The sequence below is a fragment of the Saccostrea echinata genome, unplaced genomic scaffold, assembly GCF_033153115.1.
Source record: "Saccostrea echinata isolate AGI-Se365-2 ecotype Australia unplaced genomic scaffold, CSIRO_AGI_Sech_v1 ptg000007l, whole genome shotgun sequence".
Classification (NCBI taxonomy): domain Eukaryota; kingdom Metazoa; phylum Mollusca; class Bivalvia; order Ostreida; family Ostreidae; genus Saccostrea; species Saccostrea echinata.
The window spans coordinates 3,952,786-4,024,874 of record NW_026889756.1 but is presented as its reverse complement, the minus strand read 5'-3'; the positions used below and the strand labels follow the sequence as shown (position 1 = coordinate 4,024,874).

Below are 72,089 nucleotides of genomic sequence, written 5' to 3'. Positions count from 1 at the left end.
CTAACAAGTAAAACTGACCATGCCCCCCCCCCCCCCCCTTAGAAAACACGGACCCTTCCTCGAAAACGCGGATCTGTGTTAAAATGGTATGAAAAGTCTTAGGTATGAAGCTTTAAAAGTCAAGGACCCCCCCCCCCCCTCTCCCATACACACACACAAACACACACACGAAATAGGTTTTTCACGTTTGGGAAAAGAGTTTCTTTTTTTTGGCTCGTCAAGAAATTTCTGGGTTGAAATATTTTTTTTTATTGGGATCCCCTCCCCTCCCCCCCCCCCCCTCCGTGGAAAAAAATTCCTTGATCTGCGCCTGGACCCCATCTAATTTTTTCTACATGTATCCGTTAAAAGAGGATGTGACTCTTCATATGGACAAAACTTTACCAAAAATATTCTGTGTTAATTTTCGTTGTTATGGTCCAGTGGTTCTTGATAAGATAAAAATGAGAAAAATTTACGAGTAGCTTTAGAACAACAACGACGTTAATGCTTATATACACCAATATAGCAAACAAAGATGAAGAATTATGAACAGCAAAAGCTTACTTGGGTCTTTGGCTTGGGAGATGAGATACTTATTAAAAATTGAAATTATTTTGTCTTTTTTTTTTTTTTTTACAATCGACGGGCCTGCATTTCAAAGAGAGAGAGAGAGAGAGAATTTCTAGCTAGGTCTTTGAATAACAGTGAGATCGGTTCAGAAAACCAGGTCCCTAAGAATGTACATGTATATAAAATAGGCAGTGCCTTTCTCTCGGAATTCATCACCTGCTTCTATAAAGCTCCATCCTCACTTGTACTGACATGTACCTGGTAAAACCAACCGACTGCGAAGGAAAACATTCTATTTATTTCGAGGATGGGGGTTTACGTATAGTGATGAGAGGAAATTTATTCACCTATACGTTCATTAAATATGAAAGATTGCTTCTGAGTATTTGTATACGATCGCACGACTTTCGTGTTAATTTATAAAAAGTTAGATTATGAAAGCAAAGAACTAAACTAACATTTGTTGTAGATGAATTAAATAATTATTTAGCCGTTTATAAGGTTTTTTTAACATCTGTAAGAACCACTTTATTTTAAAAAACAAAAAAATATTTCAACCCAGAAATTTCTTGACGAGCCAAAAAAAAAAAAAAAAAAAGAAACTCTTTTCCCAAACGTGAAAAACCTATTTCGTGTGTGTTATAAACAAATTATTTTAAGGTACATTAATGAACAGTCGAAATTAACCAGGTGGTCGAAGTTACACTCGTCTGTGACCATCCTAACCTATATCCTGACGTTAAAAATAAGTCTTGTATCTATGTAAGTAAATTACTGCATAGTTACACCATTTGATAAATAAATACATCAATCAGTGATAGGTTTGTAACGTAGACCTTCTGATTTTAAATTCATTTATTTACCTCATTCGGCACACCTCTGCCGATTTGTACCTCATCTGGATGAAGGTGACGGAATCAGCCGAGGTTTGCCGAATGTTATTTACCTTCGACCAGCCTTTTTTTCTTTGCGTCATCATAGGAATTAAATTGACAAGTGCTGTCTACCCTTCAAACGAAATCAGTAGACGTTTTCCGCTTTGAATAATTATGAGATAATATTCATAGCCTTGGGAATGCAAGGTTTTCAGACTTGATTTTTAAGAAAACCGATACTTGGTCATAAAATAAAATTACCATTTTTTAATTGACCATTAATTATAAAACCAAAGTATGGCATTATTAATATTAGTCATGTCATATTTTGAAAATTTTAGGGGGGGGGGGCGTGCGCCCCCAAACCCCACTTAAATCCGCCAGTGGGGGCAGGCCCCCTGAACCTCCTCTAAATCTGTCAGTGTTTTCTTTCATTATACGGACTTGCGGAATAAGCGAAATACTCCAGACATTTAATAAAAATCTCAAACCCGATCTAAAACGCGTTGACAAAGTCAAACCAGACGGTTTTAGTTTTCACGGCATTTTTACAGTGATATGAGAAAAGTCGGATATAATTGCTTTTAATTTTAAGAAATAAACTTCGGCATTTTTCAACCTCGTTCGGTATAATATAATTTACTGATAATTTTTTCCGTTAAGGAGGAACACATGGACGAAGGATTAAAAAAGAGGTATTCTGCATGTACATGTACACATCATTGCTATAATTGTGTACTCGGGATTAAACCCAAAATCCTTCGTTACACTGTATTTGGTATAATTTTCACATGTTCTCAGGCGGATAATCATTTATTTTTATCTGTCTAAAGACAATAATTTCAGTTAATGGAGAAATGTTTTTATTTCGTCGTTTTTTCCCATCCTTTTGGTTTACACGTTTGCTTTGTACACAAAAGCGTGTGTTCATATACCGCTGTTTCTACACGCTATCGATGTGATCAGGGAGAACATGATATCCTCCAGCAATTTACTTATTATGAAAACACTCAATGAAAACATATTTGGTGAAAATATATACACCCATTAGTATCTTAGTACCTTAGTATCGACCTGTTTAGTTGCAATGTCACCAACCGTAACGATCGCTGGCCAGGACTTGAATATAATTTATTACCGTTATTAAAACAACTCGTCAGCTGAGTGGACCTATGATTTAAACAGTAAAATAGGGAAATTCCAGAGTTCGAAGTGTATTTATTTTGGGCGCTCTTCCGCATAAACAAATTAAATCGCATTTACGCGTACTTACATGCATGTACCAATAATTTGTGTCATGGGTAAATTCAATTTATTAGATGAAATAAAACAAATGCATAAGATTAATCTTCCTAAACAACACATTTTTAAAACAATCTATCTGATATAACTGACGGTATAAAATAACAAAGAAAATAAAGGGTTGGTGTTTGCATCTAATTTGGAATGAGAACAAATCTTAACCTGTCAAATCACTTATAAAACATACTTCGTTTTCCAGACACTAATTGCCATGCGTAATCTTCACATGCACTGACCAAGATCACAAGTTTGAAATGTATGTCTTCTCATTGCGTGAGTTTTGTCAACACCTGTCGGAGTAGACTATCTAAGCCAATTGATTCCCAAAGAAAACTGCATAGGAAGGGGTTTTTTTTGGTACACTTTTTAACGGGTAAAATTCATTCGACGCTCGATAGAATTTTCAAATACAAGTGAAATATTGAGGCGGTTAAGTTACATGCGTCCGACCTAGTATTTCGTATGCAATAATATTGTAAGTTAGGAAGAAAATAATACAAACTCAAAAGTACTTAATTTTATTTTCGATTTTCCTGACAATTAAAAATGTGACCTCTACATGCAATTATCGTTTTTAATTATATACATCCTGTTTAATGTTCATGAAAGAAATAGCAACTCGTTAAATATTAACATAAGAGAGATAAATAAACTGTTTCTTTAATACGCAAAGAAAGTGGTCTTTTCGGCATTCAAAATGCATTGAATTTGAAGTGAATAAGTGAAAGGCAGTTAAGACTAGCTGATTAAAACGAGCGAGTGATAATTAAGCAGTAAGACGGAATCATATGAAAGATTCGAAATGATTTTAAAGTAATTTTCCACAAAGCGCAATTATCTCAACAATGCAATGTTTATAAGAATAAATATGCAACTTTCTTGTAATTGAGCGAATAAAATATAAATTGAAATGTACTAGCGACTTAATCAAAGATATGAAATAATCTGAAAGATTCAACATATTTATCCACTCATCACTTAGTTAAAATGTATTTGGAATGGCCATTCTATGGTTTGTTTTGTGTATGACCTTAGGTCGCTGGTTCACACGCCGATTGATCCTCGGTGACCTCCTTTGCCACGCGCTATCGAGGGAGGGGTTACATAATTGTAAACACACGAGGTGAATGTAAAAGGTGTGTACTTAATGGCTGTGAATAGTCTATGTTTAAAGTTTTGTTTTATTTTCTAACTTTATTGTTTGTTTTCATATGATAAGAAGAAAAGGTTATCTTTTTTCCCTGTTTAGTAGACTGGTTTATCCAAATTTGAAAACAAACGAAATAAAAGGGAAAGTTGTCAGTAAATAATTTGGAAATAAGGCACAAAATACTTCAAGAATCTGATTCTAAAGAATATAAGCATCTAATATAGCAAGGTTTATTATTTATAGTAAGTTTATTTTAATTACACGCATGAAGATCTCTTGTTTACTTGCTGAATGAAAACACTTACCTGTATATGTTTTATGCTACTAGCTCATTTAGAACACAAGACTCAAACAAAATATCATTTTCTTGAGATCAATAAGATGTTAAATAACAACTTTAATTACGGCAGCTATTTCGAAATATTTACCGTTTTTGAGTATAAAGCAAAAACTTTAAAAGGCCCCAGATCCCTAATTTTAGGGGCCAGACCCTTTTTAGTGGTCTCAAATGAAAGGCCTTAAAATTGTGCACAACTTTTATTCTACATGTTTTATCAAAATATTTTTAGTTTAGAAGATAAAAAGGAAAATATGTGTAAATTTTCGCTCTTTTTGGCGTTCTAATTTTTGACCCCTCTCTAGCGCCATTTTGAATACAGAAATTGAAAAACAAAAACCGATGTGCACAACTTCAGTGCTTCTATTATTTAAATTCGGTAGAATTTCTACTCCAGCTTCTGTAGTCTCTGAGCCTTTGTCTGGAAATGAAGCGTCCTAAATTTTCATTTAAAGGGAGATAACCCAAAAGCGGAAGTGGGTTTTTGAAATGTTTGACAGCATTCTGATAGAATTTTGTAACGTCTTTAAACCCTGAAAATTTGAGCAAAATCCGTTGAGAAATGAGCAAGATATGAGGTCTCAAAGTTGGCGTCTAGGAAAAAAAAAAGAATAATAAGAACTAGAGCGAGCTCGTTGCAAAGCAACGAATAGGTCTTCCGTTGGAGCTGCGGAAGGAAGAAGTGACCTTGAGTCAAGGTCATGCCACATTCTAAAGTTATACATGTAAGCAATCTTGTGAGGGGAAGCAACTTACAATATTTCGCTAGGAAAAACTGTAAAGGAATGTATGTGACCTTGAACATTCCAAATGCCTTGCGTCAAACCATGACACACTCTCGTCATAAAACCCAATCTGTGTGTTACCGACTTGAAAAGTTCACAGTGACACGTCATGTTCTTTTAGTCCATACATACAGTCAAAACATCTTATCCTTAGTGACCTTGAACTTGAGTCAAGGCCATGTCACACTCTGCATGATACCAGCAATGTTTCACTAGTACAAATACGGTAGCGAAATTACAGTTTCTCTGTCAGTGACCTTGACTCGACCAAATGACCTTGCATCAAGGCCATAACACACACTGGTTAAAAGCAATCCCAGTCTGTGAGTTTCTGAATGGATAAGTTCAGCCATGTTTTTTCAGATCATACAGCGAGTCGGAATAATTTGTTAGGTTCAACATAATGATTAAAAAATTCATTGAGAATGTTTTATGCCCAGTTTGAATAAGTAGTAAAACGTGGAGATCGGTCCTTTGGATGACACCGTATAAGGTCTCGTGTCGGGGTAAGTGCTAGCGTGAAAAGAATCTCTCATGCTTTAAATTTTGAATTTACCGGGTGGCAGTAAATACTGACAACCGGTAAGTTCAAAATTTACAACATGACAGATCCATGGCACTTGATTCTACCTCTGATTTCAAAAGATTTGCACTATTCCTGATTTGTATTGTTTGAATGGTCTTTTAAGCTTGAATGCTGCACAGGTGCTTGTGGACAGGAACCCCCCCCCCCCCCCCCCCCAATATACACCCCGGGGTCCAAGAATATTTTTATTCGTCTTTTTCCATGAATTAATCTTCTAGTACACATTTACAATGTATTCCATATGAAAAATCCATAAAAATAACGTAGAATTAACATTTTATTAAAAAATCATACCCGCGGTATTATGAAATAGAGAAGGTAAGTCACTTCCATTTGTTAACACTGGACCCCTCTTGGATATCGGGCCTAAAATATCATATACATGTACCTACCACATGTCACCAAAATATGTTATTATATCTTGTTTCATCGTCGCAAGCCACGGGTTTTGTGTCCATTCTATTTCCACAAACCCGTGGCTGCCTCCTTCAAATTTCTCTCGTTCTCATGAATATTAATAACATACATTCAACCAATGGAATAACATCTGACGCTTCAAGTCAGAACCAATGAAAATGATCAGTCTATCTTGTATTTGGATGTAACCATAACCACGAGCTGTACATCAACTTCGGTTCGAATTTCCTTTCTTAACGAGTAACGCTATTCAGCGTTCTCACACAACGTCTACATTCGAAACCCTGTATTTTAATGTAAAACCTTGTAAGTATTTTAGAATATACGTTACTCACATCTGTTCTTCAGGATCTATCGTATTTTTTTTCAATAAATCTGCCACGCATAGCAAACATGATTTCATTATGGGCGCCGCCATTTAAGCGTACCAAAAATTGCTACAGAGTGATTTCATTGGTCAGGGTAAATCTGGCGTCACTTAATAAATATTCAAAGATTCAGTCGCGAGAACGAGAGAATTTGGTAGGAGGCAGCCACGGGTTTGTGGAAATAGAATGGACACAAAACCCGTGGCTTGCGACGATGATCTTGTTTCGGTAGATATTTTTGTCTTTAATCGTGCTATTTAAACGGAAGACCTTAAATAGTGTCTGTGGCTGTCACTATTTCGGTGTTTTTCAGAAACTTGATCGTAGAATTAGTCAAAGTCCACAACTGGACAATAAACTGATAAATCGGCTACAGTATATTATCTGTTCACAGAAACGACATTTTGAAACTGGAAAAAAAATAATCCAGAAGCAATTCATTTCATTGAAATTCTATCATGAATATTTTGTTTTAATCGATGGACTCGATAAATCAATAAACTGACCGAAGGAAAAACGTTGCACGTGCCGTAACATTCTGTACGTTTTTTTTTTTTTATTATTATTTTACATTCTACTTGCATAATACATGCACATGTACATGTACATATATATTAAACAGAAACATAAATACCAAGCCCGTCGGCTTTTAAAAAAAGTAATAAAACATAATTTGATTTGATCTATTTTATTTCATTTAAACTCTATTAATTTGTTTTAAAAGTATGATTGATCTTTTTCCTTTTAATATACACTCAGTGTAAAAAAAAAGTATATATTGACTCGCGTAACTTTCATGGTTGTAGTTACATTTGAAAATGAAGAAATAATGAAATAATGAAACGTTGAAGGGACTGGTGTGTTGTATGGCTAGACAACGCCTTGCACATGCAGAGAAATTTACCACAGGTACTCTAGGACAGGTGTGAAACCCCTAGGGCATGCCGTTTCCTGCTCTTGCTCTGCTAATCCCTATACACAGGAAATGATCGCGACTAATACTTAATACACAAAGAAACAGAATATATTCAAGTAAACTTGACATTGATTTTTTTCTTGAGTATTATTTAGAATAATAAGTTTTAGTGATATCCCCCCCCCCCCCCGTTTTAATTGTTTTGTGAAGTTCATTACCATGCACTTTCCATCTTCTGTAATTGGAGAAATGTTTAAATTAAAAACAAACCACTGTTTACAAAAGAAGTAAATATCGAGGGGAAAAAATTGTTATATTTTATTGATATCTTTTATAACGTTCACGCGCCCACTCACTGCAAACGCTCACCATCGAATATTACAGCTTTCCGGTCATTCGACAATTTCAGGGAAATGCTTGCACATTAATACAGTAAAGTGAAATTATTTAAATGAATTATATTGTTCTTAATTTGGTTAAAAAACAAAAAAAAAAAAACAAAAAAAAAAACAAAAAAAAAAAAACAAACATGAACAGTATATAGATATATTTTTTTCCTCATAGGAATGCTGAAAACTGTTAATCGGAACTCGCACTGACTATTGTTTAGCACGTGTATGTAACATTGCAGTTCGCATATAATTTGAAAAGAGAAGTTATTAGAACTTATATTTCCGACATTAAAATTTGTCACGTTAAACTCTCAAATGACTCAGCTTATAAATAGTTTTCTTGATATTATTTAAAAAAAGATGTCGCTTTAGTATTGATATATAACTTAACAAAATTAATAATAATAAATAAAATAAAATAAAAAACGATTAAATATATTCTGCTTTACAATTTTTTTTTGTTCATTCATTATTTTCACCTTTTGCGAAATAAAAGAAAATACTTTCATAAATATACATACACTGCGGGATTTTAATTTGTTTTTTTTAAAGAGGGAATTTTGCAAAATTCCTGTTCGGGGAGATAACTCCCGTTTGTTTACGATACTAGTTGATCGATGATCTAACCGCGGCGGGGACAGGTAGGTGATGAATTTCCCGCGGAGGGAACGCGGTTTACCTGTCTCACCTGGCCAAATCCCGCGTTGTGTTTATACCGCGACGGGGCGCGGGAAATACGGGATCCGCGTTGCCTGTACTGTACATGTATAGTCAATCATATTAGAAATACAGCGACTATATCAGAATTTCGGGCCGTAAAAAAGATCTCATTTTGATTAGATTTCAGGTGTAGGCGAATGTGTGTGTACTGAGGGGTTAGATAATTCATTCAAGATTTATTATATTGTTCGTTTAGACGAAGGCTTCAGAAAAAATATACACACTGCTTGTACAGGTACACATCAATGAATGTTCAGATTAATTCAAAAATCGGCGGACATTAATTTATTTTAGTTATCTAAAGGCAATTAATGTTATTTCCAGAGACATTTATAATTTCTGTTTTTTGTCTCGGATTTTTCTTTTTTGTGATTTACCGGTTTACAAAGGCCTGTGTTTTAACAGCTGTTCATAAATGCTGTCAATTAATATATGATCAGAGAAAACGAGACATCTCCCGGTGATTCATTTCTTATGGAAAATATATGGATTGACATCTTAGTATTTACCTGTGTAATTACGATGTTACAAACCGTGACGATGACTGGCCAGGAGGACTACCCGTTATGAAAACAACTCATGATCAACTCAGCGGACCTATAATTGACTTTAATATATGCTGTAAATCAATAAAATCATTTCAGTTTAACCGATATTTTATTGCAAAGATAATGGGGAAAAAAGACTTGGGATTTAGAATTTTTCTGAATTTCAAACGCTCTTGCATATGCACTTATAAAACGTGCATGTTCTGTACTTGCATGCGTGTACATTGTATGTATCCGTGAAACCTTAAGAGAGCTGATAAATGTGTTCTGATTTTCAGAAAAAATAATGGGAACCTATAAATAATTACATGTTTATCATTTTGTTCGCATACAATAACAAGTTTAGTAGAAAAAAATAATTTGTTCAAGGTTAGGTGTCTAATAAATTTGTAATATTCAAATACAGTTACGCATGTTTGTCTCATTCTACATATTTTGGAGGCGCGTGTGAATGTGGGATTTTGTATTTCCATACGCTCGATATGCATATATTTGGGGGGCTTTGTATATATACAGTTGTACATTTTAAGGGCGTCGACAAAAGAACGTATATTAGATTGCATACATGTACATTTAAGTTTCAAAAGTTCCATTACTAGTAGGAATTAATTAAGGTTACATATTTTGAATTTTATTATGAATAAAACAGACAATTAACTCGATATCGAGAAATAAATTGTTTATAAAAATAACTATGCAACTTTCCTGTAATTCAGCGAATAAAATATTAAATAAAATACACTAGCGATTTAATCAAAGATATGAAATAATCTGAAAAATTCAACATATTTATCCACTCATGACTTAGTTTACAAAATGAATTTGGAATGGCCATTCTATGATTTGTTTTGTGTATGACTAGGTCGCTGGATCACACACGCCGATTGATCCCCGGTGACCTCCTTTGCCACGCGCTATCGAGGGAGGTGTTACATAATTGTAAACACACAAGGCGAATGTAAAAGGCGCACACTTAATGGCTGTAAATAGTCTATGCTTCAAAGTTATGTTTTATTTTCTCAGTATATTGTTTGTTTTTATATGATAAGAAGAAAAGGTTACCTTTTTTCCCCCTTTTCTTAGTAGACTGGTTTATTCGACTTTGAAAAAAATGAAATAAAACGAAAAGTTGTCAAAAAATAACTTGGAAATAAAGCACAAAACACTTCAAGAACCTTATTCTAAAGAATATTAGCATCTAATGTAGCCAGATTTATTATTTATAGTAAGTTTATTTTAGTTACACGCATGAAGAGCTCTCGTTTACTTGCTGAATGAAAACAGTTACCTGTATATGGGTCAAGCTTCTGGCGCATTTAAAACACAAGACTCGAACAAAATAACATTTTCATGAAATCAATAAGATGTTAAAGAACAACTTTTTTAACGACAGCTATTTCGAAATATTTACCGTTTTTGAGTTATAAAGCAAAAACTTTAAAGGGCTCCAGATCCCTAATTTGAGGGGCCAGCCCCTTTTTAGTGGTGTCAAATGAAAGGCCTTGAAATTGTGCACAACTTTTATTCTACATGTCTTATCAAAATATTTTTAGTTTTAAAGATACAAAGGAAAATATGTCTAAATTTTCGCTCTTTTAGGCGTTCTAAATTTTGACCCCTAATTAGCGCCATTTTGAATACAGAAATCGAAAAACAAAAACCGATGTGCACAACTTCAATCCTTCTATTATCTAAATTCGGTAGAATTTCTGCTCCAGCTTTTGTAGTCTCGGAGCCTTTGTCTGGAAATGAAGCTTAATAAATTTTCATTTAAAGGGCAATAACTCAAAAGCGGGAGTGACTTTTTGAACTGTTTGACAGCATTCTGATAGAGTTTTGTAACGTCTATAAACTCTGCAAATTTTAGCAAAATCCGTTGAGAAATGAGCGAGATATGAGGCCTCAAAGTTGGCGTCTAGGAAAAAGAAGAAAAAAAAAAGAACTAGAGCGAGCTCGTTGCAAAGCAACGAATAGGTCTTCCGTTGGAGCTGCGGAAGGAAGAAGTGACCTTGAGTCAAGGTCATGCCACATTCTAAAGTTATACATGTAAGCAATCTTGTAAGGGGAAGCAACTTACAATATTTCGCTAGGAAAAACTGTAAAGGAATGTACGTGACCTTGAACATTCCAAATGCCTTATGTCAAACCATGACACACTCTCGTCATAAAACCCAATCTGTGTGTTACCGACTTGAAAAGTTCACAGTGACACGTCATGCTCTTTTAGTCCATACATACAATCAAAACATCTTATCCTTAGTGACCTTGAACTTGAGTCAAGGCCATGTCACACTCTGCATGATACCAGCAATGTTTCACTAGTACAAATACGGTAGCGAAATTACAGTTTCTCTGTCAGTGACCTTGACTCGACCAAATGACATTGCATCAAGGCCATAACACACACTGGTTAAAAGCAATCCCAGTCTGTGAGTTTCTGAACGGATAAGTTCAGCCATGTTTTTTCAGATCATACAGCGAGTCGGAATAATTTGTTAGGTTCAACATAATGATTAAAAAATTCAGTGAGAATGTTTTATGCCCAGTGTGGATAAGTAGTAAAACGTGGAGATCGATCCTTTGGATGAGACCGGTACTTGTGGACAGGACCCCCCCCCCCCCCCAATATATACCCCGGGGTCCAAGAATATTTTTATTCGTCTTTTTCCATAAATTAATCTTCTAGTACACATTTACAATGTATTCCATATGAAAAATCCATAAAAATAACGTAGAATTAACATTTTATTAAAAAATCATACCCGCGGTATTGTGAAATAGAGAAGGTAAGTCACTTCCATTTGTTAACACTGGACCCCTCTTGGATATCGGGCCTAAAATATCATATACATGTACCTACCACATGTCATCAAAATATGTTATTATATCTTGTTTCATCGTCGCAAGCCACGGGTTTTGTGTCCATTCTATTTCCACAAACCCGTGGCTGCCTCCTTCAAATTTCTCTCGTTCTCATGAATATTAATAACATACATTCAACCAATTGAATAACATCTGACGCTTCAAGTCAGAACCAATGAAAATGATGTCTATCTTGTATTTGGATGTAACCATAACCACGAGCTGTACATCAACTTCGGTTCGAATTTCCTTTCTTAACGAGTAACGCTATTCAGCGTTCTCACACAACGTCTACATTCGAAACCCTGTATTTTAATGTAAACCTTGTAAGTATTTTAGAACATACGTTACTCACATCTGTTCTTCAGGATCTATCGTATTTTTTTTTCAATAAATCTGCCACGCATAGCAAACATGATTTCATTATGGGCGCCGCCATTTAAGCGTACCAAAAATTGCTACAGAGTGATTTCATTGGTCAGGGTAAATCTGGCGTCACTTAATAAATATTCAATGATTCAGTCGCGAGAACGAGAGAATTTGGTAGGAGGCAGCCACGGGTTTGTGGAAATAGAATGGACACAAAACCCGTGGCTTGCGACGATGATCTTGTTTCGGTAGATATTTTTGTCTTTAATCGTGCTATTTAAACGGAAGACCTTAAATAGTGTCTGTGGCTGTCACTATTTCGGTGTTTTTCAGAAACTTGATCGTAGAATTAGTCAAAGTCCACAACTGGACAATAAACTGATAAATCGGCTACGGTATATTATCTGTTCACAGAAACGACATTTTGAAACTGGAAAAAAAATAATCCAGAAGCTATTCATTTCATTGAAATTCTATCATGAATATTTTGTTTTAATCGATGGACTCGATAAATCAATAAACTGACCGAAGGAAAAACGTTGCACGTGCCGTAACATTCTGTACGTTTTTTTTTTATTTTACATTCTACTTGCATAATACATGCACATGTACATGTACATATATATTAAACAGAAACATAAATACCAAGCCCGTCGGCATTTAAAAAAAAGTAATAAAACATAATTTGATTTGATCTATTTTATTTCATTTAAACTCTATTAATTTGTTTTAAAAGTATGATTGACCTTTTTCCTTTTAATATACACTTAGGGTAAAAAAAAAGTATATATTGACTCGCGTAACTTTCATGGTTGTAGTTACATTTGAAAATGAAGAAATAATGAAACGTTGAAGGGACTGGTGTGTTGTATGGCTAGACAACGCCTTGCACATGCAGAGAAATTTACCACAGGTACTCTAGGACAGGTGTGAAACCCCTAGAGCATGCCGTTTCCTGCTCTTGGTCTGCTAATCCCTATACACAGGAAATGATCGCTACTAATACTTAATACACAAAGAAACAGAATATATTCAAGTAAACTTGGCATTGATTTTTTTCTTGAGTATTATTGAGAATAATAAGTTTTAGTGATATACCCCCCTCCCCCCCCCCCCCGTTTTAATTCTTTTGTGAAGTTCATCACCATGCACATTCCATCTTCTGTAATTTGAGAAATGTTTAAATTAAAAACAAACCACTGTTTACAAAAGAAGTAAATATCGACGGATAAAAATTGTTATATTTTATTGATATCTTTTATAACGTTCACGCGCCCACTCACTGCAAATGCTCACCATCGAATATTACAGCTTTCCGGTCATTCGACAATTTCTGGGAAATGCTTGCACATTAATACAGTAAAGTGAAATTATTTAAATGAATTATATTGTTCTAAATTTGGTAAAAAAAAAACAAAAAAACATGAACAGTATATAGATATATTTTTTTCCTCATAGGAACGCTGAAAACTGTTAATCGGAATTCGCACTGACTATTGTTTAGCACGTGTATGTAACATTGCAGTTCGCATATAATTTGAAAAGAGAAGTTATTAGAACTTATATTTCCGACATAAAAATTTGTCACGTTAAACTCTCAAATGACTCAGCTTACAAATAGTTTTCTTGATACTATTTAAAAAAAGATGTCGCTTTAGTATTGATATATAACTTAACAAAATTAATAATAATAAATAAAAAAAAAAAAAAAAAACAAACAAAAAAAAAAAACGATTAAATATATTCTGCTTTACAATTTTTTTTGTTCATTCATTATTTTCACCTTTTGCGAAATAAAAGAAAATACTTTCATAAATATACATACACTGCGGGATTTTAATTTGTTTTTTTTAAGAGGGAATTTCGCAAAATTCCTGTTCGGGGAGATAACTCCCGTTTGTTTACGATACTAGTTGATCGATGATTTAACCGCGGCGGGGACAGGTAGGTGATGAATTTCCCGCGGAGGGAACGCGGTTTACCTGTCTCACCTGGCCAAATCCCGCGTTGTGTTTATACCGCGACGGGGCGCGGGAAATACGGGATCCGCGTTGCCTGTACTGTACATGTATAGTCAATCAGATTAGAAATACAGCGACTATCAGAATTTCGGGTCTGATCTGATTTTGATTAGATTTCAGGTGTAGGCGAATGTGTGTGTACTGAGGGGTTAGTTAATTCATTCAAGATTTATTATATTGAATGTTCGTTTGGACGAAGGCTTCATGAAAATATACACACTGCTTGTACAGGTACACATCAATGAATGTTCAGATTAATTCAAAAATCGGCAGACATTAATTTAATTTAGTTATCTAAAGGCAATGTTATTTCCAGAGACATTTATATTTTCTGTTTTCTGTTTTTTGTCTCGAATTTTTCTTTTTTGTGATTTACCGGTTTACAAAGGCCTGTGTTTTAACAGCTGTTCATAAACGCTGTCAATTAATATATGATCAGAGAAAACGAGACATCTCCCGGTAATTCATTTCTTATGGAAAATATATGGATTGACATCTTAGTATTTACCTGTGTAATTACGATGTTACAAACCGATGACTGGCCAGGAGGACTACCCGTTATGAAAACAACTCATGATCAACTCAGCGGACCTATAATTGACTTTAATATATGCTGTAAATCAATAAAATCATTCCAGTTTAACCGATATTTTATTGCAAAGATAATGGGAAAAAAAGACTTGGGATTTAGAATTTTTCTGAATTTCAAACGCTTGATATGCATATATTTGGGGCGCTCTTGCATATGCACTTATAAAACGTGCATGTTCTGTACTTGCATGCGTGTACATGCGTGTCAGAAAAAATAATGGGAACCTATAAATAATTACATGTTTATCATTTTGTTCGCATACAATAACAAGTTAAGTAGAAAAAAATAATTTGTTCAAGGTTAGGTGTCTAATAAATTTGTAATATTCAAATACAGTTACGCATGTATGTCTCATTCTACATATTTTGGAGGCGCGTGTGAATGTGGGATTTTGTATTTCCATACGCTCGATATGCATATATTTGGGGCGCTTTGTATATATACTGTTGTACATTTTAAGGGCGTCGACAAAAGAACGTATATTAGATTACATACATGTACATTTAAGTTTCAAAAGTTCCATTACTAGTAGGAATTAATTAAGGTTACATATTTTGAATTTTATTATGAATAAAACAGACAATTAACTCGATATCGAGAAATAAATTGTTTATAAAAATAACTATGCAACTTTCCTGTAATTCAGCGAATAAAATATTAAATAAAATACCCTAGCGATTTAATCAAAGATATTATGAAATAATCTGAAAAATTTAACATATTTATCCACTCATGACTTAGTTTACAAAATGAATTTGGAATGGCCATTCTATGATTTATTTTGCGTATGACTAGGTCGCTGGATCACACACGCCGATTGATCCCCGGTGACCTCCTTTGCCACGCGCTATCGAGGGAGGTGTTACATAATTGTAAACACACAAGGTGAATGTAAAAGGCGCACACTTAATGGCTGTAAATAGTCTATGCTTCAAAGTTATGTTTTATTTTCTCAGTATATTATTAATTGTTTGTTTCTATATGATAAGAAGAAAAGGTTATCTTTTTTCCCCTTTTTTAGTAGACTGGTTTATTCGACTTTGAAAAAAATGAAATTAAACGAAAAGTTGTCAAAAAATAACTTGGAAATAAAGCACAAAACACTTCAAGAACCTTATTCTAAAGAATATTAGCATCTAATGTAGCCAGATTTATTATTTATAGTAAGTTTATTTTAGTTACACGCATGAAGAGCTCTCGTTTACTTGCTGAATGAAAACAGTTACCTGTATATGGGTCAAGCTTCTGGCGCATTTAAAACACAAGACTCGAACAAAATAACGTTTTTATGAAATCAATAAGATGTTAAAGAACAACTTTTTTAACGACAGCCATTTCGAAATATTTACCGTTTTTGAGTTATAAAGCAAAAACTTTAAAGGGCTCCAGATCCCTAATTTGAGGGGCCAGCCCCTTTTTAGTGGTGTCAAATGAAAGGCCTTGAAATTGTGCACAACTTTTATTCTACATGTTTTATCAAAATATGTTTAGTTTTAAAGATACAAAGGAAAATATGTCTAAATTTTCGCTCTCTTAGGCGTTCTAAATTTTGACCCCTAATTAGCGCCATTTTGAATACAGAAATCGAAAAACAAAAAACGATGTGCACAACTTCAATCCTTCTATTATCTAAATTCGGTAGAATTTCTCCTCCAGCTTTTGTAGTCTCGGAGCCTTTGTCTGGAAATGAAGCTTAATAAATTTTCATTTAAAGGGCAATAACTCAAAGGCAGAAGTGACGTTTTGAAATGTTTGACAGCATTCTGATAGAGTTTTGTAACGTCTATAAACTCTGCAAATTTGAGCAAAATCCATTGAGAAATGAGCGAGATATGAGGTCTCAAAGTTGGCGTCTAGGAAAAAGAAGAAAAAAAAAAAAGAATAATAATCTTAACCATCAGAATCAGTAGAAGGTCTTCCGTTGGAACGGAAGACCTTAATAATCTTAACCATCAGAATCAGTAGAAGGTCTTCCGCCTGGAGCGGTAGACCTTAAATAGAAGTCTGTTATTTTCTATCACATTGGACAAGTTTTAAAAATAACTAAATTTCATGTTTATTTTTTAACACATTTTTCACCATAGATGAATAATAACAAAAAGTGATAACCATGAGTAATAAGTATCACAGATTACAGAAAAGACAGGGAATTATGAAGTTTTAGTTCCCTGTCACGTGACGTACTGTCTAGAATCAATCAGATAACTTATTTTAGCATATTATAATGAGGTTTAAAGTGATCCATTCCCGTCCTACGAAATAGAATTTTCGAATTGGACATTTTCTATTTCTTTCTTTCACTTCAATATGTTACAAGTGAATCCCTCAAAACTGCACTGTTCTAGCTTTTCTTTCTCTTTTTTTCTTTTTCTTTCTCAATTGCGAGCTTAAATGAAACAACATTACCCAGTCACTGTTTAACAAAACCAAGTCACTGTTTAACAAAACCCAGTCACTGAACAACATAACCCAGTCACTGTAAAACAAAACCCAGTCACTGTACAACAAAACCCAGTCACTCGGAAACCTAACCCAGTCACAGTTCAACATAACCCAGTCTCTCAACAGCATAACCCAGTCACTGAAAAATATAACCCAGTTACTGAGAACCAAATCCCAGTCCCTGAATAACATAACCCAGTCACTGAAAATCATTACCCAGTCACCGAGCAACATAACCCAGTCTCTCAACAACATAACCCAGAGAGAAACATAACCCAGTCACTATACAACATAACCCTGTCACTGAGAGACATAACTTAGTTTCTGAACAACATTTACCCAGTCACAGAGAAACATAATCCAGTCACTCAACAACAAAGCCTAGTCACAGAGATATATAACCCAGTCACTGAAAAATATTACCCAGTCACTGAACAACATAACTCAGTCTCCAAGCAACATAAACCAGTCCCTGTGCAACATAACCTAGTCACAGGGGAACATAACCCAGTCACTGAGAAACATAACCCAGTTACTGTACAACAAAACCCATCATTGGGAAACATAACCCAGTCACAGTTCAACATAACCTAGTCACAGAGAAACATAACCTAGTCACGGAACAACAAAACCCAGTCACTGTTCAACATAACCCAGTCACTGTTCAACATAACCCAGTCACTGAGGAACATAACCCAGTCACTGAGCAACATAACACAGTCACTGTTTAACATAACCCAGTCAATATACAACATAACCCAGTCACTGAGGAACATAACCCAGTCACTGAGGAACATAACCCAGTCACTGTTTAACATAACCCAGTCACTGAGGAACATAACCCAGTCACTGAGGAACATAACCTAGTCACTGAGGAACATAACACAGTCACTGAACAACATAACCCAGTCACTGAGAAACATAACCCAAGCATTGAATATGAATTATATGCATAATTTGGTCTCCATATATAAGGCATATATACAAAAGTGGTAAGGAAAATAATTTATTTGACACAATCATTATTTGGAACATAAACTTATGTTAAGCCTTTTTCTAGAGCTCTGCTCCCAATTTTTATACAAATTGGGTTTAGTCACTGAGGAACTTAAAGATAAAAATAACGTAGATCAATTAATCCTAGGGGAAAAATGGCCACACAATATTAAGACCATACAAATGTATTACAGGTACTATTTAAGAAATAATGCATGGCTGCACAAGTGTTCCTTTTAAATTACACCCAAATCCAATGGTATGAATTCTGCATGTGAAATTTATTTCACTTGTCAGAAAAACAAAACTTTAATAGATTATTTTCAAAGTCAAATTACATCAAATTTTATCAAATTCTTCCTACATTTAAACTAATGTTTCTAGTAGGAATTAATGATAAAACAGCTTGGTCTGGTGTGGATTTGATTTGAATGAAATCACAATTATTAGAGTTTATGAGTTCATCTAGAGTAACCAACTACAATTGATCAGCCCTGACAGAGTCCATTTTACATTATAACAATATTTCATCAGATGGTGATATATAATAACTGTAAAGAATCTGCAAACAAATATTGTTCAACATGTCATATAGCAATTGATGTAGAACATCTTTTGCAATGCTTTCACAATCAAAATATTTCAATATATATCAAATTTGCAAACTCAATCAACCGGAACATAAATTTGTTATTTCAATGGATAGAGAAGTTCTTCAGCTTCTCTATATGTTATGTTCTTGACAACAGAAGCGATAATGATTCTTGCTTCTACAAGCAATACATCCTTAAAGTATCCAACTCCTTCATTCAATCTCTGTCCTGTCCTAAAAGAGAATGAAAATAATTAAGAATAAAGTTGTCTATGGAGATGAATCAAATCAAGAAAAAATCAGACGTGAATTATGATTAAATTATGGATATGAAGAGACATATGGTTTACTTTAAAAGTTAACAATTTAGTTACAAAAATAACCCCTGACTGACATTACACAATATGCCTCTCCATTTTCTTCAACAAGGATGAATAAAAAAATATCATACTCATCTTCCAGTGTTGCCATAAGCTTTCCATTATTGCAGTTTTTCAAACTAAGGTAATATCCTGGAGGACTGAAGAGACCACTAAAATCAACAAATTTTTTTATTAAAAAAGTACAATGAAGAATGCTGAACATGACTTAGTCGTCTTTAATTTGTTGAAAAGGGGGAGTGGAATTAGCTTGGTGCCAAATGTGTGCTTCTTTTATTTGATATTTACAAGCAAAACAAAATTTTCACAACTTTTGGTATCTGCCCTATATAATCTTTATAAGAAGAATATTATGTGTGAATGAAATTTTCCCCTACAAACAGTCTCGCTAATATGCAAAAATAAAGTTATCACCAAAAAAAAAATTTTTACAGTACATACAATATTCTTTAATGGGTACATTATGTCTATCTCTTGAAATCAATCCTTAGTAAGCAGATGTACTGATGATGTATGTCTAGAAATTTATTTATAAATCTTAGTCGGACTTATATGAAGTCTTGATGACAATTTACTTCACTCCAAGAGTTAAATATTCACAAAGCTCTAAAGGTGACAGGTTAAGATTCATCTTCCGTGGTAAGTTTATATAGCTATATAATATAGAATAGCAAATTAAATTGAGGTATTGAGGTATAAACTTACATGATTGTTTTTGGTTTAAACAAGCCAAATTCTTCTAAAACAAGAGCACTCATTTCAGCCCATCTCTATTGGGAGGGAAAAAATAGGCAAATAAACTTGTTTTCTTCTCTAACACACACACACACACCCTCACCCACACACTCACTCATATATATATACAGTCAAACCTCGTTATCTCCAACTCAATGGGACCGAGAATAAACTTCGAGATATCTGAGGGTTCGAGATATTGGGGGTAAAATACTTAAAATATTAAGTGCTTGGGACTTCCAAATCACACTTCGACATATCCATAAGATTCGAGATATCCGTGTTCGAGATACTGAAGTTCAACTGTATATATGTATATATATATATATATATATATATATATATATATATATATATATATATATATATATATATATATATATATATATATATATATATATATATATATATATATATATATATATATATCATGAGTAGAGAAAGACTTTGTTCAATAAAAAAGAAAACAATCATGTTATAAATCCATAACAACACCTGCACATGAGCAAGAATATGCAGGACTAGCCTTGTAAAATATATTGTATGCTTATACATTAAAATCTACAGAGAGTACATATGGATGTTACCTCTTTATGAAAAAGTTTATTTCTTTCTTCCATTCCTTTCACAGAGTTATTCATCACATTATGGTCGGTCAAGTCATTCCTGTCAATCCATCGCAGATATCTCCAGTGTGGTTCATAACACCTGTAAAAGGAATATTATAACACTCGACCAAGTTAATTTAATTTTAACCAGTTGTTACGGTACATCTTGTAAACCAAAGTGCATGAAACAGTGTTAAACTGTGAAAGACATACCAATTAAAATCTCTTTAATTTCCAATAAATGGAATATCATTTTATTGCCCATAAATTTAATGAAGACAATTTAAAAGTAAATAGGCTGCTTTCAATGTTTATTATTTACCTCTTATCACCCTCTTCTAATTCCAATATTTCCTTCAGCTTTGTTTTGATGTCTTTTGCAAACTGTTAAAATTTTTAAATAATTATAGGCAATTTTTCTCCTGAAAATCTCTCTGCCATAAACAGGTAGTGTTATAGAACTATTACTAATCACTTAGAGCAGGCTATACTATCCCCTTTTTAACTATAATCTTCATTGTTGAGCTTTTATATATATATCATGCTGTTTATATATCTAAACATCAATTCTTAATAAATTTCTCTAACTTGACCTGAAGATTGAGTCAGTTTCAGAAAGTGTTGATATGGATTCAGAAAACTGATCAGAAAGTCAGATCACACCATATGATTGTGTGAAATAAACAGTAAAATTGAGTGATAAATAAGACAGAATTAAATTCTGAACCCAGGGCTGTTAGATAACCATGCATGCAACAGATACTAAAAATTACCATCGTTGCTATATTATAGCCTTGTATGTTTCCTGTTCCCTTGTTTTTGGGAAGATCCATCCTTGGCCATTCGCACAAGATGTTAACCAGTTTCATGGACTGTTCAGTCTATAAACAAAAAATGTTAATTTTTCATGAACAATAGACAAACCTTATTGTTATACTTTTATGTTAAGTCAAATTTGATTGGTTTAAAAACATTTGTTAAAAAGTACTGCTACCCTACGGCATGTGTAAACTATGCCCTCCACGTAACATTACATAGCAACGGTGACATTGCATGACGACAGGTAACAGTGCAAAATTGGGCAGAATGTATGCCCGTACGGTTTACTGTGGGTTCTTTTTTTTTAAATGCTTTATTCTAAATAGATTTGGTATAACAAAGGAAAATATTTAAATTTTTAAGGTTATCCCTTGAAAACCATTACTGCCTGGTGTCCATCATGATATCTTTAAACTATTTACATTATAAAAACTAGAGGCCCATTGACCACAACACTCACCTGAGTAACTTTGGCCCTGCTGTTTTTCACCAGAATTTCCCCAGTGTTATAACTATTGTGGCCACACCCTACCCCCAGGAGTATGATTTTAACAATTTGTAATCTTCACTACTCCAGGATGCTTCCACATAAATTTCAGCATATCTGGCCCAGTGGTTCTTGAAAAGGAGATCTCCAAGGATTTTTTCATATATATTTCAATGTAAAAATTTTATTCCTATTGTGGCCCAACTCTATCCCCGGGGATCATGATTTTAACAATTTAGAATCTACACTACTCCAGCATGATTCCACATGAGTTTAAGCTTTTCTGGCCCAGTGGTTCTTAAGCAGAAGATTTTTTAATGACCCCATCCTATTTTTGCCTTTTCTTGATTATCTCCCCTTGTAAGAGGGTTTGCCCCTTATTTTAACAATTTAATTTCCCCTTCACCAAAGGATGCTTTGTACCAACTTTGGTTAAAATTGGCCCAGTGGTTCTTGAGAAGAAGATGAAAATGTGAAAAATTAACAGACGGACGACGGGTGATCAGAAGAGCTCACTTGAGCTTTCAGCTCAGTTGAGCTAATAATACGTTTTTAGGGTAACATGTGAAATTGTTATCCCTTGAAAACCATTGATGACCTCAGCTTTGCATCAGTCAGCAATGGTTTTCACAGGATATCAATTTAATGTGTTACCCTAAAACATCATAACAATGTTTTATTTTTATAATGTAAATAGTTTAAAAATAGTATGATGGACACCAGAAGAATTTGTTTCATAAGAAATGCTCATAGGAATATTAAATGGGTCAGGTACTTTGAACAAATACATAAAAAAGTTTCTAAGTTCAACTTCTCATGACAACTTTTCTGGAGAGTAAGTTGAGAAGCTTTTAAAATGTTTACAACACCCAAAACACCAACAACACAGACAATGGACAAATTTCAATCACATAAGCTCAACTGAGCCTAGAATGGGGATGGTTACCTTCCTATTACTTGTTCGACCCGCGAGGTTTCAACATAAATCCATGTTCGACACAAGTGGTTTCGTTCTGAAGCAATTAATTAACACTTGCAACAGTTTCACATTTTGTTTTTGTTTACATAGGATTTTTTTTATCGACAATGCATATTTTAATTATTAATTTAAAAGCTATTATGTTATCAATATACAGCTACCCATGTACTTACCTGTGAGCAGGTCAAAACCACTTGATAGGTCGTAACCATGCAGGTCAAACACGGAATCAAAATGTAACCACCCGACACCATGAGTCTATGGTTCAGGTGAGCTTAAAATGGTTACAATAATGAGAAGATTCAAGAAATTATTTTGCTAAAGTTGCATTTAAAAAAAAATATCGCAACAAGACCATACCAACATCCTTTCCAAATTGTTTGGAACTTTTTAAACAACGGAACCTAGAGGAAGTTGCATAATCATACTCCTGTAACAACTTGTCCAATTTTGTGGAAGATGTCACATACCCAGATAGTGATGTTGATCTTACATCGAACAGATCTTTCCAAGTGTCACTATGTATAAGAAAAAATAATAATAATAAAAAAAAAAACTGTTAACACTCGACTAAATTTGGCAAACTCTCTCTTTGAATCCGGTTATTATCAGTGATTATATCTTTACAAAACTTTATCCAGGTGTTGAGAATTTCTTGAATACCGCATATTCACTATATCATAATTATCTTCATACAACATTCCTACCTTGTTTCTTCATCCATTTCATACAGTTGCTGAGATGAAAGGATAACGGCATTCAATACCTCGAACTTTCCTTACTTGGATTTCCCGCCTCAATGTCACGAAAAATACAATGGGTTCGGTGTTAAAGCAAATTGTACATTTGAAAACCATACCGGAAATAATTTTCCTGGAATCCGTGACTGGGTTATGTTATAGACTCTACCCACCAAAAGCGACCGTGATGCAAAAAGGAGGCAAAGTGAGTGAGTTTGTACTGTTGGTCAATATTTCTTAGTAGATAACAGGCGTCACGCTAATAACTAAATAAGATTTATATAATATTTCTTGATAAAGTGGACAAGCCCTGTTCTCCGATGTGTTGAAATCTATATTTGTTATTGTTTGACACAAAAGTTTAAGCATTTTTTTTTTTTTTATAATTTTTACGATCATAGAGTTCGGCAGTTATATTTTGACTAACATAAAATATACGGATGTGACAGTTTGACAGAAAACAATGTCAAACCTTAACTTCAGAAGCACAATGATTCGATTATGTAACAGAGAAATTTTAAGGACATATTTTTTGCTGTTTTGGTTATAAAAACTCATTTATTTTCTTTTCAGATACCATGCTACCAGCTCCTTATTGATTTTCTTGGCTGATTGTCTGTTATGATTTGACCATTGTCAATCTGTGCTGATACCATTTTTTTTCTTATTATGTTATTAAAGATAAAATTTTATCAGTAAACTTCAGTTGTATGTTAACTGGTTGATGAAGAACAAGTAATAAAATTCCTAAATAAAAATTACAAAACTGTAGAGAGTTAAAATGTAACTAACATGAAAAATACCGTAACGGATTTTATAATGTAACATCCATCACAGTGCTTAAAATTCATGAAAATACTTTCAATAGTTTTAATTAGTATTAACAGAATGTTTGGATGGAGGTATTTAACTTCATTGCATGTATGAAATCATGCGTATTCTGAAGAAAACTTACGAAAAGCTTTAAAAATCATCGTCAATGTAACCTCCGTAACTAGCAAACTTTAGTTTGTCACTGAAATACATGGAGATAACGAACAGTATTCAAGCTCAAAAGTCCATTATACAATACAAAATAGGAGCAGAGCAAACACGGACCTCCAAACATCAGAGGTGGGATCAGGTGCCATGGAGGAGTGAGCATCCCCTGCCGACCGGTCACACCCGCCCTGTGCTCCTTGTCATGATCGGGAAATAACGGAAAAATCCGTCCACAATTCAGTGTGTAAATAATGGCCTAACAATTAGTATGAAAAACGTCAGTCAGCATTTGACTCAATGATAAATTGTATTTGCTGACAAGGTCATTGTATCGACCATAGAACTTACGAAATGATGACTTTAAACGAGACAGCTGATATTCTTGATTCATCAACTTATTTGTCAATAATTTACCTCGTTTTAGAAATTGTACATACGTAGAGCATGCTCTTGCGTATCGAATTAACTGAGAGATATATACCCCGTATGCAGGTGATGAAGGTATATTGCTGCACAAGTAAGGGAAGTTGACGATTGAAAAGTTAAAAGTCATCACGTTTATCATAAAGCTTGGTTGTTAGATTACCATTAACGTCTTTTTCAAGTAAAATATCCAAATATGAAACAGATGTGTCAGACTCTGTGGTATCTTTTATCTCAAGTTCACCAGGATATATCGTATCGACATAAGAATGAAAATAGCCATTGTTAATTGACAATACGTCGTCGATATATCTAAATGTCGAGTTGAACGCCACAGCAAGTGTTTTCTTCTTTTCACGTACGAGATTTTGGACAAATTCTGCTTCATATGAATACAATTTCTAAAATCTATTTTTGTCAAAAAGTCAAATTAAACATCCGTTTATTATGCAGGATAAAAAATAGTTAAAGGAAGAAGTAATGTACCTTATTCTGCTTTTTTAAAATGAAAAACTAGTTTTATTTCCTCATTTAGTGAAAAAACACCGAAAACACGATTTCTTTGCAGAAAGTAAGAACGATGAAAATGCTATAGCAGGAGAATTTGAGGTCACCTCCGTCACGATTAATTGTGCCTTATTTATTTTACAGATAGGTCATAAAAAGCTGTCTAATTCATTCCAAGTGAAAGCATGGTCTGATTCATGCATGTGGTGGTTTTTTTAACGTTCCGAGAAGGGCGAAAATACCCTCAAAATTCGCATTATCTGTGTCAACATAACGCCCGTCACTTTTTGATCAACTATATTTGGATGCAGTTTTCTTAAAAAATAAAAACGCAACTATCTTTTCTTTATGAATTCATGAAGGAAGGTATAAATATAGATGCTTTTAACTAGAAAAATTGTAAAAATATTGACACATTTTTTTTTCACTGTGACGGCCGTTATTATTTACAAATAGCTGATCCTTGCGCAGGACTATACGCGATTTCACGGATAATACCCGATTTCGAGTATTCTCTCCAATCTGTTATGAAGCAAAATCGGTATGTCTTACTGGATGTAAAGGGTTAAGGACTGCTTAGTACATAGTGAAAGACTAAATATGATGCAAGCAATTTGTCTCTTGTTTTTATTTTTTAACAGCAATGGTAGAAAAAAATTATTGAATGCAAACTATTAACGAAATAGCATCCTTTTGATTTTTTGCAAATTACCATAGTTATCATGGGAACAAGTTAATTCATTTAATTCCGAGGAGAATCTAAATAGAATAGGGTAGGATTTTTCACCTCAGCACAAGGTGAAATACGAACAAACTACATTTTATTAAAGCTGTTTATAGAAAGAAAACAGTAATTTTTTTTTTCTTTTCATATTTATTTATTTATTTGATAAAATACACAACTAAAGCAATGAAAAAGTATGAGCAAGTTATTATTTTGGTGATACAGTTGAAGAGTGACTCTTGGAGGAATTACATCCACAAAGATGAACTATGAAGTTGACGCTAATAGACATCACTTCAAATGCATCAAACAAACATTCAGTGATACTGACTCCGAACGCAACAAGTGAAACTGCATCAGAAGACTCTTGTTGTAGCAGCTGATACGACGTGATTAATAAAAGGGAATTTATTGTTGCATCCATTATTTTGTACACCAGTATAATAATATAATGTACAGTCTCACTCAAATGATTTTTGAACTCTTGTTCTGCACGTTCTTTTGAAAATTTATCCCATATTTCCTTCTCTATTGTCCAGTCTTTATTGATTTTCCAATATTCTTTCATTCCTATCTCAGGAATTTTAATGACTACATATATATAAATAGAAAGGCATAAAGAGTAAAAGTTAAACAGCAAGCCCACAACAATCAATGCATAATTTGTGACAGGGCCAAGGGTGAAAATATTTTCACGTTTTAGTGCAAAGAATGAAGAAAGTTCAATTGTGCCAAAAATAGCTCCAATTATGGATCGTGGGAAAAATACGTATTTAAAAACTATGTAACGGTACATATCTCGCACTCTCTTTAAAGCGTCTTCCTGATTAAAAACATTTATCTCCATTTCGGAACAGATTTTCGATATTTTGCTGATTTCCACTGTAATCCTTCCATCAAGATCCTTTAATTTCTTTTTTAAATCTTCATATGTTGCACAGTAATTACTCATTCGCTTCTCTAAATAAGCACCGAATCCACATGCACAACAGTCCTTAGAGCACATACATGTACACCACGCACAAGGAAAACTAAATAACGAACCACAAAACACGCTTGACATTCCTTTATGGTATTCAAGACCAGTTTTTGCAGGAATACAATACATTTCTATGAAAATAATTACTAAGGAAATTAAGTCACTTACGAAACAATCGCTCATTTTCTCCAACTATTTCCACAGTTTACGCTGTAAACGTACGAAAATATAACCTTGATGGAATACGTCAACCTGATTCCTCGATTATATGTTAATTCATATACAAAGCGGAATATATATATATATATATATATATATATATTATCCAAGATAATAAGAACAAGAGATAGGTTTATACTATTCAAACACATTCATTCGTTATTTAAACTTTTAACCTTTTTTAAAGTCTTTTGTCATGCATGATAAAAACATTTGTTCAATCATTTTTATGAGAACTTTGGAAAAAAAAAGATCTTCTTAATTTAAGCAATTAGGTACATATCTGAGTGATTTATATTATCCAATTAAGTATGAAATACAATGTCATCTTATCTTCAAAGACTTGGTATTTGAAAAAATAATCATTAATTTGTGTAATGCTTTAAAACTAACAATTTCATGTAATTATATTAGTCTGCTGGTACATAAATCAATGATATAATCTTTTAACATCAAACATACAGTCACGAGTATTCGATTATTATCTAGTTAAAGTTTCATGGAGGTGAACAAACTAAAAGAATCTTCAGATTATCTCCAAGGCAAATAAGGCGATTTTTTTTGTTTGATTCAAAAAAATAATCATTAGCATTTCGGTCTGATTTTGCATAATTTTGCAACTCTGCAATAGCTACGGAAGCGTATAAGTGCGATTTTGACACTTTTTATTTTTTAATTTCTACACTTTAATCCGTAAATTTTACACTTTAATCTGTAAATTTTACACTTTAATCTGTAAAATTTACAGATTAAAGTGTAAATTTTACACATAATCTGTAAATTTTACACTTAAATCTGTAAGTTTTACACTTTAATCTGTAAAATTTACACTTCAATTTGTAAATTTTACACATTAATCTGTAAATTTTACACTTTAATCTGAAAGAAAACCGTATACAATCAAACGGTCGTTTCATGGCGTTATACCTATGACATTTGAAATATAGCATAAAACTGAGATGTTCACAAGTGTTTGCATGAAAGTTTATATATGTATATATGATAAGTAAGGATGGGCGAATTGCTCATGGGCCTCGTAATTTCCCCCAACAAAATATCGGGAATCTACTTTCAATCCAGTATATTTCTTTAGTACTATAGTAAAGAGCGACACACAGTAAAAAATATATATCTCAAATATTTTTGTCTTCTCATTTGCAGTTCAGATTGATATTGCAAGTTTATGGGACTATGATCATGATATAAAATATAATAAGATTATACGGTCATTTTAGAAAGTAACAATAAAGAAGATATGTGTGTTTGATTTGTTCTTCTTTCACTGAATTCATAATTCTTTTAAATATTCTATAAAAGTCTCACTTATATCAGTCATACGAGATTGCTTATTATTTGTATTATATCCATACATATAATATCTAACAAGTAATTATTTTCCACATTTATTGTTTAATAATTGATTGATTGATTGATTGTATGTTGTTTTACGTCCCATTCGAAATTTTTTATAAGAAATCAAAATTAAATTTTATCATGGTCTGTTGGCTTTAAAGTATGTTACTTAAGATGTGTGGCGTTGCCAAATTGATTATGTGAATTAAACAGATTAAAGTGTAAATTTTACAGATTAAAGTGTAAAATTTACAGATTAAAGTGTAAAATTTACAGATTAAAGTGTAAAATTTACAGTTTAAAGTTTAAATTTTACAGATTAAAGTGTAAATTTTACAGATAAAAGTGTAAATTTTACAGATTGATGTGTAAATCTTACAGATTAATGTGTACAATTTTCAGATTAAAGTCAGTGTAGTTTAAAGTGTAAATTTTACAGATTAAAGTGTAAATTGTACAGATTAATGTGTAAATTTTACAGATTTATCGGTAAGATTAACAGATTAAAGTGTAAATTGTGCAGATTAATGTGAATAATTTACAGATTAAAGTGTAAAATTTACAGATTAATGTGTAAATTTTACAGATTAAAGTGTAAAATTTACAGATTAAAGTGTAAATTTTACAGATTAATGTGTAAAATTTACAGATTAAAGTGTGGAAAATGAAAAATTATAAAAGTGTCCAAGTGGCACTAATACGCTTCCGTAAATAGCAGAATTGAACAAAATTAGACTATTAAATGTTTATCTCATTCCTAATGGAAAATGCACAATGTTTTACACAGTAATGATTTTATGCACGACAAATTAAGTGCCAATTTCTCAATAATCTCAGTAGCAACCAGGCATCGTTATCGAAGATAACTGAAAAGCAGTTTTCTAAAAAGTAGGTGTTGGTTTTATTAGAGGATCGCTAAGTGTATGTGTATCAGTAACGATCCTCTGTTAAACTAATGTCCAATTAACTGTATCTCACTATTATTCTCACTGACTAAGTAGTGTATGGCGGCGCCGCGAGAATTCCACCAACGGCATCGAAAGCAACTTTTTTGACTTTATTAGATGGCCGAGCGGCCTAGCGTTCCTGAACTGCCAGGAGACAGGTTCCGTACCCGGGTTGGAGCGGAAGAATGTATCATCATAAAGCGAATTTTTCTGTGTGCTCTCTCTTTCTCTCTGTCTATATATATACCTTTATATATATATATATATATATATATATATATATATATATATATATATATATATATATATATATATATATATATATATATATATATATATATATATATATATATATATATATATATATATATATATATATATATATATATGCTCATACAAATTATATATAATTCGTTTGAACAATTCAGTTTTCGTCTTAACGAATTAGATATTTGTTAACTGTTTGGCTCCCCATTCATTATTGTATTGCAGGGCCTGCCCTGTATCTGGGGCCTAAGCCTTTATTGTATTGCAGGACATACTCTTTGTGTTTTGTGGCCAATCCACTGTTGTATACATAGTTTTCAATAGACACGATCTTAGCTAGAGTTATTTCCCGTTGGTCGCCATATTGGAGTTCAACAAGCCCAGATTGCTTTATTATTCAACCAGTTTAAACTTGTCATACTTGGAAATGAGGATAAGACAACACAGTTTTTCTTACAAATATATGTTAACAAAAGCTTCTTTTATTTCCTTACTTGAGTAATCTAAAAAAAATTACCCTTATGTTTCTGCCATATATGCTTAAAATTGGTTGCTCAAAGAGGAAACTTCACTGTTTGACCTTCAAGATAGCGGCCAAGGAAAATAACTGGAAGGAAAAATACATTATTAATATACTAAAACAATCTATTGAAGGGTCTTCTCTCTGTGTTGGCGGTCATTTCTTTGCCAGAGACATAAATAACACTGATAATCACTCATCCAATAGTTTGTTTCTCTGGATCTTTACAGCTTTGCCACATTAAAATTCCTTAACCATATTCTTTGTTAGCTCACTTGAGCCGAAGGCTCAAGTGAGTGTTTTTCTGATCAAAGAGTGTCCGGTGTCCGTCTGTCGTCTGTAGTCCGTAAAATTTTCACATTTTCGACTTCTTCTCGAGAACCACTGGGCCAATTTCAACAAACATGCCACAAAGCATCCTTGGGTAAAAGGGATTTAAGTTTGTTCACAGGAAGTGCCGCGCCCTCTTTCAAGGGGAGATAATTAATAACGATTCTCTGTAACCACTTAAACTTCTTTGCCACGCATGGTCACCGATTTTGATGAAACTTTGCCCATTATTACAACTTGACACCAGAAACATATATCAAACAAAATTTCGTTGCTATGTGTCTTGGTTGCCATGGTAACAGCCAGAAAAGTTGAAAAAATTGAGATTTTCCGCTACTTTGAATCTTTATTAAGCCTTAATAAAGACTAAGAAAAACAAACAAACCATTCTCACAAAAACATGACACCTTGTTGCCATTTATACTTTAAAGAAACTATTTAGAATTTATCTCGAAGTAAGTGGTAACCATGGGTACATTTGGAATACATTTTAGATGCTGAAAAACGCTCAATATTAACAAATGATAGATGTTACATGATCAAACTCAATCAACAACTTAAGAAAAACAATAAAAAAATACTTGACCTTATGTAATTAGGTATTGGCAATATTATTCTAAAAATAACTTTCATGGTTGCCATGGTAACACAGTGTTACCATGCAAAATCTGTTGCTATGATTGGGTTAATGCTACTATCTTGAGGAAAAACAATGAAATTCATGACTGGCACATATACATCCTTAGGACCTTGCAACACCAACAAATTGGGATTAATTGTTTTTCTGCAGTGTAACCATGGAAACTACGAACTAGTTGTTTAAAGTGATATATTTTTTGCTGCTTTAGGAATTTACTTACTTTTTAATCGAGAAACATATTATTTGACTAACCTTGAATAGTACTTATCTGGTAGAACTAAAGTTGAATATCATATTTTTATAAAGTTTGTTGAAAAATACAACACTGTTGCTATGGTTACCAAGAAGTGAAAACGTTCAATTTTGTTAATTTCATATCAATATTAAACCCTATGTGCCAGCTTTTTGCATCCAGTTAGAGATTGGGTGGTAGTCAAAATTGAAAGTCAGGTTAGTTATTCATAAATATCAATCATAAAAGTTTTGGGAATCTACATACAAGGGTACGTATCCAAGGAAATATATTTTTCACATTTCTGAGCATATTTTTTTCGGCTAATTTCCAAAGCAGCGCTCTATTTAAAGAATTAAATTTGAAATTTTTGAAATGTGAAAATTAGGGTCACACCAAAGCCTTTAAAAATTAATCATCAGTTATATAGAAATATGTTTTTTAAAAAGATAGGATAAGATTGAAACACTAAGAGAACAAATTAAAAATCCCTTCGTGGTATTAAAACCATGGCAACCATTGCCAACCCATCAGAAGTATCATATTTCGTCCTTGGCATATGTTTCAAGAATCTTTTGTCTATTATTTGCTTGCTTTTCAACCTATAATTGTTTTTATTCTTATGTGTGTGACTTTTTAAAATTAAATGAACAGAATTGTTACTTTTGAATACTTTGTTTCCATAGTAACATATATAATAGTTGGTTTACCAAACATGTTCATCAAATATTTAAGACACCAAACCTTCAACTTTCATTTTAATGAAATTTGCAGAAACAAGGTGTTGTAATCTGAAGTTATTTTATCCGAGAGAATTTTTGGAAATTCCTTTCCGGTGCCAAGTTACGGACCATTTTCTGAATTTAAAAAGACATTTTGTCCACGGATAATCTCAAGAAAGGTAAAAGATATCAATGTGAAACTTTCAAGGATAATAGATCGTGAAAAATACTAGCCGGGACGTGACTTTTTGTTCGTCGTCATTACTTCCGGTCGTTACCAGATGCGAATTTAAAAAGTTAATTTTTTAAAACTTTTTTGATTTTCAATATTTTTCTTCAATAGTAGTAGTGTTAATAGAGGAACTTCTGAAAAATGCTTAATGTGTAATTTGTTTTCAAATTGATAAATCTAAACTCTAGGTATTCGCATTTTAAAATTTGAAGCAGGTCCAAAATGGCGGCTGTCTTCGCAAATTCCGACGAGTAGGTCGGCACTCGGAGCTCCTCGGGCTGCTCGTTCCTCGCACACTAACCTCGGACGTCAATGGTGTTCTACTATATTGCTGATACAATTATGTGATCTTATTTGAAATTCCTCCAAATGTTATACCTTTGAAGTCTGAGTTACTTTGAAGCACGCCCAACACTATGTTTTGCTTTCAAAGACTACTTACATGATGTTGTGATCAAAACCAATATCCAAGGAAGAATTAGACAAGTGAAAAAAAATGTTTGAAGAACTTAATGCAGAGTAAAATATGAAATGAGTTACAAGGCAGTTTCCGGCGGAGAAATGTAATCGATTTGATGCATATTTCTCCACCAATCACTTCCGAGGTTTGTATTGAGCGTAGCGGAGTCAGTCGAGGATTGCCGATTGGCAGGTTGGAGTTTACGGAGACAGCCGAGCGTCTTGTTGAACGAAACTACCATAAGGATCAATGAAATATGAAGGAATATGAAGGAATTGTTGGATCTTTCAGATTACAACCTCCAAATGCAATAAAATGAGTAATTTGTACCATACATACAATAATATATATGAGAATGGAGACCATTCAATAGAACATACATTTCAAAGAAAAGGTGCGAGGATTAACTTGTGACGTAATGTATCCTGACTCTTCTTTCATAGTAGAAAAATAGTCTGATGCAGAAGTGCAGAAAAAGATTACATGGACACGTTTGTATGAAATACAGGTATATGGAATGGCATGGAATGAAAAGTTGAATACACAAAGAATTAAGGAAATAAACAGTATCATCAGTTCAACAGTAAAAGATTATTTGTTATTGTTTAAACTCAAGTAACGAATTCCGATGTGAATCTGCTTGCACAAAATTTGGCTAGCTAGCTCTCATTCTATAATTCCGCACTATATATATATATATATATATATATATATATATATATATATATATATATATATATATATATATATATATATATATATATATATATATATATATAACTTTTAACCTCCCTGACGCTTGTTACTTCAGGCAATGATACAAAGTAAACATCGATGATGGTTGGTAAAATTGCGCTGGTGTAGTGGCTTCCATATTGAATTTTCACGAAGGCGATCTGGGTTTAATCCCGAGTTTGTTTGCTTAAATTTACGTTTTCAACTTTATAAATGATGTTGAGTGATTTTTTTTTGCTAGAGATGATAGAACATGATTTCTAGATTGGCGAAGGGACCTTTTCATGTGTCGTCGTTACTTCCGGTCGCTTCCGAAAGCGAATTTAAAAAAATCGATTTTTCTAACTTAAATATTTTTCTGTAATATTTATATAGTTAAGAGAGTCTCTTTTCAAAATACTAAATATATGATTTGTTTTCGAATTGATAAATCCAAACTCTTGATATTCGTCATTTTCACTTTGAAGTGGGGGTTGTAATGGCGTAATGGTTAACACGCTGGATTTTCACGCTGACGATGAAGCTGCTTACTTATGCATCTATATATCTTATCACCTGCATATTGGGTGAATATCTCTCAGTTGATTCAAAATCATATTCTTGATATTGATATTCCTGTTTGGTCAACTTGTTTGTCATTAACTTATCTCGTTTTAGAAATTGTTCATACGTAGAGCATGCTCTTGCATATCGAATCATCTGAGAGATATACACTTCATATGCAGGTGATAAGGGTATTGCTGCACAAGGAAGGGAAGTTGACGATTGAAAAGTTAAAGTCATTACATTTATCATAAAGGTTACCTTTAAAGTCTTTTTCTAGTAAAATATCCAAATATGAAACAGATGTATCAGACTCTGTGGTATCTTTTGTCTCGATATATCGAGTCCACATATGAATGGAAGTATTGGTAATTGATAATACGTCGTCGATATATCTAAATGTTGAGTTGAAGGCCACAGCAAGTATTTCCTAACTCTCTCTATTCAAAATTTATATGTGTGTGTATATACATGTGTGTATATATATGGACTATTTCTTAGAAAAATAGCTTTTATGAAAATGATCTCATTGGAATCAGGTACGATTATAAAAATAGGCATTGAAATGGTTGGATCTAATAACACTCAACAGAAATACATGTAGCTTTGATATAAAGATAGCCTCTGTAATGAATAATTTTGTAAATTCTGTATAATTTGAAGTTCATTTTTTCTTTTAAATTGTTAAAATAATGAAGTTTTTATTTCTTTTGCTCACGTATCACTCCAATTTTGAAAGATAACAGTACTGTGACAGTCTTATATTACATTCGAGTCAATGTTACAAATATGATCGCTTACTAATATCGGGCTGCCAAAAGTAAAATATAATACCACAGAAACAAGGTAATGACCACTTAGCAATATTTTAATAGTTAATACAAAAGTATTCAACTGAGATATTTGTACAGAGTGAGTGTAGAACTCCCTCTAGATCCGATCAATATATTCTGTTGATCATCAACACATACGACATAATGATCTGATGGAATCTGATTAGGTGTTCGAAGGCTGGTGAGGAAATGTCCGTCTTGATCCAACAGGTGAACGCTGAAGAAGAACGTAATCCCATAATTGCGATCAGTAAACGAATTGCACACCAAAATATGTCCCAAATCATCCGTGCAAATTCCATGAGGAGAAAATCCAGGCTGAGAGTGGTGACCCGAGTAAGTGAATCGAAACTGCCTTAATCTGGTCACAACTACGACTTTATTTGCAGTAAGATCTGAAACACAAATATCGCCATTGATGTTTTCTGAGATATAGTAAATACTCTTGTATAAATCCCCTCCTTCATTATTCTTCTGGATATCCTGGAGCTTCTTCCCTTCCTTGCTATACCTGGTAATTTTCCATTCATTGGTCCTATACATTTCCACTAATATGTCATTATTGTAAGAAGAGGAGATAGCAAATGGTATCCAGAATGACCATGGAAGCCAGTCACTTGTGGAGATTAGTCGAATTAGAGACTGTTTATAAGTAATTGTTTTTCCATTGCTTAATTCACCGAATTGTTTTGATATCTCATCTACGTTGATCTTGCCTCTTGTGAACACCGGTATAATTGGTTCAACAATGTCAGGTAGCAGATCAAGTTCTATCAATGACAGATCCTTACTTAAAACAATTAAATCACTCGGACAACTTGAAGACAATTTACTGTTGTATTTGTTGATTAACTCTTTCAGATTGTTCAAGTGGAGTTCTGCTTTAACTTCTTGGTTTTTCATATCATCCAATTCAGACTTTTCCATTTTATCCAGCTTGGCATAGTTATCATCCAATATAGCATTAATTTCTGCACTTATTTCATCAGCGCTCTTTTTCATAGATAATCTCAAATTAGCAAATCCAGTTTTCAATTTTTCCAGATTTTCTCTTTGTATTGACAATCTTTTCTCGGACTGAAAAAGATCAATGTTCTCGATTTTGTTAAGTTTCTTCTGAACTGCATTGACACTCTCATTGTAAACTTCCTCAAAATCAATAACTTTGTTACCATTATGATCAGTTGCAAAACACAAGAAACAAAGTGGTAAATTGCAGTCACTGCAGAAAAAATCTTTGATTTTTTGGGGATGGACAGTACAGTTCTCTACCGGTATTTCTTTACGCCTCTTCTGATAGACAACAACTTCGTGTTGATGTTGTTTTTTCAAGATGAATATCTCTGCATGGCTTACACATTCTCATGTGACATGTATTGCAGCAGTACTAGTAATTGAATGTTCTTGTACATTCTGGGTCAATATGTAGGCCACAAGTATGACATCTGAATATTACACTTCCCGATGATTTCCTTAAAAAAGAATCTTTTTATTATTTTCTTTGAGTTAAAATTCCTTTTTATTACATTTTCAACAGTGAAATACTGTGATTTATTTATTGAATAAAAGTGATATTCTCTCACAGTGTGAAAGGATACCAAAAGGATATTCTCTCGCAGTGTGAAAGGATATCAAATTAAGTAAAAAATAATTTCTGGCCTGTCATAAGATAGATATAATAACTAAGCATCTTGATAGAGGTAAAACTGCAAATTTCTTCTCAAATATGTTGCAAAATCCATGCTATGTAATGTTTTCAATCACACAACTGCTAAGCTATGACGTCTCAACCGCTCAACTATGACGTCAAGCCTATGACATTGTGTTAAGAAAAGACTGAGGCAAAGGGAAAATCAAAGAAAATGTAATAAACAGAAAATTCAATGTTTTGTAGATGAATATGGAATTTATTTCACTCGTGAAAATATAAAAAAATCCTGTCCCACTCGTGAAATAAATTCCATATTCATCTATAAAACATTGAATATCCTCTATTTACATATCTCCTGTTTTTAGTACAACAAATATTTAGAAAGAAAACATAGTTACCCGTTCCTACTGACTTCACGTTTACAAATCTTGTGGCTTCAACACTTTGGAATCAGTCATTGCCTGATAAAAATATGTGATAAAATGTCATTTCATATACAATCTTCTTTATATAGAAACACACGCCTCTGATTGGAAAATCACCTACAAATGATAACATATCCTGCGTAAACGATAACTGCGTAATTCAGGGACACAGACTAAAATTTAAATGAGTCGGTATAAATTATCTTCTTGATAAGTTTCTCGTCAAGCACTGTGAAATAAACCAGTACATGTATTCCTTTCACAAAGTGTGTCTTGTCTTTAAACACTGATTATTTCAGAAAGATTTTAGCAATTAATGTACCTCTTTTTCAAACTGCAACATACACGGACTTTCTAGATTAGGACAAGAAACCTCATGCTTGGGTGTCAATATTTGAGGTATCTTAATGCAAAGCTTTTCTATGCCTAGAAAGATAAAATAAAAAAGAACCATATTGTAGTCTTGTGGAGTTATCATAAAAAGCCGTTATTCTTGACTTTATTTAAAGTTCAAATCTGCACTGGGAAATCAATTTTCATGCTGATGAGAATGGCGTGCAGATAAGAACAAGATGCAGTGAAATAATTTTCATTACTTAGAACATGTAGTTAACCTGAACCAAAAAATTGTCAGTCAAATTAAGACATTACAAGTATATTTTTATGTAAAAATAGAAAATAAGATATTCAAAAATATATATTTCTTAGACACAAATCAATCAAGGAAAATTATTTCAGATTTTTCCACATAAACGTGGAAAGACCTCTTCATTTGCCTCTGTATATCATTTTTTTCTTCATGACATGTTGAGTTCACAGACATAATGGAAAGTTATGTAGTTCAACGATAATCGTCGTCCAAAACTTTTGAAAATTTGCAAATTTAACCCAGCGTCTACGCACTTTGACCCCTTTTGCAGTAATTGCTTTCTGTGCTATAAACCTTGTTATCGCTACTCAAATGAATATAGCCACTAAACTTCAATGATCTCCTCTATTCAATTATATGACTTTTCAAACTATTTAGTGCACAAAAAAATATATCGACCTCTTTTATTAGTTATTGCCCCTTAAAGTTTTTAACTTCTATGTGAATAAAAAAGAGTAAAAGCGACAAATCATAGAGACTTATCTCTGACCACGTATTGTTTCTAGCATGATAAATGTTGTTGTCGTTTCTCCTTTGAACCGTACACCGTAGATACATTTAAACTTCACCGATATCTTCAGAATCTCAAGGCAACTGTAAGCCATTGAAATGAGTTTGACTTTCTTAAAGTTTATTGATCACAAAATGATCGTATAGATATAGTTCTGTCCGTTGAGCAATGAACCCAAACGGCACCACCATCTAATCAAAGTATACCCAAGATTGTAACACTTATGGGCTAAGTCCCCATCTCATCACCACAGGAGATCTAGCCCTAAGCTCTCTAAATCTACTGAAACGTTTCCAATTCTATTGCTCATTCTTAAATATCTTAATAGTTACTTTGCATTTCCTCTCAAATTTTATTACTTGGTATCGAAGGGTTTGATTGGTCTATTCCGATCAAGTCCATTACAAAACAATTCACAAAAGTATAGTTCATTGTACCAACACCAAAATAAAATAGATAACGAACAGTAATCAGGCTCAAAAGTCCACTGAAACAGTACAAATTGTGAGCAGAGCAAACATGGACCTCTGAAAGCATGAGTGGTTGGATCAGGTGCAATGGAGGTGTAAGCATCCTCTGTTGACCAGTCAAACCCAATGTGATCAGGTAAACGGAAAAATCTGTGGTCAATTCAGTGTGAAAATAATGGCTTACAAATTGTATGAAGACGTTAGTCAACATTCGACCTAACGACATATTGCATTTGCTAACAATGTCATTGTATCGACCAGACTTTGCGAGATGTTGATATTAAACGAGACTGTTGATATCCTTGTATCATCAACTTGTTTACAAGTAGCCTGCCTTGTTTAAAAAATTGTTCGTACGAAAAACTTGCTCTTTCATAAAGAATTATCTGGAAGACACAAAGAGCATATGTAGGTGATGATGGTATATTGCTACATAGATAAGGGAAGTTGAGGATAGAAAAGTTGAAGTCATCACATTTATAAAAAAAGTTCAGTTGATAGTTTGCCATCAATGTCTCCCTCTCTAGGAAAATTTCAAAATACGAAGCAGATATGTTACACTCTTGTATTTCGAGTTCACTGGGATATATCGAATCAACATATGAATGAAAATAATTACTGTTAATTTATGAAATGTCATCGATATATCTAAATGTCGAATTGAAGGACAGAGTAAGAGACTTTTTCTTTTCATGTAGAAGATTTTGAATAAATTCTGCTTCATAGGAATACAAAAACAGGTCTACCTATAATGGGGCGCAATTTTTACCCGTACTTATTCCATCAAATTGTTGGAAATCCTGGTATCCAAGGACTGTCAATGAGGATAAGGAGCTGCGATGCAGAGCTCCTTTTGTGATGGGTTGTGAACTGAATCCTTAAATATAAAATCATGGATATACCTTGAGGGTTGTGTCATTTTGGAGTTCATTGATTAACAGACAGAACTACAGGGACATGTGTAAGCGGCAATGTAATGGTAAGGCAGCAAATAAAAAGAAACATGAATATCCCCTGAGGGTGATTTGACCTATACGCTGGAAGACCTCTCTCTTACATGTAGCTCTTATCCGCTGACTTTTTGGAAATTGTGGATATTCAATTCTTTTGGCTTCAGTGTTTGGAAAATATTAAAATTTTTGTATATAAAGACTACTTTGGTTTACTCTGAGATTTAGTGGAATATATTCTGAATATATGTATACATTCCTATCCTTTTCAATCACCTTCTGAACAACGCAACACATTTTACTGTAAAGCTAATAAATATATATTTCTAAATAGCCGATTGATTGACATGTCGACGTGTGTTTCGGTTAAGGATAGAAAAAATAAAAATGAATACCGAATTTTAAAGCCAACAAAAAGCTGTATATGACATCAATATCATATGAAAATTTTCACAGCGATAGTTTTTTCTAATCATTCAATCTCAGTGTAACACATAAATAAAATTAAAAAAAAAACAAAAACTTACAACTTTGGACTTCATCTACATTCAGACCGATGAAATTGCGCAAGCATCAAACAACAACTGTTACCTTGAAAAACTATCTGCTTCATTAATTTTTATCCTTGAAATAAACATAATTATATGAATATTCAAATACTTGTAACTTTTTGACAAATTGCATATATTTTAAATAGCTTTATCAAGCTATATAGCTAAATCAAGAGACTGTGCTAAACCTGCCCATGAAGACAGCTATAGAATATTATATAAGATATAAATACCTGTTCATGTTGTTCATCCGTCTGTGCAGGTTCCTCATTATCTTCCCCTGTGTCTTCTCCTTCCTTAGTCAACTCTGCTTCTCGGCCTCTCTCAAAGTCGAGAATAATCTGCATACAACCAAAAGCAGTAAGGATTATACTCATCTAATATTCTTTAAAAAATTATTCTGTGCAAGTATTATTTTATATTTCGTATTTCTTTTATGACCGATTAGCTAGGGGTGTCCACATTGAGGCTTGAACCTACAACCCATAGCTTAAAATCCAATGCTCTACCGACTGAGCTAAAGGGTTAACCCACTACGCAGCTAGGTTAAGGACGCCCATGAAATATACGCCTTTATATATTCAGGGGAAATTAATACAATTTTATTTTTTTTTAAGAGCACTAGTTTTGATAAATGTGAGTTGTGGTGTTTGCATTTGTATATATCGGGTCTCTACTGAGTTCGGCCAAAGTGACATCGCTTACATCAGCTGTTTGTCACTTGACAGGTTTAAAATTGGACCATATATATGTACTACTTCAAAGATCGTAAAAGTTCAACGATATACGGGCATCTTTCCGCTATAAAATTTATTTTGTTTTCTTTGAGACAAATCCCTTAACCCGAAAAGTGCTGGGAGCAACTTCCTCATGCTCGAGAATTGTTAAAAATTTAACTGTCTTTCTATAAACTCAAGATAAAAATGGCATACGCATTGGAATAATGTTAGATTACGGAATAAATAAACAATGCACAACCAGCTCCCAGCACTTTTCAGAATAGTAGGAATAATAGCTACACGTGTTTAAAAATTGAGAATTTATAGTGAAGCGGATATCGTTGAACTTTGGATATTTTCGAGGGGCTGGACCCCTCATTCTAGCACGTTACTGTACAAATGTGCTCCCTACGGCTTTATTTAAAGCCTACACATTATCAGTTTAGTTTGATAATAAAATGTGGATTAATATATTTCAGAATATGTCTCTCTTTTGGTCTGACTACGCATGTTTTGTATTTATTTTTATTTTTACAAGCTACGATAAAAGCTTGATCCACGCCTCAAGTACAGAGAAACTGCGTGTCAAACTAAGAAATGACGTCATCTCAGTAAGTAGAGCGAGATAAAGCCGGCTTTCATTCTGCATACACTAAGAGCTATTATGGCAAGATAAGTTGCACATCCATTTATCTTTATAATATTTGAGAAACGAGAGTGTTTAGTGTGTTTCAAAAGGAAAATATAGTATTTATTCATCGTGATTCATTTGTATTGTTTTAACGTGACGTCATAATAGCTTTCCCGAACCTCTGCATTGGCTGACGTGTTTATGGGAGTCCTTAACCTTGCTGCGTACGTAGTGTTAGTAGGAGTGTAGCTTCACTATTTATAACACATAGTCACTTTAAACTCTGTTACACTTTCAATGCGCAGTTGTTTATTTATTTACTCATTAGTGGTGCAGAACTCTCTATACCCAAATAAAAGTCATTGTAAATTCCATTTAAGTGTATGATGAAATATATGGAGATAACGAACAGTATTCAAGCTCAAAAGTCCATTAAACATTACAAAATAGGTGCAGAGCAAACACAGACCTCTAAAACATCAGAGGTGGGATCAGGTGCCATGGAGGAGTGAGCATCCCCTGCCGACCGGTCACACCCGCCGTGTGCTCCTTGTCATGAAAAGGAATAACGGCAAAAATCCGTCCACAATACAGTGTGTAAATAATGGCCTAACAATTAGTATGAAAAACGTCAGTCAGCATTTGACTCAATGATAAATTGTATTTGCTGACAAGGTCGTTGTATAGTCCATAGAACTTACGAAATGATGTCTTTATACGAGACTGCTGATATTCTTGTTTCATCAACTTGTTTGTCAATAATTTACTTCATTTTAGAAATTGTACATACGTAGAGCATGCTCTTGCATATCGAATCAACTGAGAGATATAAACCCCGTTTGCTGGTGATGAAGGTATATTGCTGCATAAATAAGGGAAGATGACGATTGAAAAGTTAAAGTCATCACGTTTATCATAAAGCTTGGTTGCTAGATTACCATTAACGTCTTTTTCAAGTAAAATATCCAAATATGAAACAGATGTGTCAGACTCTGTAGTATCTTTTATTTCAAGCTCACTGGGATATATCGTACTGACATAAGAATGGAAATAACCGTTGTTAATTGACAATACGTCGTAGATATATCTCAATGTCAAGTTGAAGGCCACAGCAAGTGTTTTCTTCTTTTCACGTATAAGACTTTGGACAAATTTTGCTTCATATGAATACAAAAAAGGTCTGCTAATAACGGGGCGCAATTGGTACCAATGGGAATACCAATAGATTGTTGGAAGACCTGGTCTCCAAAAACCACATAGAAATTGTCAATCAGAAACTCAAGCAACTTTTTAATGTCAACTTCAGGGTATTTGTGTGTACAATCAGAATGTTTTTTTAACAAAATAATTTTGCAAATGACCAATGACAAGGTAAGTAAATTTACGAGTTCCAATTTTATTGAAAAAACAGCTTTCAATATCAAAAAGCCTGGATTGTAATTTATCGTGGGGAATGGTTGTGTATAAAGTTGAAAAGTCATGTTTTTAAGCTGTTGATTTTTGTAAAATCTTGTGATTTCAAATTTTCCAAAAGTACCTTGGAATTTTTAAATATCCACATCTGATTTACACCACTTCTCAAATATATTGTTGCACAGTACTCTTGAAGTTTCTCCTTCACTACTGTTAATATCTTAGTGAGGAGTAAAGAAAAAGGCTTGGTGAACATTTACTGGAACCGGCTATATATCTTTGTAAGGATTTTTATGAAGTTTCGGAATCCAATATAGATAGGGTAATTCAAATTCATTTTGGTTGTTTGGAATATTAAAAATATTCAAAACTGACATAGGATTTTGAAGAATTTCTTCCTTAGAAAGAGAACTATGAGTATAAGTTGGATTACCACTTGTAGAATTAAATCCAAGTTCCCCTAAAATACATTTAATATAATGAGCCTTATACACAAAGACAATGTTGTTAACTGCTTTATCAGCAGATACCAGTACGTACTGATCATGTAATCTATCTAATTCTTTTTTCACTTCTGGATTATTGAAAACCGAAGGATAGATGGTTCTCATATTACCCCACAATCTTTTAATGCGCGATTTTAACATACATCTGATACATTTAATCCATTCTGACAAAGTGTCAGTGTCTTGTTTTTCATGTCTGGCCATCGAATGGCGTAATCCTCTACAGAATCCATAATGTTTATGAAATTCCGACGCCAGTTGAAGGATCGGGGTTCCCTATATTTAGGACCTTTTAAAATTAGTGGTCTAAGGTCCTCATTATTAACTATATTTACGTCACCAGTAATAACGTGTCCAGCAGGTTTATAGTTATAGGGTGAAGAAAAACATGAACACGATATAATTTGGTACAACTCTTTACTATGCAGCTATACCAATTTTTCACAAGTAGTGCATTGTCCTTATAAACAAAACCATTAGTAAAAGACACACGAGCTGGTTGGTCCCTGTTCGAATTTCCTCCACACTTGTTTGAGAATTAAGACGTAGGTTATATCATTAATTTATTATATAAACTAAATATTTGATTAGGAAAAATAAAAAAAAATTACATATACCCTTTGAGTCTCTCTCTTCTGATAGGCGCGTCCTAGTTTCTTTGGGGTACTGGTCATCATTGGTTAATTGGGCAACAATTCCTCCGAGTCAAGGACAATGGGTTGCTTTTCTGGGAGATTTATAGTCAGCTGAGGATTTCTTGGTGGTACGACATCTCTCTCAAGTTCTTTCTGCTTACAGGGAATGCCCATTGTAGCCATCAATCTGAACTTCGGAGGGTAGGAGTCCTCTGAAAAATGCAGCGAGCACAACACTGAGTGTTCGGTCGGGCCGCTCCATTTTTTCCTGTTTCTTTGCACAATTGAAGTCCACTGTCTTAGAATCTGTGGCCTATCAAAGGGGAAATAGTGCAAACTAATTCCATTTGTCTCTGTTTTAGTCATGCTGCAACCTGCAGCTACACATCTTCTCCCCCGAACAGTGGTGGAAGTGTCCTCGAACATTTTTCTATTTTGCACACTATATACACACTAAAAAACGAAATCCTACATCGTAAAATTAAAACTCGTCTCTACTGAAAACACTATATACACTTAATCCATCTAATAATGTTGAAAACACGAAGAAATCTACTGAATGCTACGATATACTTCTTGGCGGGTACATGTTCTAGAGGGTACATTTTCTGACGTCACGGCCATCTGGTTAGCAAAAGCGCGCCTTTTAGTAAACCGTTCCGCTGTGATTTTGGGTTTTTTCACAATGTCTCGAGTAAAACACGACGTACTTTGATCAAATTTTTGGAATAGTTCTATTTTTTTTAAGAACAATTGAGTAAATAAATAGCGTTTCCAACCGCAGGCACCCTTTAAAAAGCAAGGTTACTCCTGTACGCCCAATTGTCCATAATGTTTTATAGAAAGAGAACAATTTTCAAATTAACTAGATAGTATAAGTAAAGAATAAAATTCATTTTATAAAGTTCAATACATGTATAACATTCATTAATCTGGAAACGTACAATCTACAGAATTTTCAGATTTTTGATACTTACCTGTATGGATCGATATACAATTAAGATGAAAAAAAGTTATGAAAACAATTATCTAAAAAAAAAAAGAAGAATTAATAGCATATTCCAGGTAATTTAAATCTTGCTAAAGTCTAAATTTTGCCACCTTTCAGGACTTTCGCCTCTTACTCCCTGCCCCCTCCCTCCGCAATTTTTTCCCAAAGTCACCCCCCCCCCCCAAATGCATCAACCAGATATGACACCTCATTTCCCCATTTCTTTTGAAATCCTGAATAACACATGATCACTAAAAAAATGGATCAAGCAACCGTGCAATTCGTATCTTTCTAAGGAGTTGCAAAACAAGGCGAAGTGTTCGTTTGGGAAAAACCTTTCAATAGATTTTATCATTATGTATTATGAAATATTCCATTACATAATTTCATAAAGCAGACTCGAGAATAAAAGTCCCTTTTCACATTGATATGGGTTTTATAAAATTCCAATTACGGAAGAGGGTGCCTTTCTGAGATCGGGACGGACAGGGAGTCAATGTACTAAAATTTATTCTGCAACGGGAAAGCAAAAACTAGTATTTGAATCTGCACTACCTGGAAATGCCTGAATATTGATACCATTAATCATAGCCCTGCTGTTTTTATCCCCTTACTGTGACCCCACCCTGCCCCTGGGGCCAAGATTTGAACAAACTTTTATCTTCACTACCTGAGGATGATTGCTTCAAAATATTACCTATCACATCGATGATGTTCTTGAGAAGTTTTTTTTTAAACAGGTTTATCCATATATTCTCATTGCTTCTAGAATCAGGTTTTTGGTTTTAGGAAGAAATGAAAACAACGCAATATTTGATATGCTGAAATATTTAGTTTTATGTACATGTTTATCGATATTAAAGGGTAAAATTATTGATATAAATTAAAGCAATTTTTTTGTTCACAATAATCATATTTTTGTCATATTCTAGTAAATATAAAGTATGTAAAGTAGCAATTATCATATTGTAATTTAAGTACATTGTTTTTAATGAAATAACAGTTTATTTGAAATATATATTCTTATATCATTATATGTGTCTCGATATGAGTGAAAATTCTCGAGAGGGACATTAAACAACAAACAAACAAACAAAAACGTATGTCACTATGTATTCTGAGTAATTATATTTATCTTGTACACCAGAATGTACAGCAGAATAATTTTTTTTTGATGTGTATAGATCGTCATTTATGCTTTATGTAATACAATGTATAAGTAATGCTTTTGTATAAATTCTCTCCTTTAGTATTCCCATGGATCTCAATAAGTTTTTTCATTCTTTGCTATATATCGTAATTTTCCACTCTTTAAATATAACTCTATTCATTCCCACTAATGTCTTCATTGTGGGTAGAATAGACGATGGCGATTAGTATTCTTTAATCCTCTCCTGATACAAAGCTACTTTATGCTGATGGCGTTTTTCATATGAAGATGGACATCTCTGCATGTTTCACACATTCTATTGTTCTTGCCTGTTTTTCTTGATCTGCTATCAAATAGCTAAACAATAAAGTCTCTTAATTCTTCAAATAGAGAAAGCCTACGTATTTATGCAGTTTTTGTCTTTAAATCTTACATAACCCACTTGTCCATGCATAAATTTTTTTTATTTTCTGCTTTACGATCGAATGTCCCGGTATAATTTTAAATCTATAGGAAACGATAATTAATTCTTACTAGCATCATCTGATTTTTAGCGGGAAAGGGACGCCATACATTTTAAGGTACAAAATAAATAACACGCCGTGAGTTGAAATTTTCCTAAAAGTTTTACACTTTGTGAAGAATTCACAAATTAGAAATAAAGTTTGGGGAATATGTTAGTGGAAAATAAAGTAAAATAACATGTTATCATTAAGTTTTGGTAATGGCATTGAAAAATAATCACTTTGTCGTGACTTCCATGCTACCCTAGCTGTGTTAGTCATTCTGCTTCATAGGTCTGCTAACAAAGGGGCGCAATTGGTACCCATGTCATTCTGAATTATTTAGACTAAATTACATACAATGAAAATAAACCACCAAGACACTGGTGTACAAGTAACACTAACTGACATCATGTGCTTTTGCTTTATTGTCTTGCTTTTACAAAAATTTGCACGGGATACCCGATTTCGCTGATTCAATGATACCACGATATCGGGGACTATAGGCGATTCACGGATAATACCCGATTTCGAGTATTCTCTCCAGCCTGTTAAAAGGATGCTTGTGTATCTGATTGACAATATCTATGTAGTTCTTGGAGACCAGGTCTTTCAACAATCAGTTGGAATTTCCATGGGTACCAATTGCGCCCCGTTGTTAGCAGACCTACTTCTGTATTCATATGAAGCAGAATTTATTAAAAATCTTATACATGAGATGCTGTGGACTTCAACTCGATATTTAAATATATCGACGACGTATTATCAATTTACAATAGTTATATCCATTCATATGTCGACACGATACAACCAAGTGAGCTTGAAATAAAAGATACCACAAAGTCTGACATATCTGGTTCATATTTGGATATTTTACTAGAATAAGACGTTAAAGGTAATCTTACAAAAAAACCTTTATGATAAAACGTGATGACTTTAACTTTTCAATCGTCAACTTCCCTTACTTATGTATCAATATACCCTTATCACATGCATATTGGGTGTATACCTCTCAGTTAATTCCATACGCAAGAGCACGCTCTACGTATGAACAATTTCTAAATCGAGGTAAGTTATTGACGAACAATTTGATCAAACAAGATTATCAACAGTCTCTTTTAAAGTCATAATTTCGTAATTTCTATGGTCGATACAATGACCTTGTCAGCAAAAACAATTTATCATTGAGTAAAATGCTGATTGATGATTTTCATACTAATCTTTAGGCCACAATGAATTCCTGACGGATTTTCCGTAATTTCCCGATCATTGCAAGGAGCACACAGCGAGTGTGACCGATCGGCAGGGGACGCTCACTACTCCATGGCACCTGATCCCACCTCTGATGTTTTTGGAGGTCCTTGTTTGCTCTACTCCCCATTTGTATTGTTTTAATGGGCTTTCAGCTTGAATACTGAGAGCTATCTCCATATTTTATTTCAAAAAGCTACTCGACATGCACCAGAGTTTTTTTTTTTTAACATATTAAACTTGGAACACAGGTATACAACACAATGGTACACATTATAATTTCGATATTGTGTAGTGGTTAAAAAGTGTTAAGGCGCTTTAGTGCTTAACTGCGTGAATGTAACATAATTTAAGACACATCACTGCTCATGGTTAATTGTTTTGGAGACTTACAGAATAATGTTAAATAGTCGTTTTCAAAGAGTTTATTTAATTGAGAAATGTGAGTCACGCAGATCATCGTATAGTGGCTCCTAGCGTCTCTTAGATCGTCGCTCCGAAGATCCCCGCTCAGATGAATGCGGCTCAGATGAAAGCACTTGGCAAAGTTTAAATCTCATTTTTATAATATACAATGCATAATACTCATCAAACAAGTCATATTTAAGTAAACAAGTTATACAATAAATTGTGACAAAATCCTGAAATTTTATTATATTAATTGTAATTTAGACACAAACTTTAATAAGCTTCAGTTCAACATCATAGTATTGTGCAAAAGTTAATATAATATCAAGATAATTTGTAGCAATGTCCAGTTACTGTTCCTGTATCGACGTTCCAATATAGATAAACATTCTGGTAGCCTACACTGTCCTAAATCCGATTACCAGGTTTGTTTATTATTATGAAAAAGTCTTACACTTTCATACCCCGATTGGATTATAGGTCAATGAACTCTATCGAGTACATTTTTAAAAATTAGTTTATCTTTTTTTCCTGATTACATAATTGTCTCAAGCCCTATAGATTTACATAATCCTGGAAAACCTTGTAGTTTAAATGTCTGTCTTTAGGATACACTTGTACACATTGACGGTAAAACGTTCTGTGGCAACATAGATTCTTTGTTGATTATCAACACAGATAGCTCGCGGACATTCACCTGCTAAAGGTAGGAGAGTCAAGAACTGGCCGTCCTGCGCAGGTAGATGGACACTGTGGGAAACCTGACCACAATAAACGCTGCTGCACACTAAAAATGCCCCTGAATATCGGTACAGATACCATAGGGAGTATATACACCTTCAGAATTGTGCCCAGAATAAGAGAACTGATATTCTCCCGATTTGTTTACTACAACCACGTTACCAGGCACGTAGTCAGAAGTACAAATGTCACCATTAATGTTCTGTGTGACGTACGACATGCTTTGATATAGTTTTATTCCCCCAGCATCCCTCTGAATGTCCCGGATCTTTGTGCCTTCCTTGTTATATGTGGACAGTTTCCATTCTTTGTCTCTCTTCATCCCCAGCAGAATGCCTTCATTGATGACTGAAGAATGAATGCACCATGGCAACCATTCTTCTGTTGTTAGCAATGACGTCAGTGAGAGTTTGCTTCCTTTATTTGAGATTTCGTAGACGGTTTGCATGTATCTATCTGTGTAACGTAGATTTCCCTGTTTACTGACTGTGTGATAGCCAGTTTTACTTTCACATGTGCATATTTTTTGTAGGAGATTTCCATAAATATCAAAATTGATAAGATTTCCCTTTTCATCACTGGCCCAGATTGGTTCTAACGATTTCATGGATAAGTGAGTTATAATATGGAGATCTGAAATAGTAATTGTTTTTATTTTTTTCAAAATCAAAGTCGCAATTCTTCAAAGTTCCGTTGGCATTCACTTTAGGAGATTGATATATTGTAGCTTGCATAAATTCATCTATTTCCTTTCGCTTTGCTGTGAAGAATTGTTGAATACCTCCTTTTATCTTATCGACTTGTTTGCCTACTTCATCTTTTATCTTGTCTAGTCTGCGCACGTTTAGCCTCTCCCGATATGGACCGACATTGTGAATTGCATTTTTCTTTTCGTTCAAATGGTTGTCTCTGCATTGATGACACATCCTCTGGTTACATGTATTGCAAAAGAACTCGGAATGATTTACACAAGTTGCACACTCGATAAAATGTTGAGCAGTATCTAGAATACGTGATTCGGCCATGACTTATATTTGGCTAAAATAGAAAAGAATACTTTAGAAAGTAAAACTTGATATTGTTTCTCACTGGTTCATCTTAATATCTAAGCATATAAAATTTAAGGGAGCCGACTGGGGTTTTATTGTGTAAGAACTACTATAGAGAACTACTATAGAGATTTAATTTTATACCATATGTACCTTACATTGACTTCAGTATACATCCCAAGTTAAGTGAAAATCTACCGTCTGGTTATATTTTTGGGACCATCTCAAAACACAGGTACATTTACTACATGTATAGGATTGTATAGGAAAATACCATTTTTTCACACTTCGGAGCAAATTATACAAATGCTAATATAGACTTTTTGCTCAAATTATATTATTGATGAGTAATACTATATTGTACATTTTAACCAAGAAACACAAAATTCTACTGTATGGTTTCCAGAGGGGGCATCTCAAAATGTCAAAATTCGTGATATTTTCCTGTTTTTATGGAGTACTACAACACATCATAGATACCACAGACTTATATAAAAAATTAAACAAATGATTGTGAGATTCTCAATTTCCTATGTTTTAAATTTGAGGAGCATCTATTTTACATTTTTTTATTTTATGACATAATTAATGACCCCTCTTAAAGAACTTCGATTATTCATAACGTCAAAAACACACTATTACGACGTCCATCTACCCATCATTTGAAATATCGTTTAAAAAATAAGTTATTTAAAAACGTATCAAGATTTTTAAACCTGAGATTTCCTAATTTTGATAAATTATGTAAAAATAGTTGCTTTAAAAAGTAGATAGGCTTTATTTTACTATGCCGCGCGAAGTATTGCGCGATGAAAACCCCAGTCGGCCCCTTTAATAATATTTTTCTTAAAACATAATTGTGTAATAGCTGAATTGGCTTTACTTATGAAAATATTTTTTTCCATTCTTCATAATTTTTCTTGTTTAAGGAATGTATGAGATTGATCACGTTCGTTATTTTCATCTTAATTTTCCGTGAATTGCTTAAAATTCTTCGTTAGTTGATCTCAAAAAAATTTATAGCGAGCCTTGCTAGGTCGTAAAAAAGCAAATACCAGACCGGTTGGAGAGTAAATTCGGAATGTGCACATAGATCCAGTATTTATTTCCCGCAGTATTGGGTACCCAAAAGCCACCGTACTTGCTTGGTTTCCTGGCTCATTCACATGATGACAGGAAAGCCAAGCGGAGTTGCGGCTAATGTAACTGTATGATTGGCCATCACAACATCGTTGAGAATTCCCTACTAAAACAATGCTATAATAAACTAAATATAGTTTACTGTAGTTATCGCCAAACACCCTAACTCCGTCATTTTCGGGAAACTCCGCGCTGTTTGTAAACGAATGCGATTGTGACGTCATTTTTTACCTGTACTGCTGAAAATGAGTGTTGAGCAGTTCACCGAGGGAATAAATCTCGTCACAATAATGCATTTTATCGACTGTAGGGGTAGCAAAATACGACGTCAGAATGAACATTTAAATTCAAGGCAAAATCGATTTAAAGCGATTGCAGTTCATCTGCCCCTATTGCCTCTGTGTACGAACACAATGCATAATAGCTTCCGAAACTACATTCTCGCAATAACCAAATAAAATGTCAAATTAAGAAAGAAAAAAAGAAACAAACTCGTTTTGCTTTTACGAAAAATGCAGGTACATAGTTGATAAAACTAATATTCTACGTCATATGACGTCACAGTTACAATCTAGATGGAGTCTCGAGCGGTTTGAAGAGGTGGATCTAAGAAAACATTAAAAGCTTTAGGTTTTTTACGGTACCAAACAGGCATGGTTTCTGTTCGCTATTTACTCATATCATTCAGTAATAAATACACATTTGTTCGGCGTTACACTCACATTTTCCTATTTGTTAAGTAGGAAATTCTTAAAGACGATAAACGCATGATGTTAAAACATAATAATATACCATTAATTTACTCACTTCAATGATCATCTCCAATTTACTGGAGCATTTTATCAGTTTCTAGTACTGCTCCATAATCCTATTAAACGTATTCTTATCACCGCCATGCAGAAGATTGCAATACCCTTTTATCGCTGCAATCCTATGAAACTAAAGAAAATGACCTGTATTTTAAAATCCCATTTGATTGTGATGTGTACGTGTGTTCTGGTGCAATAATTGAATATAAAAAAGGAGTATCTAGTTCAAAAACCAACAAAACAAGATGTATATGAATCCATCATCTTAGAAGAAAATTCTTTTCGAGAGTATATTTTAGAATTATTTAAAATTAATTTGAAACAGAAACATATTAAAAAAAAACTTACAATTTTATAATTCATCTACATGCAGATCGATTTAATTACGCACGCATCAGACAGCAGCTGTTATCATGTAATAACTAGTGCACGTGGTAGATTAGTAGCACTTTATTCTTGTCTTGAATTAAACAGGTTAAACTGCGTAATATTATTTTGAATTATTTTTGTTTTATGATACATAATTACATTTGAGTGATAGCGGATCTGTTAGTGACATTTTGTATGTGATATAAGTATGAAAAATGTGTGCAAGGTTAATAAAACGTTACTTTCTCAAGAAAACTATTACAAGTTTAGAAATACAGGGATTACACGATTATTTCGAATAACAAATATTTCATAAATACATGTATATAAATATATAAAAGATGTGGAATATTTAAATTTGACACGAGGAATACGTGAAACGTGCTGAATTACAATGTATTATTACCAGAACGAATGTTTGTAAACAGTGTTGTCTTCTTTTTGACGTAATCATTTATACTTGCATATATAAATAGGGCCTAGGAATTTGACAAACTAAATTGATTTCCTTTTATCCAATGAACTCTGCGATTATGATTCTCATAATTAGAATACTTTTTAATATTCGATTTAATTATTTACAAATACAGATATATTTCTTATGCAAAAATGTAGAAAATGAATACAAGAACAATATGATGATATCTAAGAGTAATTAATTTAAAAAAATCATTTAAACAATACAAAGTTTTAGAAGAGCCCACACGGACCTTTGAAAACATAGGTGGGATCAGGTGGCATGGAAGAGTAAGCATCCCTTGTCGACTGGTCAAACCTGCACTGTGTTCCTTGTCATGATCGGGCAAACGGAAAAAGAATATATAGATAATTCAATGTAGATAATTCATTGTGAAAATAATGGCATAGCAATTTATATGAAAGACGACAGTCAACATTCGACCTAACAAGGGATTGTATTTGCAAAAAAGGTCATTGTATAGAATTTCGAAATGTTGAGATAAAAGAAGATTGTGTTGGCATTCTTGTATCATCAACGTATTTTTCAATAGCCTGGCTCATTTTAGAAATTGTTTATACATAGACCATGCTCTTGCGTATCGAATCTGCTTGTGATAATGGTATATTGCTACATAATGAAAAGGTGAAGATAACAAAGATCCATCTCCTAAATTCAGTAAATAAAACGAATCGCGAAAAGGACAAAACATATATTCCTGGAACCAACAGATATAATGAAAGTTGACAGTAGAAAAGATGAGGTCATCACCTTTATGATAATTGGTAGTTATCAGATGTGCCATCAATGCATTTCTTTACTAAAAAAAATCCAAGCATGAAACAGATGTGTAAACTCTGTGGTGTCTTTTATTTCGAGTACTGTGAGAGATATTGAATCAACGTAAGAATGAAGTTGAATATTCTTAATTGATGATAATTTTTTTTTAGGTTTGTTACTGAATATTGGGTTGACCAATCTAAAAGATGGTGTGTCGAAGCCTTTTATTAAAAAAGGAAATAACGAATGGGAAACTAACCAAAAGAGATTATATTCTGAATGGGATAGGGAGAGGGGTTGGGGGTTTACACATCTTGCGTACAAATGAACTTTAAAAAATTATACTTCTTTGAAAAGGTATTTATTGTAAAGTATAACATTTTTTCTAAGTACGTGACTTTCATATATTAAGTCTGTCCCGCTGTGCGCAGCTTATCAAAACGTCAACTTGACTGTACATTTAAAGTTTGAATGATTTGTACACCGAGTACTTTTTTTTTTAAATGGATGCCTTATACCTGGTGACTATATATTTTTAATAGATATACTGTAAACATACTTTTTTCCACGGGGGCATAACTCTGCAGAATCTCAATTTTTGTTCAATCCGCGGGTAGAATTACATGTCTTATATGCACATTAAATACGCTGTGACAATTTTTCCGTGGAAATTTTGTGCCTCGTAATTGCGAAAATCAATACAATATGAGAAAATATACGTCTACAGTATAAAGACAGAACAACTAGCATTGTTCAGTTCTTATAAAAATATTGATGAAAAGATGACGCTCTTGATCCCAAAAGATTAGTTACAGAATATTAAAGACCATTAAAGCAAAAAAAAAATTGAGAAGGAAAACACAGACCCTTGGAAATACCAGAGGCTTGATCATTTGCCATGAAAAGTAAACATTCCCCTCCCCACCTACCACATCTGCCATGAGCCTTCTGCATTAAGCAGAAAAACTGAGTACTCCGTATGCAAATCAAATATAAAAAAAATTCTGACAATCTGCTTGACAAAAATCAACTAACTTTAAATCTTACAATAGATTGTATAGGGAAACTAGGATGTTGTAACCACCATTGAATTTGCGAAATATTAACTTAAAAGAAAATGTTGATACAATTTAAATGAAATATGAAAATAAGAAATAGTAATTAAGCTCAAACGTCTACTGGAACGATATAGATTGGGAATAGAGCAAACACGGACCTCTAAAAACATAGGTTGGATCAGGTGCAATGGGAAAGTGAGATTCCCTTTCCTGGCTGTCACACACGTGTATGCTCTTTGTTATGTTCGAGTAAACGAAAAAAAATCCGTATTCAATTCAATGTGAAAATAATGGCCCAACAATTTGTATGAAAAATGTCAGTCAACGGAGTTAAAACGATAGATTGTATTTGCAAACAAGACCATCAAATTTGCAAACTGATGACTTTCAACGAGATAGCTGACATTTTTGTTTCATCAACTTATTGTCAGTAGTCTGCCTCCTATTAGAAATTGATCCTACATAGAATATGCTGTTGCTTATTGAATTGACTAGTAGATACCAACCCATCATGCAGGTGATAATTGTATATTGCAAATAAAAAAAGGCAAAATGAAGAAAGAATAGTTGAACTCATTACATTCCTCAAAATGGTTAGTTGTTAGTTTGCCATTGATGTCTTTCTCTTGTAAAACACCGAAATATAAAACCGATATGTCTTTTATCTTTAGTTCAGTGGAACGTTTTATTAAAAAAAAAAAAAAACACTTCCATAAGACCAATTCGTCTGCTCGAGTCAACATTTAAACTATGAATGACAATTTCCGCAGATTACACGCTAAATTCGTCCTTCTTTAGGGTTTTGATTGATTGATCAATTGATTGTATGTTGTTTTGCGTCTCGTTCGAGAATGTTTCACTGATATAGAGTCATCACAATATACCGTGACGGACTTCAAATTTAGACGTTTAATCGGCATTCAGGGCCATTGAGCAGTGAGGGATTGTATCAACACCTTCTGTAACATGGGGCTTCGACTTTTTTTTTTTTTTTAAAAAAGTCTCATCTGAAAGACCCGCAACTGCCACTTCAAAGTGCCAAGTGCTTGGTGAAGGAAAGGTTGCTTTGTATTTTTTTTCGACTTTGGTCCGCCGCGACCGTTGTTTGAATCCCACGACCTTCAGATCACGGAGCGCTCTATCGACTAAGCTACCGTGATGGTCTGTTGTTTAGTTAAAACCCTTCATGCATAATAAAAGTATTTTTCTTAACGTCCAAAAGAATCCTTCATGCTATTTGTATTTACCTAGCATGAACACAATGATATGTTTCAACACTTATTATTAAAAAAATATCATGATTAAGATATTTTAATTCTAGGAAGGAAATATAATTTATGTCACCTTTGGTAATACGGTATTTGGAAATTTTATGAATATTGTGAATTGTATAATGAAAAAAAGGCGAGAATAACGAACAGTGATCGATCTAAAAAATTCTACAAACAATACAAATCTATGAACAGGGCATAAAACATGGATCCCCAGGAAATTCCAGAGGATCAGGTTCCTAGTAAGAGTAAGCATCCCCTGTTGACCAGTCGCACCCGCCGTGAGCCCTATGAAATCATTAGGTTTAAACAATATTTATTCAAAATAATGAATCGATTGGGTAACAGGCAATGCCTATAAATACCCTCTCTATACAAGAATCAAAGTTACAAAATACAATGGACTGAATATATATATATTACAATGCGGGTAAACACACACAGACACACCTACAGAAACACACACAGACACACACACGCAAGCACACACTGACACGCACAGATCCAGATGAATTAAACATAGTACATAGTATTAATGAAATATACTAAAAAATATATAATATCATAAGGAAATGTATTTAAAAACGTTTTGTTGACCTAATATATTCTTGCACATAATTTGTAATGTTGATGTTCGTTTGATACGATAACTTCGAACACCCATATAAAAGAGTCTTTAGTTCATACGGTATACCTAGCTCTTGTAAATTTTTTCTTAGTTCATTTCTTTGTATAGTGTAAACTGGACAATTCATAAAATAGTGCTCATTATCCTCATTATGGTAATCACACCTAGGACAAGATGAATCAGCTATTATATAATGATTTTTTAAGTGTGCATTGAGGTTACTAGCTTTTCTGCGTAATTGACAGTGAAGTATATTCTCTTTTCTGTTACCATGGTTATAATATTTACAATTGCTAAATGGTCGTTTAGTTTTTATTTTTGACTTAAACATTGATAAAGAAGGTGACATTTTTACATCAGAGCTAAGATTATTCCACAGTTTTATAGTTGAAGGAATAAAACTATTATAGTAAGATTCAGTTCTACATAATGGTAGAGAAAGATTACTTCTGTCTGATCTCAAACTATAAGAAAGTTGCACTGGTTGGAAGGGCTGTAATAATTCGCATAGATAATATGGGGCAATAAAATTAACAATTTTATAAAATAATATAAGTTTATGATTTATTCTTCTCTCATGTAATGGCTCCCAACCTAGTTCGTCGTATAGATTAGATCTTGAAGAATTTACTCTTAGACCAGTAATAATTCTTGCAGCTTCTACTTGAACCTTTTCTAACAATTCTGTATTTTCCTGAGAGCAGTTATCCCATACCACATCTGCGTATTCTAAGACAGGTCTAATGAAAGCAAAATATATCTTTATTAGGGAATTTCTATCAAGTGTGTGCTTTAGTAATCTCAAAATATTTAATCTGTTACAAGCTTTTTCGTAAATAGCAGATATATGTTTATTCCAACTACCATCGGACTGAAGGTGAAGCCCTAAATGTATATGACTACTGGATGGTTCAATAATGTCCCCATGTTCTCCAAAATGAATGTCTGGAAAAAGTCGCTGCTTTCTTGTAAAGTTAACATTAATTGTTTTATCAGCGTTAAAATCTACAGCCCAAGAGTTTGACCATTTCTTTATTTTTTCGAGATCGGCTGTAAGAGATAATGTAGGAGTCATAATATCAGCGTCTACTATAGCAAACAAAGGTATATCATCCGCAATTAAACGGATACCATTATGTATGCCTTCGGTTATATCATTAATGTATAATAAGAATAAAAATGGGCCTAGCACAGATCCCTGGGGTACTCCTGCATCAACAGTTTTGAATGTTGATGAGAAACCTTCAATATTTACTTTTTGTTGCCTGTCAGTAAGGTAGTCTTTAATCCAGCCCAAAATATTATTTTGGAAGCCTATTTTTTCAAGTTTAAAGATAAGTCCTTTGTGCCAAACCCTATCAAAGGCTTTTGAAATATCACAGAATATAAATCTTAGGTCCCGGCCTTTATCGAGATTTGACATAATTTTATCATATATTTCAACTAGTTGATTTACTGTGGAGTCACCAGGCTGAAATCCCGATTGGTTTTTTGATAATAATTCGTAGTCTTTTATATAATTAAACATATACTTGAAAAGTATTTTTTCCATAACGTTGCAAACAGAACTAGTAAGAGAAATAGGCCTATAATTGTTAGTATTTTCAGGGCTTCCTTTATTTTTAAAGATCGGAGAAACATGTGCTTGTTTCCATATATAAGGCAGACATTTCTTACTGAGAGACATGTTGAAGAGTCTTGTTAGTGGTTTATAAATGGAGAATCGTATTTCTTTTAGGACTCTTGGAGATAATCCGTCTGGCCCTGGTGGTTTAGTGGTATCTAAGATTTCTAGTTGATCAAGAACATCCTGTTCAGTAATTTCAAAATCATCAAAGCAATTAATTGGCGGACCGGGTCCGTGTTCAGGAAGATCTGGCTCAGTGTTGATATGTGAGATGTTTACAAAATAAGTATTAAACTCTTCAGCTTTATCAATAGGATGAATAAGTATTCTACCATCACTAGTTCTCAGAGGAGGAGGGGAGGTATTTTGTTTTTTAAGTCTTGAGACAGATTTCGCTATGCGCCACCATTTACCTGGGGGAATAGTTTTATCTATAAGTTGAGAGGCCAGTTTTATTTTGTAATCATTTCGAGCTATTCGTACTAAGTTCACTACTTCATTACGAATTTCTCTAAATTTTTGCCAGTGACGAGGATTATCTGTACGTTTAGCTTTATGGTGTATTCTATTTCTTTTCCTCATTTTCCTACGAATTGCATTTGTAATAAAAGGCTTGTCAGAGGGTCGAACAGTAATGACCTTTGTAGGGATATACTTGTCAACTAAGTTTATTAATTTTAAATTGAAATTGTTATTCACTTCGCTAACATTCTCACAGTTGAACACAGCCTCGTCCCATTTAACTTGTTTTAAGTCATCGTTCAAACTTTGGTAATCGGCTGATTTATAGTTTCTTATGGTACGTTTATAAGCCTTTTGTTTGTAAGCCTTAAATGATATATTTATTATGACTGGGGAATGAGAGCTGCATATGGGTGCATTAACCTTTACAGTTTCAATTTTATTTACATCGTTTGTGAGGGCTAAATCTATACAGGTTCCTGTATTTGAAGTAAAATTGGTTGGTTCAGTTACGACATTACTGATATTTAATCTTTGTAAAAGATGCTTAAAGGTATTATTACCAGAAGCTAACATATTAACATTAAAATCTCCGACTAAAAATATTGACATTTCGGTATCTATAGCTTTTTCCATGGTATATAAAAACTTATCCCAATATTCGGAATTTGAATCAGGAGGCCTGTAGATTTCTCCTACTAAAAACTTTTGCTTCTGAGTACAAATCTCAACCCACAATATTTCAATATCAGGATGTATAATATCATTTCTCAAGATGTAAGTTAACTTAGTGGATACATATAAAGCTACACCCCCTCCATGTCTATTTTTGTCTCTTCTAATTGGAGCATGAAAACCATTTATTAAGATTTTTTCATTACTAATATTATCGTCCAAATGTGTTTCAGTTACGGCAATTATATCATTTTCTGACAGTTCTACACCAATAAGATCAATCTTCGACAATAAACTACAGACATTGTTATGCACAATAGTGATATTAGAGAAAACAGATGGACCTGGATTACTCTCGATGCATCCACATAACAGCAGGAGTTTCAAAACGACTATTTTAAAATGCTGATTATTAAAAAAACATACAGCTAAGTATTTTAAGAAGAGGGGGGGGGGGATAATTTTTGATTGTAGGAATTATTTTGCTTAATCGTATGATGACAGATAATACACATAGACATGATCCACGTTTGTAGGTCTGGATCTAACACACTCACACACAAAAAACCAAACAAAATTGAAAAGAGTACAAAAGGAAACAATAATAAACAATAGACAAACAAGAAATAGGTGCAGAGTAGAACACACGTAATAAGAATAAACAACAGTAACACGTGCACAAAAACATGATAATGAAAAAATAAAGATAATATGTATATACAGAAAATGTTGAAAGTATAACTTAATAAAACTTAAAGCTAGAAGCATTAAAAAGATAGGTAGGGACGTGACATAAAGTTGGTTTCAATGCGTATTTCAAACATAGACCACAATATTCATAACATTATTTATGTACAATTTTTTAATGACAATAACATCTCTAGTTCTATGCCTTCTTGTGTTGCAGTATTCTTTCCCTTGTTAATCATAACATGCCCTTCAAATCAATAAAAAAAGATATTCAACTAAATGTTGAATTGATCTGTAAAATATGTTAAAATTAACAAAGATAAAAAATTTTGTTCAATTAAACTCAAAGCCAGATTGGGATTACATTCAAAATCTCGTTTGTTTTTTTTTAAACTTTATCGATTTCATTTTTGGAGTATGATGATATAGAATTAATGTGTCATTTGTATGCATTTTTAAAGGTAAACGTGTATTTGTTTCTTGTTTAATATTTTTCCTAATGGTGTCTGATTTTCGCTTGGTTAAAGAAATATAATTTAATTTTGTTTGTATTCTAGCCTCTGATTGGTTAATATCCTAAAAGGAACACAAATTATTTCTGTATAACCTGGTTTGGTATGGGGACACCCCCCCCCCCCCCTGACAACCAGCTGAATCATCTGTATGATACAATCCTCTCATTTCCAGTTCATGGAAAATTCCAGATTTAATAAATATACCTTTAACTTCAAACAATAATTCGATCTTACCACATGTAAACAAGCTGCTAGGCCTATGTATCAGTTTTTACCTTAATTAAATTATAAGGAATGACTCTAATTCTTGGCCAAATTATTTGAGTATAACCTGGTTTGGTCAGTTTACGCTGTTTTATAATCCGCTTCGCGGATTATAAAGCGTAAACTGACCCAAACCAGGTTATACTCGAATAATTTGGCCAAGAATTAGAGTCATTCCTAAAATATTTAAATTAAGACAAGTCAACCAACAGTCAGATACATAACCCGATGTCATCTATTTTTTTTTTATGTTTTGAATCACACTTTTTATATTCGAGGCCAAAAGAACATGCTTGAGATGTTCGTAGAGAAGAATCAATGATATGACAATAGATATGTGTTCATTTGAGATATTTATACACAGTAAGCGTAGAACTCCCTCTAGATCCAGTTAATATATTCTGTTGATCATCAACACAGATGGAGTAATGATCTGATGGACTATGAGTAGGTGTAAGAAGACATCTCAGAAAATGTCCGTCTTGGTCTAATAGGTGAACACTGAAGCACCTAGCATCAGAAATGTGATCAACGGAAGAATTGCACACCAAAATATGTCCCAGGTTAGCCGTGCAAATTCCATAAGGAAAGAATCCTGACTGAGACTGGTGACCCGAGTATGAGAACCGATACTCTCCTGACTTGGTCACCACTGCTACCTTGTTTGCAGTGAGGTCTAGATCTGATGCGCAAACATCGCCATTTATGTTTTCAGTAATAAAAGTAATGCTTTTGTATAACTCCTCTCCTTTAGAATTTCTCTGGATCTCTTGGAGCTTATTCCCTTCCTTGTTATATCTAGTGATTTTCCTTTCTTTAACTATAATAACTCTATTCATCCCCACTAATATGTCTCCATTGTTGGGAGACGAAAAATAGCGTTTGGTTCCCAGAATATCCGGGGAGCCCAATCCTGTCTGGAGATAAGGGAATAGTAGACGTGTCACTGACCTTATAGATGACAATCTTTCTGCAAGATCTTTCTCGCTTTGTCACTTCGGATGTGATTTCCTGCATCATCACTAAGCCAAAATATCTCCTGGGATATGGAAGATATATGTCAAATATTGCTGAGGCCGAGGCGGTTAATTTTTTTAATTTTTTTATGCTAAAAAACCATCCTTGTTTTGGAGATCCTTTGAAGTGTCAGAGAAGGGTTCAGATATGTTCATTTCTTCAATATCTGATTCTATTATTTTCGGAGGAATTAGAGATTGTTTATCAAAAGGTAATTTTCCATTAATTAATTCCCCAAATTTTTTTGATTTCTCATTTTTGTTGGCTTCTACTTTTGTGAAAACTGGTATTATTGGTTCACCAATGTCGGGCAACATCTTCAGTTTTACTGCCGAATGATCCTTGTAAAATTAAATCAAATTGCTCGGCTAACTCATAAACAATTTACTTTTGTAAATGCTGATTAATTCTTCAAGCTTCCTAACGTATAGGTCCGTTTCAATTTCTTGGTTTCTCGTATCATCCAATATACACTCTTCCATTTTATCCAGCTTGGCATAGTTATCAGCAAGTAGAGTGTTTACTTTCGCAACTAATTCATAAGCGCTCTTTTTCATGGCTAACCCCAAATAAGCAAATCCACTTTTCAGATTTTCAATATTGTCTCTTTGCATTAACAGTCTTTTCTGTGATTCAAAGAGATCAGTATCCTCGATGTTCCTAAGTTTCATCTTAGCTGCATTTATGCACTCATTGTACATATCTTCCAACTCTATCACGCTATACCCATTATGATCTCTTGCAAAACACAAGGAACAAAGAGGTAATTTGCAGTTGTTGCAGTAATTATCCACAACTTTTTTTGGATGAATATCACAATTCTCTAAAGGTAATTCTTTACACCTCTCCTAATAGACAACCATTTCGTGCTGACGGTGTTTTCTCTCCTCAAGATGGATATCCCTGCATCCCTCACACACTTTTATGTGAATGTGACAGGTATTGCAATAAAACTTGGAGTAGTCTCTACACTTGTCACACTCTTCGGCTATCCATCCTGTAAAACACAAAGTATTAAATTCAGACGACACTTTCCTAAAAATATATATAACTTTTCCTAAGAATATATGATTGAGATATTGCTTCTTTTAGAAGTTTCCTCACAAAAATTTGGGGTACATTACCAGACGTTTGTGCAAGATTTCGGAGGATCGTATTTCCTATATGTATAATCCTATACTGAAAATCACTTGAACTGGTGGTATGGTGATTTTTGGTTAATACAGTGAAACCTGTCTAATCCGACATGCCCATGGAGACGAATTTTGTGTCAGAATAGACAGGGTGTCGGATTGCACAGTGTAAAAAAACATGGAAAATAGTACAATGGGAACGAAATCTGAGGTCGGAATTTACAGTTTGACGTATTGCACAGGTGTCGAATTAGACAGTTTTCACTGTATATTTTTCAGACAATTTAAAAATAGTTTAGAAATCAGAAGATGATGATAATTATAAAGGCTTTTGGTATATGACAAAGGAATGCAAAAACAGATATTAAGAACCTTGGCTCTGTTGCTTTTCGAAATATGCTTTAATTGTTGTCTGACGATTCACTGTTTATATATAGCATTTGTAAGTAAATGAGCATGTCACCAAAACATGTTTAGAATTCACGAAACAATGACTGAATGATTAAGTCTACGGCGCATGTAACAAAAAAGTAAGTCTTGAAAATTAACAGAATTTTGTCAACATTAAACAACAAAACTGTGATTCCAAACTTTTAATGTTGATTACCTGCAGATCATAAAATACATGAATAAACCTTAATGGGAAAACATTTACTCTTTTCCTCATCCAAAGTAAGTCTGGTAGTGTGTTTCCTTAGATTTCTCATCCATGCAAGTTTAGTTCAGGTAGGACTTAAAGTAACTTGGGAATGGACTTGTTCCCGAAACTTTCATCTGACCATTTCTCTGAAAACTATAGGCTGAAAATGAAGCATATGAAACCTGACAAGTACAACACACAATAATAGATGCACCATTCATGCAATTCTGATCAATATAGAGCATAAAGTTAATTGGAAATGATTCTACTTCAAAACAAAAACTTCAACTCCGGAAGCCGAAACTGACCCTGAGGTACAGCATAAACTCCCTTGCAAGGTGAGCTAAAAACCATATGACCACTATAAACCGCTTTCTGGCTCGAGCCGACATGACTATACTAAGGTTTTGCTTTAAACATATATCTGATTCTTGCTTGTAATGGGGCTCCCTCTTGAGATTTGATTTTTACAGTTCTTTTCTACATATGCTGAATTAAATCTTTGTCCTTTTATTATGTCCCCTTTCTTCCCACAGAGTCTCTGGTTTGACCAAATATCTATATTAACTATATGATATATTATTTTTTTACTTGATGGAACATGTCCTTCCTTACTCTAAAAGAAGCTTTTTTTTATTTTTGGTTGTATTTATATAATACAAAAAAGTCAAATCCTAGACCCAAGGTCATAATTTATAAAACATCTTTTATGCCACTAGTAGATATTTGTATATGTATAAGAAGTTGACAAATCATGGCCCTGTTGTTCTTGAGAAAAAAAATCAAGTTCCAAATGAATTTGACAGTAATCTTCCTTAAAAGTCCAATTACACAATTAATAACTTTGAGCAGAGGAAACTCGTATCTCTTGGAAATCCAGTCACCGTGAATATTTTTGACTTACTTCCCGCTTTACATTACGTTTAAAATCATGTTGAAATTGTTTCGTAAAATCAAACGGTAAACGTTAACCCTATAATGCCTCATCCCCGGATCTAACACTTGAACAAATGTTTAAACAAATGTTTACACACTTCATAAGATGCTTGAATATCAATATGACTAATAGTAGTCCGGCGGCGGTTCTTTAAAAGATATTTTTTTTCTATATATTTCCATGTAAAACATTGTTCAAATTGTGTCCCAACCATGATTCTTTTGAACAAAACTGATTTTCTACTGAATGAATATTAATGTTACTAATTTTGGGTCTGTTTTTTTTAAGGAACATATTATCACAGATTCTCTTCAAAACATTGTTCTGTATTATGCCTCCACGTTCATTAAATGTAGATGCTAAACCAGTCCGCTTTTTCCTTAAACTTCAATATACCAACAAAGGAGTTGACGTGGTTAATATAAGTAATATTCTTAACCACAAAAGGGTCCAGTCTTGTATTCCACCATATTTCAAGTTAAAGACTACATCTTGTACTTCCCACAAATATACATCGACTATTGCTTCCAAAGTTTTTAATTACAAGAAAACTTTACAGTGCCTGGATATCGAATATCTGAAACATAATCCTCCATCGTGTTCATGTTCTTCTTCATCCTATAACTCTAATCCTGCTGGACACGTTATTACTGGTGTCGTAAATATAGTTAATAATGAGGACCTTAGATCACTAATTTTAAAAGGTCCTAAATATAGGGAACCCCGATCCTTCAACTGGCGTCGGAATTTCATAAATATTATGGATTCTGTAGAGGATTACGAGAGGTGATGGGCAAGACATGAAAAAGAACACCTTGACACTTTGTCAGAATGGAGTAAATGTATCAGATTATGTTAAAATCGCGCATTAAAAGATTGAGGGGCAATATGAGAACCATCTATCCTTCTGTATTCAATAATCCAGAAGTGAAAAAAAATAGATAGATTACATGATCACTACGTACTGGTCCCTGCTGACAAAGCAGGTAACAACATTGTCTTTGTTTGTAAGGCTCATTATATTAAATATATCTTAGAGGAACTTGGATTTAATTCTACAAGTGGTAATCCAGCTTATACTCATAGTTCTCTTTCTAAGGAAGAAATTCTTCAAAATCAGATGTCAGTTTTTAATATTTTTAATATTCCAAACAACCAAAATGAATTTGAATTACCATATCTATATTGGATTCCAAAACTTCATAAAAATCCTTACAAACGAAGATACATAGCGGGTTCCAGTAAATGTTCAATCAAGCCCCTTTACTCCTCACTAAGATATTAACAGTAGTGAAGGAGAAACTTCAAGAGTACTGTGCAACAATATATTTGAGAAGTGGTGTAAATTAGGTGTGAATACTTAAAAATTCCAAGGAACTTTTGCAAAATTTGAAATCACAAGATTTTACCAAAATCAACAGCTTAAAAACTTACGACTTTTCAACTTTATACACAACTATTCCCCACGATAAATTAAAATCCAGGTTTTTGATATCATTAACAGCTGCTTTTTTTTTATGATAAACGTGATGACTTTAACTTTTCAATCGTCAACTTCCCTTACTTATGCAGCAATATACCTTCATCACCTGCATACGGGGTTTATATCTCTCAGTTGATTCGATACGCGAGAGCATGCTCTACTTATGTACAATTTCTAAAACGAGGTTAATTATTGACAAACAAGTTGATGAAACAAGAATATCGGCAGTCTCGTTTAAAGTCATCATTTCGTAAGTTCTATGGTCGATACAATGACCTTGTCAGCAAATACAGTTTATCATTGAGTCAAATGCTGACTGACGTTTTTCATACTTATTATTAGGCCATTATTTATACACTGAATTGTCAACGGATTTTTCCGTTATTTCCCGATCATGACAAGGAGCACACGGCGGGTGTGACCGGTCGGCAGGGGATGCTCACTCCTCCATGGCATCTGATCCCACCTCTGATGTTTTGGAGGTCCGTGTTTGCTCTGCACCTATTTTGTAATGTTTAATGGACTTTTGAGCTTGAATACTGTTCGTTATCTCCATATGTTTCATGCTTGTGTATCAGTATCTTTAAAAGATATGACGTATACCCCCAGTTATTTCCTTGTCCGCCATCATGGAGTAAAACTGGCAACCAATTTTAAACATGTATGGCAGGAATATGTAGGGAAAAAGTCAACACGATATTTATTATTTGAATTAAAGGAGCTTTAGCAAACAGATGCTGGAAAAAATGTGTTATCTACAACTCAACACTTACTATATCAAGTTTCAACTGGTTGAATAATGAAGGAAACTGGGCATGTAGACCTCCAATATGGCGTTCAATGGGAAATAGCTCTTGCTAGAAATGTCTATCGAATTCTATCTCTTGTGGCCCTCCTATTTTTTTTTTCTTTTTAGAAGATTTAAAAAATATTTTTCCATACATTCTCATATGTATCACTGATTTATGTTGTGACGTTGGACACAAGGGGTCTTTTTAATTTGAGCAATGCTGACTGGACACAGCCAGAAAATGCTGGCATATCATATAGGCATGCTATCTATAATATTTAAATAAAAGGAAGGCAAAATGTGAAGTTTAACAGACAGACTACGAAAGAATTAGAAAAGTTCACTTAAGTCTTTGCCTCAAGAACACGAATTTGAAACCAACCGATAATTTTCCGAAGCAGAATAATTTAATTTGAAATAAGAGATTTTTCTCTAGATTTTAAAATTTATTTTTCTTAACACTTTAATAGCTTACATTTAATTTCCTGTTTAAACCACAAACAAAAATAGAAAGAATACTTATCCGTTAAAACCGAGTTCTCATAAACATTGATATGAAATTTTCGGATCTTACATAGAATATCTCGAACTCATTCAAAACCTCCTCAGGCAAGCGAAAATTAACAGGTGATAACTGCACAATGGATTTCTTAATCCATACACATTTTTAGCAATATGTAAATCCTTCATTTTATGACATACATATCGACATACATAGATACCCCAGTTACTTGGGGGCAGTGTCGAAGTAACTAGGTTTTTTATTGTAGATGTTTTTCTATACATTAGATAAGCATTTAAAATCGTCTTACAAATTCAATGGCAGACTAACTTTTAAAACATATCAGTAATGCAATTCTTATCAAGTTCTGTTGTCTAAATTTGAAGTCGATGAATTGATTAATTCAGCTAAGAATTCTGCTTTATTTAAGAAAACTGATATATTACATCTTTTTTTCTTTGGCCACACTACAGTAATTAATTTTGAAAACAATAAATGACTTAAATATTAAATAAAAAAATACTATAAATACGCCACATTTGTATCATTCTCGAAAAACAAGTAACGTATGATCTTGTCAAATAATAACAAATTCATTGCAATCATATGATCATTAAAATTATTCAAAGCCTTAGGGTTCCACATACATTCGACATACATATAAAAGTGTATATTAGATATCAAAAGATACTTCCTCTGTTCATGCAGAATGTTTTAATAAATTCTGCTTCATACGAATACAAAAAAAAGGTCTGCTAATAACGGGGCGTAATTAGTACCAACGGAAATTCCAAAAGCTGTTTAAATTTAACTACTGTGTGCTATTCACAGTTTCAATTTTTCTTAAGAACTATCAAATACACACAGACGTAGATTAAATGATACATTCCAAGATAAACAAGTAGTGAAAAGCTCTTTTATTTAACTGAATAATCAGATTCATACAAATAAATAAAATAAAGGAAAATATTGAAGTCAGTATACTTAGTTTAGAAGATGTAGTTAAAAAAACTTGGACCTCTGAAAATAATTGTGGAATCAGGTGCCATGGAAACTTGAGCATCCCCTGTCGACTGGTCACACCCGCCGTGTTCTCATTGTCATGATCTGGTAAACGGAGAAATACGTAGAAAATTCAGTGTGAAAATGTTGGCCTAATAATTAGTGTGAAAAAGGTCACTCAACGTTCGACTTAACGATATATTGTAGTTGCAAATTGTACTTGCAAACAAGGTCATTGTATCAACAATAGAACTTGCAAAATATTGATTTTAAGCAAGATTCTTGAAATCCTTGTGAAATCAACTTATATTTATGCCCCCGGATCGAAAGAGCCCAGGGGGTATATTGTTTTTGTTCTGTCTGTCTATTTGTCTGTCTGTTTGTTTGTCTGTCTGTTGTCAACATTAACCTAGCCTATAACTATTGCGCTGTCAAGGGTAAGACTTTAATATTTGACATGAGTGTTCATTATGACAAGACCTTTCCATTGGTACAGAAATTTTTGATCATGTGACCTCAACTGTGACCTTTGACCTACATTTGAAAAACTTTAACACTGGCCATAACTATTGACATAACTCTTACTATTGCACTGTAGTCTATGTCCCACTCCAGAATTGTGTTACCATCGGGGGCATAGTGTTTCACAAACACATCTTGTTAATTCGTGTTCACTGGGATATATCGAATAAACGTAGGAATGAAAATGAATATTGTATATTGCTGAAACGAGTTATGTCCAAGATACGATGTAGTTACGATATCGACAGATTACTTTTTTATAGTTTGCTATAATATTTCTCTATTCTTGTGTGTATAACAGAATACTTCGTGTTTTAAGAAGTTTTCCTTACTGTCAATATCCACGATATCGTACTGATATCGAATCATGATTGTTCAAAGGATTATGGTTTCCACCCTTAATATTGTGTTTTTTTTAACATGTGAGTTACTTAAAAGCCATCACTTATAAAACTTTCCATGTAGCGTCGATATCGACAATATCGCTTCGATATCGAATCATATTTGCTCAACCCTTGGTAAGTACCGTCCCTGTTAGTGTATATGTGTCTATGTTTAAATACTTTACCTTTAGAAAGATTGTACTCGCCATCGATATCGACAATATCGATATCGAATCATGTTTATTAAAAACAAAATGCTTTACCAACTTTCACCCTAACACAAAACCATACTTCTAACCTAACCCAAGGCAATAACTTCTGTATTTCTTAAGGCAATACTTGTGCATATGTACTTTCTGATTAATAAGTTGAATCTACTGTCAATATCGTATCGATATCGAATCATGATTGTTAAAAACATATTTACCAACTTTCATCCTAACCCAACACCTTACTTTAAACCTAACCCAAGCCAAAAACAACCCCTAACCCTTTGTTTGTCATCATATGAACAATTAATAGTACTGATTGGGATCGTTATCGATACGATATCTACATAATATTATCGATATCGTCGATATCAACATCGAATTCGTTCTTGGACATGCATGGCTGAAACGTCGACGATATATCTAAATATCGAATTGAAGATCACAGCAAGAGACTTCTTTCCATGGAGAAGTTTTTGTGTAAATTCTGCCTCATATGAAAATAAAAACAGCTAGTCTGCTAATTACTAGGCACAATTAGGACACATGGGAATTCCAACAGTTTGTTGGAAGACCTGGTCTCCAAAGATAACATGGATATTGTCAATGGAAAACTCAGTCTTCCTTATATTATCAATTTCAGGATAATTACTTGTATAATAATAATTTTTTTTTACCGAAATAAATTTGCAGATGACCAATGACAAAGGTATGTAAAACTAAGTGGTCCACATTTATTAAAAAAAAAAAGTTGTCTTTGATGTCAAAAATCGTAGTCTTTGATTTAAGCAATTATTTGTATGAAGTACTGAAAAGTCGCACATTTTAATACTTTCGATTTTGGTAAAACTTTCATCTAGAAATATTACATCCTTCGTGTTTTTATGTATATGATTAACACCACTTCTCGAAAATGTTGTACAGTACTCCTGAAGTTTCTCCTTTACAGCTGTTCATATTTTCATGAGAAGTAAAGAAAGAGGTTTGGTAGAACATTTATTAGAACCCGCTATGTATCTTTTGTTTGTAAGAATTTCTATGGAGACTTGGAATCCAGTGGGGGTATGTATCGTCAGATTCAAGAGGAAGAGGTGTTAAAGGTCGGCCGATCGTTCAGACACTTTGTTCTAACCTCAGTTTAAATGTTGAAAAGTTTAATAAGCTGACTTAAAGCCATATTTCAAAATTTGAAATATATATTACCACTTCTATTCGTAAAAAATTAAGATTATAAACTGAAGATACAAATACTAATGTAAATAGATTAAAAAAGATGGACAGATATTAGGAAGAAAAAACCTTGGAGGATGAGCCTTTCACGTGACCTCGACCGGAATCCGAAGCTAATCTATAGAGATCCTACATGTAAAAAATATATCAAATTTTCTAAAAGTTGTCGAAATTTTTTAGGTATCTACTTTTGATTAATACCATGCACTTATTTTATTTTCATAGGACATACTTTTCGTTGGCCTTTCGAATGTGTGTGATTCAAAATCCCTTATTATGAACAAAACTTTTTTTTTCAAATTTTCAAAACCATCCATAATTATATTATTATACCATTTAAGAAAACGATTTTCTAGCTTTTAAGGAAATTTGCTGAAAAATTTAATTAAAATGTTTTAAGCTATTAAAAACGTACAAATTTATATCAGTAAAACATTTTTATATTATTTTTTCGACAAAAGTTTGACACAAAGTGTATGTTAAGGCACTGGTTATGGAATCAATATTACTTATTTCAGTGATTTAAAAAAACTAAAAATAAAAACCCGTGCAATTTAGCAATTTTTTAAGGCAGAATTTTTTCAAAAACTTCAATTAACAATATTCATTTTTCATTACTACATAGATTCGATATATCCCATCGAGTTCACAATAAAAGAAAATGTCTGCCATATCTGTTTCATATTTGAATGTTTAAGACACTGATGGCAAACTAACAACAACCCTTTATGGTAAATGTGATTTTTTTCATTATCAATTCGCATTTTAATGCAAAAATGTACCATAATCACCCGCATAAAGGTTCATCTCTTAGCTGATTCCATACACAATACTATTTTCAACATATCATTAATTACAAAAAAAAAAAAAAAAAAAAAAAAAAAAAAAAAAAAAAAAAAAAAAACGGAGGCAGGCTCTTGACAAATACGTTTATGATACAAGTTTATTAAAAATCTCGTTTACAGTCAACATTTGCAAATTCTATGGTCGGTACAATAACCTTTCTAGCAAATCCCATCTATCGTTAAGTCGAATGTTGACTGGTGCTTTTAATAGGAATTTATTTATTTTTACC

At 33.3% G+C, this 72,089-nt stretch overlaps 4 protein-coding genes across 4 annotated transcripts; all 4 read right to left on the bottom strand.

Annotated features, from left to right (window-relative positions):
- Nucleotides 1-18,896: 18,896 nt before the first annotated feature.
- LOC133180650 (uncharacterized) lies at nt 18,897-23,042 on the bottom strand. The gene is made up of 7 exons (XM_061315122.1): nt 23,004-23,042; nt 21,319-21,426; nt 20,868-20,929; nt 20,525-20,645; nt 19,908-19,972; nt 19,274-19,354; nt 18,897-19,056 (listed from the first exon to the last, which is right to left on the bottom strand). Exons 1-7 carry the CDS (start codon nt 23,040-23,042, stop codon nt 18,921-18,923), a joined length of 612 nt encoding a protein of 203 aa, XP_061171106.1. The 3' UTR covers nt 18,897-18,920.
- A 12,232-nt stretch (nt 23,043-35,274) lies between these two features.
- On the bottom strand, nt 35,275-44,367 carry LOC133180649 (uncharacterized). Its single transcript, XM_061315120.1, has 3 exons — nt 44,311-44,367; nt 40,658-40,765; nt 35,275-36,366 (listed from the first exon to the last, which is right to left on the bottom strand). Exons 1-3 carry the CDS (start codon nt 44,365-44,367, stop codon nt 35,275-35,277), a joined length of 1,257 nt encoding a protein of 418 aa, XP_061171104.1.
- Nucleotides 44,368-44,373: 6 nt separating this feature from the next.
- LOC133180648 (THAP domain-containing protein 1-like) lies at nt 44,374-44,754 on the bottom strand. The gene has a single exon (XM_061315119.1). It carries the CDS (start codon nt 44,752-44,754, stop codon nt 44,374-44,376), a length of 381 nt encoding a protein of 126 aa, XP_061171103.1.
- A 16,753-nt stretch (nt 44,755-61,507) lies between these two features.
- On the bottom strand, nt 61,508-64,348 carry LOC133180647 (uncharacterized). The gene is made up of 3 exons (XM_061315118.1): nt 64,265-64,348; nt 62,609-63,031; nt 61,508-62,083 (listed from the first exon to the last, which is right to left on the bottom strand). The coding sequence occupies exons 1-3, from the start codon at nt 64,346-64,348 to the stop codon at nt 61,508-61,510; spliced, it is 1,083 nt and encodes a 360-aa protein (XP_061171102.1).
- Between the last annotated feature and the right edge of the window lie 7,741 nt (nt 64,349-72,089).

Coding starts and splice junctions, on each gene's coding strand:
- LOC133180650 (XM_061315122.1), bottom strand. CDS start 23,042: ATGGTTACGACCTATCAAGTGGTTTTGACCTGCTCACAG. Junction 20,930..21,318: donor GCTATAATATAGCAACGATG/GTAATTTTTAGT, acceptor AAATTTTAACAG/TTTGCAAAAGACATCAAAAC. Junction 19,355..19,907: donor TTTAAACCAAAAACAATCAT/GTAAGTTTATAC, acceptor TGTTGATTTTAG/TGGTCTCTTCAGTCCTCCAG.
- LOC133180649 (XM_061315120.1), bottom strand. CDS start 44,367: ATGACCAGTACCCCAAAGAAACTAGGACGCGCCTATCAGAAGAGAGAG. Junction 40,766..44,310: donor AGAAGAGAGAGACTCAAAGG/GTATATGTAATT, acceptor GGTTGTATGCAG/ATTATTCTCGACTTTGAGAG. Junction 36,367..40,657: donor CGGATGAACAACATGAACAG/GTATTTATATCT, acceptor ATTGATTTTGAG/GAAGTTTACAATGAGAGTGT.
- LOC133180648 (XM_061315119.1), bottom strand. CDS start 44,754: ATGTTCGAGGACACTTCCACCACTGTTCGGGGGAGAAGATGTGTAGCT.
- LOC133180647 (XM_061315118.1), bottom strand. CDS start 64,348: ATGTCGGCTCGAGCCAGAAAGCGGTTTATAGTGGTCATATGGTTTTTA. Junction 63,032..64,264: donor AGTTTATGCTGTACCTCAGG/GTCAGTTTCGGC, acceptor GTTGTCTATTAG/GAGAGGTGTAAAGAATTACC. Junction 62,084..62,608: donor AAATTGAAACGGACCTATAC/GTTAGGAAGCTT, acceptor CCTTATCTCCAG/ACAGGATTGGGCTCCCCGGA.